Source organism: Ranitomeya variabilis, chromosome 2, assembly GCF_051348905.1.
Source record: "Ranitomeya variabilis isolate aRanVar5 chromosome 2, aRanVar5.hap1, whole genome shotgun sequence".
NCBI classification, from domain to species: Eukaryota; Metazoa; Chordata; class Amphibia; order Anura; family Dendrobatidae; genus Ranitomeya; species Ranitomeya variabilis.
This window is the reverse complement of record NC_135233.1, coordinates 839510558-839561652: the sequence shown is the minus strand read 5'-3', so window position 1 is coordinate 839561652 and position 51095 is coordinate 839510558. Positions and strand designations below refer to the sequence as shown.

General features: G+C 43.9%; 1 protein-coding gene across 1 annotated transcript; it reads left to right on the top strand.

Moving 5' to 3' along the window:
- The first annotated feature begins 2043 nt into the window (after positions 1-2043).
- PSMD2 (proteasome 26S subunit ubiquitin receptor, non-ATPase 2) lies at positions 2044-41567 on the top strand. The gene is made up of 21 exons (XM_077290115.1): positions 2044-2454; positions 6891-6947; positions 7115-7279; positions 10300-10421; positions 16254-16478; positions 16807-16965; positions 19494-19638; positions 19741-19801; positions 20819-20965; positions 21064-21170; positions 23220-23347; positions 24422-24509; positions 24649-24811; positions 24913-25014; positions 31305-31438; positions 35521-35604; positions 38918-39086; positions 39170-39264; positions 39465-39591; positions 39667-39785; positions 40835-41567. The coding sequence occupies exons 1-21, from the start codon at positions 2347-2349 to the stop codon at positions 41015-41017; spliced, it is 2688 nt and encodes an 895-aa protein (XP_077146230.1). The 5' UTR covers positions 2044-2346; the 3' UTR covers positions 41018-41567.
- Positions 41568-51095: the final 9528 nt, after the last annotated feature.

Below are 51095 nucleotides of genomic sequence, written 5' to 3'. Positions count from 1 at the left end.
ATGCGGTTTGAGGTGTATATGGTCTACATACTCCTTGATAGGAGTGCTTTTTTCCCCAAAAAGACTGTTATATCTGTGTGGACCAGAGAGTCTTGGGCAATTAGCTATTGATTATTCCCCCTGTATGGGAATTTTTCTTGTGAGTCTTCTATGTTTTTTTATATACAGTTGGTTATACCAACTTTTTAACTAAAAATTATTAAAGGTTATTTTTTAGTCTTATTAGTCACACCCTGCTTTGAAACGTATCTTTGATTGGTGTTATTCACTTTTGATTTATTCCTTTATTTTTAGCACCAATTAGCTAGGGATTTTTATCTGTTATAACCATAGTCATCTTTGTATTGTCTGGTGACATCAAACCCACGGCTTAGTAATGGAGAGGTGTCTATAAGACACCCATCCATTACTATTACTAATCTTATAGTTGTATTGTAAATAAACACACAGCCAGAATAAAGTCTTTTATTTTAAATAAAAAACAAGATGTACAATAACAAATTGTATTGTGTACCCTGTTAGCCAGAATAATCGATGTGAATACTTTTCTGCCCAAAGATGACAGAAGTATTCTAGGAGTGATTCCTTTATTGGCTAACCAGAAAATAATTGTAATCCTGCCTGAAGAAGGAGCCACTGTGCTCTGAAAGCTTGCAAACATATTTTCTGGTTAGCCAATAAAGGAATCACTCCTAGAATACTTCTGTCATCATTGGGCAGAAAAGTATTCACATCGAAATAAAAAACAAAACACCCTTTTCTTTTTTTATTTAAAAATAACAAACACAGTTATACTCACCTAACACCCATTCCATTGAATCCCTTGTCTCCTGTAATAAAACAAAAATAAAAAATAACAATATCCATCACCTGTCCGACGTTCTGTCCCACGTTGTAATCCATGTCTTGGGATTAATAGTTTTCAACCTGGATGGTGCCAAGGCTAAGAACCACTGAGGAATAAGTTGCTGTGAGCGCAGAATCAGTGAGCAGTGGTGACATTATTGTGGTTACCGCCGGTCACTGAGGCTGCGTTCCCAGCAAGGCTTAACTGTGACGACCTCAGCACCATGGGAAAAAGTCACGGAGTTCACCGTGAGAAATTTCACTTGCTCTTGCTGTTATTAGCTGAATACAACTCTCAACATTCTCCTCTGTTAGTGCTGACCGCAGCGCGAGAAGGGAACGATGATGTGAGTGGTCTTCAGCATCTTGAAACCGGGAACAGCACGTACAGTACAGGTGATTGCCAGGCACTGGTCTCACTAATCAGACACAGATGTCATCAGTGTGCACGTGTGAGGGACGTTTTGCGGCCTGTGCTGTTCTTAAAAAACGGACGTCAGCGTATTTTGCCCACGGACACATGGTCCACGGAAGCGCACTGACATGGGCACAAACCCATTCACTTGAATGGATCTACGTGTGTCAGTGCCGATCAATTGTAGGTCAAGACCGTTCATGCGAACAACCCAACCATCAATGTCAGACTAAGACTAGGGCTATATGTCGATGTGACGCAATTCTCAGAAAAGTTGGGCGACAAAAAACATCTGAGCAAGTTACCTGCAGCTTGCTGTCACACACGGCTATTTTGGAACTGTGATTTTGCTGCAAAAAAAATCGTAAAGAAGACGTCCCCGGGTTACATGTGGCTTACATGGAAGCTTATTATTAGTTAAGGTTTTAAGAGCCAAATTCTTCAAAATGACGGTTCATGAATTTGGTGCAAAGTCCGAATTTTTTTTACTGAACTGTTTTTGTGACTCATGTGGTGCCAAAAGTCGCACGTTTTTGCAAAGTGGCGTAAAATTTGGATCCAAATACTAACGGACTCAAAAATACACCTGGACAAGGGTGAAGTGGTACCAAGAATAAAAAGTTACAGTTGAATCAGGTGAAAAGATTCTGAATTGCTAAACAGCACCTACAAGGTGGGAAACAAAACAAAAACAGCAGCAAACACATATAAAATAGAAAAAAACACACACAAATAGAATAATGAATTGGGTGAAAACAAAACCCAGGCGCAAAGGCAATGGTGAGTGTGCAGCAGTGTCTGCCTCCACTGCACAATAACCGGCCCAACACACAGGGGACGGAAATAACGCCACTATAGCCACACAACTGGAGGAGTACCAACATGGAGGAAACGGAACTGTACAGGGGAGTACCAATATGGCGGGACTCACGTGACTGACAGCGCATGCTCCACACTCGGACAATGGAGCTCCCCAGGTCGCAGCGCTTCTCCCTGCGTGAACGTCTGACGTCTAGTTACGTACTGTGCGCGCATGCGTCCATCAGCCGGTCTATGTGCTTCTGAACTGAGACTCATCGGCGGACATGGAGGAACAGAGCCGGAGTCAACAGACAACCCCGAGCGGGAAGGGCAAGGAGGCCGCCGGCGAGCAGCGCGACCCTGGGAAGGACAAGAAGGAGGAGCAGGAGCTGGTGAGAGAACGAGCGGACGCGCTGCGTCACGGTGTGGGAGAGTCAGCGGCCTACACCGGGGAGAGCTGAGTCACCCGGGCCGGACATGGCAGGTTCCCACGGGAGGCTGCAGTGTGTGCATGGTGCCTATACGTAGTGCAGGCTCTGTGGCCCCAGCATCTGCTCTAAAGCCAGGTGTAAGCCGGAGTCCTACATGCAGGAGTGTGATGGCAGCCTTCCTCCTCCATGTCCTAGTGCGGACCCCCCACACTGCGCCCCTCTTATACCCCCAGTGCTCTGTGGGGGGTTGGTTTTATTCAGAGTTTGGCCTATCCAGGACCCTCTTCAGCAGCGCTGTCATTATCCTGTGCTCGTTATGTGTCCCCCCATGTGAATGGCCCAGGAGACCCCCCCATGTGAATGGCCCAGGAGACCCCCCCCATGTGCCTGCCTTGGATGGGGATGGCATTATCCTGTGCTCGTTGTGTGTCCCCCCATGTGCCTGCCTTGGATGGGGATGGCATTATCCTGTGCTCTTTGTGACCCCCCCATGTGCCTGCCTTGGATGGGGATGGCATTATCCTGTGCTCTTTGTGACCCCCCATGTGCCTGCCTTGGATGGGGATGGCATTATCCTGTGCTCGTTGTTTGTCCCCCCATGTGCCTGCCTTGGATGGGGATGGCATTATCCTGTGCTCGTTGTGTGTCCCCCCCATGTGCCTGCCTTGGATGGGGATGGCATTATCCTGTGCTCGTTGTTTGTCCCCCCCATGTGCCTGCCTTGGATGGGGATGGCATTATCCTGTGCTCGTTGTTTGTCCCCCCCATGTGCCTGCCTTGGATGGGGATGGCATTATCCTGTGCTCGTTGTGTGTCCCCCCCATGTGCCTGCCTTGGATGGGGATGGCATTATCCTGTGCTCGTTGTTTGTCCCCCCCATGTGCCTGTCTTGGATGGGGATGGCATTATCCTGTGCTCGTTGTGTGTCCCCCCCCATGTGCCTGTCTTGGATGGGGATGGCATTATCCTGTGCTCGTTGTTTGTCCCCCCATGTGCCTGCCTTGGATGGGGATGGCATTATCCTGTGCTCGTTGTGTGTGCTCGTTGTGTGTCCCCCCCATGTGCCTGCCTTGGATGGGGATGGCATTATCCTGTGCTCGTTGTGTGTCCCCCCCCATGTGCCTGCCTTGGATGGGGATGGCATTATCCTGTGCTCGTTGTTTGTCCCCCCCATGTGCCTGCCTTGGATGGGGATGGCATTATCCTGTGCTCGTTGTGTGTCCCCCCCATGTGCCTGCCTTGGATGGGGATGGCATTATCCTGTGCTCGTTGTTTGTCCCCCCATGTGCCTGCCTTGGATGGGGATGGCATTATCCTGTGCTCGTTGTGTGTCCCCCCCATGTGCCTGCCTTGGATGGGGATGGCATTATCCTGTGCTCGTTGTTTGTCCCCCCCATGTGCCTGCCTTGGATGGGGATGGCATTATCCTGTGCTCGTTGTGTGTCCCCCCCATGTGCCTGTCTTGGATGGGGATGGCATTATCCTGTGCTCGTTGTTTGTCCCCCCATGTGCCTGCCTTGGATGGGGATGGCATTATCCTGTGCTCGTTGTGTGTCCCCCCCATGTGCCTGCCTTGGATGGGGATGGCATTATCCTGTGCTCGTTGTGTGTCCCCCCATGTGCCTGCCTTGGATGGGGATGGCATTATCCTGTGCTCGTTATGTGTCCCCCCATGTGCCTGCCTGGGATGGGGATGGCGTTATCCTGTGCTCGTTGTGTGTCCCCCCATGTGAACGGCCCAGGAGACCCCCCATGTGCCTGCCTTGGATGGGGATGGTAGCGGAGCTGGAGGCGAGTTTCACACCTCGATTTTGTACTTTGCTACTTTTTTTTGTTGCATGTTATGAAAAACTAAACCCACAACTGATCCACTATAAAACTGATGCAAATCAATGTATAATAAATAAAGGAAATACATGTCTGTTTCTGATATACATTATATTTTTTATAGCTTAAAAGAACCACTCAAATACATTTTACATTTGTCCCTCTTTCCTTAGCAATTGTTTTGAAATATCTGAGGTTTTATTATTTTATTTTTTTTTTACAAAGGAGGGATTGGCAGTATCTTTTTACTTATTTTCCTGCTCTTTATTTTTAATTTATTTCCCATAATGTTCACCCACATAAAGTCTTAAATGATCTTTGGGGGTAATTCGACATAGATTATTTTTATTGCTGATTTTTTTCCCTGTAACTGGGGTTGATGTATTAGCCATATTTATATGGGAAATTCACCCTGATGCTTACATAGCAGAGCTGACAGGTTCTGATAGGACCCAGCAGCTCACACTCCCTTCCTACACTCAGTGATCACATGACATCGTGGCCTGGAGGAGGAAGCACTGTAAGTGCTTCATATTAATGAATACACAGCAGTGTTGTGTACACGGCGACTGGGAAGGCAGATTCTTCCATATGTCCCAAACATTCTGAAGAGGCCTCCATAAGAGAAAATGACTTTTACACAGTAATCTCCAGACTAATCCCTGCAAAGTTATTTTCTGGATGAAGCCATGGCTGAATGATTGGTGAAGATGAGGGGAGCTTTACCATGAGTCCTGTGTCATGCCAACAGTAAAGCATCCTGAGACCATTCATGTGTGCGGTTTCCTTTCATCCATGGGAGTGGGTACTCTCACAAATTTACCTAAGAACACTGCCATGAATAAAGAAACATCCTCCAAAAGGAACTTCCCCCACTTATCTGGGAGAAATTTGGCCATGAACTATATTTACTGCATGATGGAGCCCGATGTCACAAGGCCAAAATAATAAGTAAAGCTATGTTCACATGTCCAGTAATCATCAGTTAGAACGGATCTGGTTTTTTACTTACTGGATCAGTTTCCAATAAATATTTATTTTTCCGCCTCCAGTAAAAAAAAAAAAAAAGAAAAGCTGATCCTTTTCAAATGCGAGAAACACGAATGGTTATTTAACTAATCCGATTTCTTAGGCTTCAGTGTAAAACAAAACAAAAAAAAACTACCGGTAATCCAGTTGAAATCGTTTTTTTTTTTTTTAGGTGGACAAAAAAAAGTTGTATCTGCACAACATTTTTGTCAACGGATTTCTGCTGGATCTGTTCTAACTGATAAATACTGGACGTGGGAACATAGCCTAAGTGGCTCAGTGAACAAAATATTGACGTTTTGGGTCCATGGTCGGGGAACCCGCAAGATCTCAATCCCATTAAGGAGCTGTGATCAATCTTCAAAAAGCAGGTGGACAAACAAAACACAGAAATTGTTCGACTTCAAGCATTTATGGGTTGGAGTTGGACTAGAAGCTGATATCCAACATGCCAGGGTGAATTGCAGGAGCCTTTAGAAAAAAAAGTAATCAACTCTGTAAATGGCACCAAGTATAAATTCATGTGCCGTCTGGGCGGTCAGTTGTCTTGTGCGGCAGCTTCAGTGCGACCATTGCTAGCTGATTTGAGCTTGTATAGCACTTAGAAAGATACACTGTATATACTGCACTGACAGATATCATATAAACAAGTAATGTACTCAGCTGCCACCCCAGTTATTCAGTAGTGTCCTGTATGTCGCCCTTAGATATACGGACGCCATTTGTGCTGACTTTACTTGAAAACCGCGCCAGCTGCAAGTCATTGTTAAATACGGCTCCCAAAGCGAGTTGTTTTTTTTTTCATTTCCATAGTTTCTTCCTATTTTGTGGGATGTTTCCAGCAGAAGAGTCTGCACTAGTGATGAGCAAACATGCTCAGATGAGGTGTTACTGGGGCATGCTCAGGTTCTGAGTGTGTTCAGTGTGCTTGAATAATATGTTCATATTATATAATATATGAAGGAATTGTCTACCAAACAGCCAATCCCTGCATGTGTTGTGGCTGTCTAAGGCTAGGTTCACATTGCGTTAGGGCAATCCGTTTAGCGCATAGCGCTAGCGGGTTGCGCTAACGCAATGCTTCCCTAGGGTCCGCGTTCGGTGTCCCCGCTAGCGCAGATCCCCGATCTGCACTAGCGAGGAACGGACCTCGGGCGCGCCGCGGACGCTGCAAGCAGCGTCCGAGGTCCGTCACTCAAATGACGCGACATCGCTAGCGCACGCCCAATGTGGGCAGGCGCTAGCGACGCGCTCACCATTACAGGCTATGGCGGCGTTAACGGACTACGTTAACACCGCGTTATGCCGCGGTGTAACATAGTCCGTTAAACGCGGTCACATAACGCAATGTGATCCTAGCCTAACAGCCACGAGACATGCAGCTGCAGGGACTTGAACATATTCTTCGAGCACGCTGAAGGCACTAGCACCTGAGCATGCTCAGATAACACCTTATCCAAGCACATTCGCTCATCAGTAGTCTGCACAGAAGTACAATAATAATACGGCTTTCTCACTTCATTTACTTCTTGTTTTCACAGTCTGAAGAAGACAAGCAACTACAAGATGAACTTGAAATGCTTGTGGAGAGATTGGGGGTCAGTATCCTGCTGGTTTTGCTTCCTAATGAGGAACATGTCTTGGTAGATGTCACTAGATGATATATCTCCTGCAGTTTCCTTCCTATTGGACTCTGTACATGTCGAGGTAAATCTATTATGTGGCTACTCTCATTTTTCATACTGGAAATTTTTTTTTTCTCTAGGAGAAGGACAGCTCCCTGTACAAACCGGCTCTGGAGGAACTCCGTAGGCAGATCCGCTCGTCCACCACTTCCATGACCTCTGTTCCCAAACCTCTGAAGTTCTTAAGACCTCACTATGGAAAACTTAAGGAGATTTATGAGAGTATGACACCTGGAGAAAATAAGGTAATTTTTTTTTTTTTGTTACGTAGTCCCTTGTATTAGGCTGTGAGTAGCTTCTTTTCTTGTTTTTTTTTCTTCCTACTAAGCCTTGCCCAAACTGCAGTCACTCTCCTCAGCCCATCCTCTTCTGGAAGTTGTCGTGTTTCATGGCCAAAACAGATTGAAAATGATTGTATCATGTCTCGCTCCCTGTAAGACAAAGGGGCCGATGCATCAAGCTTTTACACCAGAAAATAAACTCAGTAAAACAAAAGACGTGCGCACTGTTCAGCCTGAGCTTCCTGTTTCACCTCCCTTCGGCTTAGGAACGTTTCACTACCACTACGGACCAAGGGTGCTCATACAGAAAAAAAGCTAATCCACATGAATCCATAAAAGAAAAGAGCGAGCACTCACCATCCGTGTGTTCAAGTCCGGTCTTTATTAAAGTGGCTTACGATAAAAAACAGAGCATGGCAGGGAGATGCAGTGGAGGGACGACAGCTGTTTTGCGCTCCTGCGCTTCAACAGGTCCGATGGTGACTGCAGGTGGGTGATACCTTTACTTATACACTTCCGCTCTGGGAGTGCAAACCCAGCTGGAGTCATCACCACTAACCATACTCCTACTAATGGATAAAAACAATTAAAAACAACTTAAATAGAGCAACACTGAGATTGAATCCTTAGTGAATACAGAACACACCATAAATGATTATAAAAAGACAGACATGTCGGTTCTCTCATTGAGCCCCAAGGGACCCGTAGCATTAACCCTTAATATCCACCTTCCTTCACTTCTTAGCAATAGTCTATTGTGGTCTCCTCCCTGTTCCGGTAACTCGATTTTTTCTATTCCCGCAAATCGCATGCAAGTCGCGTCACCGTCATGAACAGAACGTATATGGTTAATGAGTCTTGGGACTCCTTTACCGGTACTAATAGATCTAAAGTGTTCCCTGAATCGGACAAATAAGGGGCGAATGGTTTTCCCTATGTAATAGAGACCACAAGGGCAAAACAATACGTATACCACATATGTGGTCCTGCAAGAAATGAAATCTTTCACTACTTTGCGTATGGGGCCAATTTGTAGAATTTTACCTGTAAGATGATATTTGCAGAAATTACAATGGCCACACTTTATATTGCCCTGTGGAATCCCCTGGGATAGCCAATTTTCGCGATTAGTTTTAACCCTATTGTGCACCAGAATATCTTTTAAGTTTGTGCCCCGACGACAGGCAAACAGAGGACCTGCATTTACCGGATCATTTAATACCGGATCACTTTCTAGGATATGCCAGTGCTTGCGTATAGCCGTTCTGATACATTTGTCCATAGGGCCATATTTAAAGCTGAAAACAAATTTTCTAGATTTGGCTTCTGGTGCAGTGTCTTGTTTCCTTTCCCTGTTTGCCCCAGTATTAGCTCCTTCTGTTCTCGCCAAAGCCTGGTCTAAAACGGGGGGAGGATAACCTCTGGCTCTAAATCTGTTATATAATTCGCGTGACTGACATGTAAAACCTTCCTGACTGCTATTGACTCTTTTCACCCTGAGAAACTGGCTATAAGGGAGTGATGTCTTGGTGTAATGGGGATGCGCACTTTTAAAATGTAAGAGAGAGTTTGTTGCTGAAGGTTTTCGAAATATCTCCGTTTGGATGGTGCCTTCGTTAATCCAAACTTTAACGTCTAGAAATTCTAAACTAGAACCCCCAAATACTGATGTAAATTTCATGTTCATATCGTTCGTCGACTCTAGGTGCATTACAAATGATTGAAAGGCCAATTGGTCTCCATCCCATACAATGAGGATGTCATCCACAAATCTTATGTAAAGTTTTATGTGTTTTAACAAAGGGTTGTCCTCTGTATATACGTAACGCTTTTCAAAGACCGCTAGGTACAGATTGGCGAAGGTACAAGCTACGGGCGTACCCATTGCTGTACCTTCGGTTTGAAGAAACCATGAGGAATCAAATTTGAAAGCGTTGTGCGTGAGGACAAACCGCAGGCCATCACATATGAACGCTACCGTTTTTTCGTCCGTGGGGGTAGAAGAAAGGACGTTTCTTACTGCCTCTACACCCTGTTGTTGAGGGATGCGCGTGTAGAGGCTTTCTACATCTATAGATGTAAGGCAAAACCCCTCCTGCCAATTAAAACCTCTCAGTGTTTTTAAGAAATGTTTGGTGTCTCGTATATAAGAGGGAATGTCAGGAAGGAGAGGATGTAAAAGCCAGAAAACACCAGAAAAGTGCATAAAACCATTGAAAAGTCGCCAGATATTTGAGTGGTGAAAAAATGTTGGAACTTCTGAAATTTTCATAGATTTTGTCACATGAGGGATATCTGCGGCCTGGTTCAATAACAAGTGAATTTACCAAGGCCAGACACATATGGGCGGAAATATGCATATTGCGTACTGTCACATGATCCCCCGATGCCGACACCGCCATTGGAGATTCCTGACAGCATTCTTTGTGTGCGCTGTGAGAATTCACATAGTGACTGCAGACTTTAGCCCCAAGCCTGGACAACCCCTTTAATGAAATTGATGCTTTGTTCTCCTGCAAGACGGGTGTAGCACAATGTGCGCTATGTCAACCTTTTGAGTCGGCCCCATAGTATAAGGTAGTTGTGTGGTGTACGGCATAATAATTGGCCTGCTAAATTACAATGAAAAGAGAAGTCTGTGTCTGGCTGCACTAGGCGGCTCTCGAAAATGGGAGTAGGACATGGGGCTAAGGGAAGCTGAGGATAATGGGGGAATGTAAAATGATGAGTAACAAAGCGTCTCTCCACTCTGGCTCACAAGGGGGTCTGTGATGTCTGTATTTCCTAAATGAGCATATGTACAGCACCCTTATGTTCCAGGACCACCTTATCTGAATGTTCATATTTGTGATTAATAGATGTTGTGCTGGTTCAGGATATTTGGAGTAAATACATAAACCTCCATAATATGGATTTATGGCAATTTTTACAGTAAATTCTGTGGTGATTTAGTTAATGATTCTTTTTTTTTTTTTGCCCTTCAGCATTTTGCTGCTGATATAATTTCCGTTCTTGCGATGACTATGAGTGGTGAAAGGGAATGCCTCAAGTACCGACTCCTGGGATCTCAGGAAGAACTGGCATCATGGGGACACGAGTATGTAAGGTAAGTCAGAAAGTCTCCGTTTCATTAATTGTCTTCACTGACTTGATCAACCCTTTCAAATCCTGTAGACTTTTTAGTTTTTTCTTTTTTTTTTCTTCATACTTTTCTTTCAAGAACCATGATTTTTTTTTTTTTAATGTAGTTTTAATTCCCCTCTTGTGACCTGAACCTCAGATTGTTTGATTGGTTATTCTACAGTTGTGCAGTATATAGTGAAAATGATGCTCTCCTGCCTGTGGCTTAACTTTACAGTAGCGCCAAGATGGCAGCCATGGTGGCCTTCAGCAACCCGCTGCAATTGTGTGAGACAAATGGGGGTTGGCGTGTGCACTAGTGAACTCTCACTTTAATTATCGCTGTTCTTGATAAACTGGTGACTAAATGGTTAACCCCTTAAGCCCCGAGGGTGGTTTGCACGTTAATGACCGGGCCAATTTTTACAATTCTGACCACTGTCCCTTTATGAGGCTATAACTCTGGAACGCTTTGACGGATCTTGGCGATTCTGACATTGTTTTCTCGTGACATATTGTACTTCATGTTAGTGGTAAAATTTATTCGATATAACTTGCGTTTATTTGTGAAAAAAATGGAAATTTGGCGAAAAGTTTGAAAATTTCGCAATTTTCCAACTTTGAATTTATGCCCTTAAATCACAGACATATGTCACACAAAATACTTAATAAGTAACATTTCCCACACGTCTACTTTACATCAGTACAATTTTGGAACCAAAATTTTTTTTTGTGACGGAGTTATAAGGGTTAAAAGTTGACCAGCAATTTCTCATTTTTACAACACCATTTTTTTTTAGGGACCACATCTCATTTGAAGTCATTTTGAGGGGTCTATATGATAGAAAATACCCAAGTGTGACACCATTCTAAATACTGCACCCCTCAAGGTGCTCAAAACCACATTCAAGAAGTTTATTAACCCTTCAGGTGTTTCACAGGAATTTTTGGAATGTTTAAATAAAAATGAACATTTAACTTTTTTTCACACAAAATTTATTTCAGCTCCAATTTGTTTTATTTTACCAAGGGTAACAGGAGAACATGGACCCCCAAAGTTGTTGTACAATTTGTCCTGAGTACGCTGATACCCCATATGTGGGGGTAAACCACTGTTTGGGCGCATGGCAGAGCTCGGAAGGAAAGGAGCGCCATTTGACTTTTCAATGCAAAATTGACTGGAATTGAGATGGGACGCCATGTTGCGTTTGGAGAGCCCCTGATGTGCCTAAACATTGAAACTCCCTACAAGTGACACCATTTTGGAAAGTAGACCCCCTAAGGAACTTATCTAGATGTGTGGTGAGCACTTTGACCCACCAAGTGCTTCACAGAAGTTTATAATGCAGAGCCGTAAAAATAAAAAATCATATTTTTTCACAAAAATGATCTTTTCGCCCCCAATTTTTTATTTTCCCAAGGGTAAGAGAAGAAATTGGACCCCAAAAAATGTTGTGCAATTTTTCCTGAGTACGCTGATACCCCATATGTGGGTGTAAACCATTGTTTGGGCGCATGGCAGAGCTTGGAAGGGAAGGAGCACCATTTGACTTTTCAATGCAAAATTGACTGGAATTGAGATGGGACGCCATGTTGCGTTTGGAGAGCCCCTGATGTGCCTAAACATTGAAACCCCCCACAAGTGACACCATTTTGGAAAGTAGACCCCCTAAGGAACTTATCTAGATGTGTTTTGAGAGCTTTGAACCCCCAAGTGTTTCACTACAGATTATAACGCAGAGCCGTGAAAATAATTTTATTTTTTTTTCTCAAAAATGATTTTTTAGCCCCCAGCTTTGTATTTTTACAAGGGTAACAGAATAAATTGGACCCCAAAATTTGTTTTCCAATTTGTCCTGAGTACGCTGATACCCCATATGTGGGGGGGAACCACTTTTTGGGCGCATTACAGAGCTCGAAAGGGAAGGAGCGCCATTTGGAATGCAGACTTAAATGGATTGGTCAGCAGCCGTCACGTTGCATTTGCAGAGCCCCTGATGTACCCAAACAGTACAAACCCCCCACAAGTGACCCCATATTGGAAACTAGACTTCCCAAGGAACTTATCTAGATGTGTTTTGAGAACTTTGAACCCCTAAGTGTTTCACTAAAGTGTATAGCGCAAAGCCGTGAAAATAAAAATTCTTTTTTTTTTTTTTTCACAAAAATGATTTTTTAGCCCCCAGTTTTGTATTTTCACAAGGGTATCAGGATAAATTAGACCCCAAAAGTTGTTGTCCAATTTGTCCTGAGTACGCTGATACCCCATATGTGGGGGGGGAACCACTGTTTGGGCGCATGACAGAGCTCGGAAGGGAAGGAGCGCCATTTGGAATGCAGCCTTAAATGGATTGGTCTGCAGGCGTCACGTTGCATTTGCAGAGCCCCTGATGTACCCAAACAGTACAAACCCCCCACAAGTGACCCCATATTGGAAACTAGACCTCCCAAGGAACTTATATAGATGTGTTGTGAGAACTTTGAACCCCCAAGTGTTTCACTATAGTTTATAACGCAGAGCCGTGAAAATAAAACATCTTTTTTTTCCCACAAAAATGATTTTTAGCCCCCCAAATTTTTATTTTCCCAAGGATAACAAGAGAACTTGGACCTCAGAAGTTGTTGTTCAATTTGTCCCGAGTACGCTGATAACCCATATGTTGGGGTAAACCCCTTTTTGGGCGCACGGGAGAGCTCGGAAGGGAAGGAGCACTGTTTTACTTTTTCAACGCAGAATTGGCTGGAATTGAGATTGGACGCCATGTCCCGTTTGGAGAGCCCCTGATGTGCCTGGACAGTGGAAACTTCCCAATTCTACCTGAAACCCTAACCCAAACACACCCCTAACCCTAATCCCAACGGTAACCCTAACCACACCCCTAGCCCTGACACACCCATAATTCTAATCCCAACCCTAATCCAAACCGTAAATGTAATCCTAACCCTAACTTTAGCCCCAACCCTAACTTTAGCCCCAACCCTAACCCTAACTTTACCTCCAACCCTAGCCCTAACCCTACCCCTAACCCTAAACGTGACTGAAATACGTGGCACTGAAATACGTGGCACTGAAATACGTGGCACTGAAATACGTGGCACTGAAATACGTGGCACTGAAATACGTGGCACTGAAATACGTGGCACTGAAATACGTGGCACTGAAATACGTGGCACTGAAATACGTGGCACTGAAATACGTGGCACTGAAATACGTGGCACTGAAATACGTGGCACTGAAATACGTGGCACTATGACTGTCAGAAAATGTTCATTAAACGGTTAGGGGTGAGGTTAGGGGTAGGGTTAGGGTTTGGATCCCTTTATCACCTTGATGGTGGTGGGTGGCTTTTCAGTGTGTTTTCTGGGTTTTTTTTCGATAAAAACGCATGCGTTTTTAACGCAAACGCATGTGCTTAAAAACGCAAGAAAATACTGCAGGCTGTATTTCTGAAAATGAACACATGCAGAAAAAAAACGCATGCGTTTCAAAACGCGACCAAACGCGTACAAAAAAACGCATGCGTTTTCAATGTTAAATATAGGGAATAACGCATGTGTTTTTTTGTGCAAAAAACGCTGCAGACAAAAACGCAAGTGTGAAACCAGCGACGCTTTTTATAGCAAAAAAGTTTTTGCGTCTCCACATTTTGAGACCTATAATTTTTCCACATTTTGCTCCACAGAGTCATGTGAGGTCTTGTTTTTTGCGGGACGAGTTGACGTTTTTATTGGTAACATTTTCGGACACGTGACCGTTTTTGATCACTTTTTATTCCGATTTTTGTGAGGCAGAATGACCAAAAACCTGCTATTCATGAATTTCTTTTGGGAGAGGCGTTTATACCGTTCCGCGTTTGGTAAAATTGATAAAGCAGTTTTATTCTTCAGGTCAGTACGATTACAGCGATACCTCATTTATATCATTTTTTTATGTTTTGGCGCTTTTATACGATAAAAACTATTTTATAGAAAAAATTATTATTTTGGTATCGCTTTATTCTCAGGACTATAACTTTTTTATTTTTTTGCTGATGATGCTATTTGGCGGCTCGTTTTTTGCGGGACAAGATGACGTTTTCAACGGTACCATGATTATTTATATCAGTCTTTTTGATCGCGTGTTATTCCTCTCTTTGTTCGGCGGTATGGTAATAAAGCGTTGTTTTTTGCCTCGTTTTTTTTTTTTTTTCTCTTACGGTGTTTACTGAAGGGGTTAACTAGTGGGGCAGTTTTATAGGTTGGGTCGTTACGGACGCGGCAATACTAAATATGTGTACTTTTATTGTTTTGTTTTTTTAATTTAGATAAAGAAATGTATTTATGGGAATAATATATATATTTTTTATTATTATTTATTTAGGATTTTTTTTTTTTTTTACACATGTGGAAAATTTTTTTTTTTACATTGTCCCAGGGGGGGACATTACAGATCGATGATCTGATAGTGTGCACAGCACTCTGTCAGATCTGCGATCTGCTGTGCAGGGCTGCAGGCTTACCAAGCGTCTGCTCTGAGCAGACACTCGGTAAGCCACCTTTCTCCCTGCAGGACCCGGATGCCGCGGCCATCTTGGATCCGGGACCTGCAGGGAGGAAGAAGGTAGGAGACCCTCGGAGCAACGCGATCACATCGCGTTGCTCCGGGGGTCTCAGGGAAGCCCGCAGGGAGCCCCCTCCCTGCGCGATGCTTCCCTATACCGCCGGTACACTGCGATCATGTTTGATCGCGGTGTGCCGGGGGTTAATGTGCCGGGGGTGGTCCGTGACCGCTCCTGGCACATAGTGCCGGATGTCAGCTGCGATAGGCAGCTGACACCCGGCCGCGATCGGCCTATCCCGTCGGTGGGAATTAAGGCCCACCCCACCTCGACGGGATAGTACGTCAGATGGGATTAAGGGGTTAAACAGTAGCGATTTGATCTAGCTCCAGTCACGCCCAGAATTTGCTTGGTATGGTGTGGGCTCGCCACCTCCATACATCTCCCACGTGACCTGTGACAAAAATGTACGTCACAGGCCGATAAAAGGTTCAAGTCGTCGCCTTTATTGGCGCCTATGTAGTAGGGAATGTAGCAGGGGGAGGTGGTCATGTGAGTGAATGTACAGAATAATATATAACTATCTGTTTAAATGTTGATGGTGTCAGTATGTCCCTCTTAATCCATATGTTGGGGACATTTCATAAGAAGTAGGTTTGGTTGCCGCTTTTTCTTCACTTATTTCTTGCCGTCGTTCTGACGTGTACGTATTGAGAGAGTATTTCCCAACCAGGAGCCCTGGGCCTTCTTGAAGGGGCTGTCCAGTATCAGAACAAAAGTCGCTGCAGTCACTCTGTGCTGAATCTTGACTGTGTAGTTTGTGCTCACTGTCATGATCCCTCTGTGTTCCCCAAGCAGGGCATGTGTGATCTGCATACTTTCCGTCACATGCAGACTAGATTCACCCTGCTTCTCTCGATTCTCTTCTATCTAAAGAAGATTGGTGAGGCTAGTCGGCCTGTGAAGGAAATTATGCAAATTGGATACATGCAGTCATGATTCTGCAAACTTTTCTTCTGAGACTAGACAACCCCTTTAAGTCCCATTTAGAGGTTCCTCAGAAGTGGTATTGCTTTTCAGGGGTTCTCGTGTGGGAATCCATCCAGTATGATTTGAGTTGTTTCTGCACAGAACAGAAGGGTAATACATAGCAGAAAACCCTCCCTCCATGTTACTGACTCCCTAGAATTTGTCTTACTGGAAGGTGAGAAAGCGATCATAGAATAGTGGATATTTCACTGGTGAACTTCAGCTCTTACAATGATCTTTCTTTCTGATAGGCATTTGGCTGGGGAAGTTGCGAAAGAATGGCAAGAAGTGGAGGAATCCGATAAATCCCAGCGGGATACTCTGCTGACTTTGGTGAAGGAGATTGTCCCATACAATATGGCCCACAATGCTGAGCATGAAGCCTGCGACCTGCTCATGGAAATTGAGCAAATGGACATGTTGGAAAAGTACATTGATGATAACGCATATGCTAAAGTTTGCCTCTATCTCACCAGGTGGGTCTCTAATGCCAGCCATGTTAAGAACTTCAACGTTCTTTGAAAAATAAAAATCAGTAATCAAAAAACACCATTTCTCAGATATTGGGCGTCAGGAGGTATTTCAGCCTTGTCAGTTAGCAACACAAAAGTCTTGTCAATTGCCCGAACCTCTGTCTTCATGCTTCTTGGACATCAAAGCAAATCGCTGGGGTGCATTCAAAGATTTCCTTTACACACTTCTTCCCCCTACAGTTTGGAGGAAAACGGCAAAGGGCAGACATTGTGCCTCCTATAACAAAACTGTCTACACATGCGGTTAACAATGTCTTTCTCTTCCATTCAGTTGTGTGAGTTACGTCCCTGAACCTGAGAACTCCTCTCTCTTGCGTTCTGCGCTCTCTCTTTTCCGGAAGTTTGATCGCTATCCAGAGGCGCTGCGACTTGCTCTCATCCTCAATGACATGGAGCTTGTGGAAGACATCTTCACTTCCTGCAAGGATGTGTAAGTATCAGTTACTTAATTTACTGCTTATACTAAATTTATCACTATTTTTCTATATTTTTATTTGATCAGTCTTAGTGAGCTACCTCTCCTCACAGTTGCCTTTAATCTTTTTATATGAATTTCTGATTTCTGTAGCTTATTTGCCAGTCTAAAAATAGGAAAGCAAAATCCTTTAAAACTTGGGAGAGCCCACCGAGGTTTCCAGTTTGAAGGTGGTTCAGGACGCATTTGCTTTTTTTTTTTTTAAAAAAAAAAAATCCTGAAGTGTCTTTTTGTTTGTTTACTTTTACTTGCTTCATTGTTTTGTTTTGCATTTTCCGTTTTTGTGTTTTTTTTTTATTTTGTATTTTTCCCATTCAACAATGAAGAAACTGCTATCGTGTTCTGAAGCAATAATGCAGGGAAAAAGGTCAAAAAAGAAGCCTGGGTGTCTTCTGGGCATACTGTGAGCCTACTCATTGACTTGTATTGTAAAGTATAGACTGTCTTTTTAGTGAAAGAATAGTCAAGTCATTTCTTTTAGCTGCTCACCCCTGCCATTGACTTTTGCAGTAACTCATGACTCATACAGGGAAAATTGACCTCCTGTTTATAGTTTAGAAGGATTCAGCTAGTCCGTTTTTAATCATGTGATGTCATAAATCTAATGGGAAAAAAAGAATTAACTGTGTAGAAAGGCAAAATGAGCAATTGTAAGTACACAGTGCAATATAATATGATGACTGCAGTATATTAAGAGGATAAAAACTTTGATGGGAGGAGGAGGAGGAGTGCTTCTTTAGCAAATTAAGGAATTTCAAGCACCACACACAAACCACCGACACACAGAAAGTCTATCTCGTAGTGGAGATGAGTTGCAGGGCTATATATATTATATTATATTATGATATAAATTATATATTACATTGTGATATATATTCAATTATATTACATTGTGATATATATTCAATTATATTACATTGTGATATATATTCAATTATATTACATTGCCATATATATTCTATTATATTTAGATGGTGGCCTGATTCTAACGCATCGGGTACTCTGGGATATGTATGTAGTTTATTTATGAAGATTTCAGAATAATGCAATGAATGCAAAGGATTCGGCTGGCCAGGCGCGACCAATTAGCGAAGCGTGGTTCAAATCCCGCGCCAATTCGCGGCGGACTGCGCCTGTCGCTGATTGTTCGCGGCCAGCCGCAACCAATCAGTAAAGCCAGGGCCAGCTGCAGGTTTTTGAGGGCCCCGGGTGAAAGAGTGTCACAGCCCACGCAGTATGTAGCACAGCCCACGCAGTATGGTTTATAGCAATGTGGGCACCATATTCCTGTTAAAAAAAGAATTAAAATAAAAAATAGTTTTATACTCGCCTTCCGGCGGCCCCCGGATCAAGCCCAGGCCTTTAGCGATGCTCCTCGCGACGCTCCGTTCCCAGTAATGCCTTGCGGCAATAACCCGTGATGATGTGCGGTCTCGAGAGACTGCTATGTCATCATCTCGCGAAACCGCTACGTCATCACAGGTCGTTGCCGCAATGCATTCTTGGGACCGGAGCGTCGCGAGGAGCGGAAAAGGCTGCCGCGGATGCCTGAAGGTGAGAATATAATGATTTTTTTTTATTATTTTTTTTTTTTATTATTATTATTTTTTAACATTATGTTTTTACTATTGATGCTGCATAGGCAGCATCAATAGTAAAAAGTTGGTCACACAGGGTTAATAGCAGCCTTAATGGACTGCGTTACACCACGTTATGCCGCAGTGTAGCGCAGTCCGTTTAACTGACTGCTAAAACGCTATGTGGCCTCTGACTGGAGGGGACTAGGGAGGGGCCAATTCGCGGCCGGACTGTGCCTGTCGCTGATTGGTCGCGCCCAGCTGGGCGCGACCAATCAGCAAAGCGTGGTTGAAATCCCACACCAATTCGCGGCCGGACTGCGTTTAATCAACTGAATGCGACTAATCACCGAAGCGGTGTTTAAATCCCGCGGCAGTATCGCTGATTGGTCGCAGCCGGCCGCGTAGTATATAGCAGCCACGTAGTATATTGCACAGCGATGTAGTATATTGCACAGCCACATAGTATATTGCACAGCCACGTAGTATATAGCACAGCCCACGTAGTGTATAGCACAGCGACGTAATATATATCAGCCACGTAGTATAGAACACAGCACACGTAGTATATAACAGACAGCCACGTAGTATATAGCAGTCGCGTAATATTTAGCAGCCACGTAGTATATAACTCAGCCCACGTAGTATATAGCACAGCCCACGTAGTACACAGCAGTGTGGGCACCATATCACTGTAAAAAAAAAAGAATTAAAATAAAAAAATAGTTATATACTCGCCTTCCGTCATCCACCGAAGCTGTCCCGCTCCTCGTGATGCGACCCGCAGCTTCCGTTCCCAGGAAAAAGCTAAATATGTCACCCGGATTTAACAAGTTGTATAGCAATTCTTCCATCTATAACAGGTCTCTCTTCTTAGTAAATGTGCACTGTTACTTTTACCTTTAGTGTTATTCAGAAACAGATGGCCTTCATGCTCGGCCGGCACGGAGTCTACCTAAGTCTGAATGAAGATGTTGAAGAATATGAGGATTTAACTGAAATCATGTCCAATGTCCAACTTAATAGCAACTTCCTCGCTCTGGCTCGTGAGGTGAGTAATGGGATTCATCCATAGCTATTTCTCCCACAAGCTTCCTTTTTATTGTAATCTGCTTGTACATCTCCCATCGCTTGTGTAATTTTCCTTCTGTAGCTTGATATTATGGAACCCAAAGTGCCAGATGACATCTACAAAACCCACCTGGAAAATAACCGTAAGTTGTAATAAGTAATTTTTAATTACATTGGTTGCATTGTTTCACAATACAAACTACATACAATATTAAAGGAGATGTTTGATTGGCTGCAGTGATCATGTGACATTTTTTGATCTCTTAATATCAGGCTGATGTCTTTACTATGACTATCCAGTTCAGAATGGCTGTAGAATCCATTTTGAAAGGCTAAACTCGGTCTTTGCCCACCTATCCTGGTTAACTGCTCCTCAGAGTTCACCCTACTGCTGAGATCTCACACTGATCAGTACAAGTTACAGTTATCCTTCAGGCTGGGTGGACGGAGTTTGAGTATACTCGTGAGCTTTCTTTCCTTAGCTGAACTCGTAAAGTGCTCATTTTGAAGGGATTCTGTCAGGAGGAGCAACCTCAAGCCGTGTATATGGGCATATAGGTCATAGAAAGTTGAATAAAATACCTTGATATCTTGATATATTATTCCAGAGAAATCCACCGTTTTCTTAATATGTAAATTAGCTGTTAAGATCTATGGGCCGGACTCTGATTTCTCCAAGAATCTGCCTCCAGAGATAATTGTAAATAAAAGGGGTAATTTCCAGTGTGAGACATATAATGACTGATAGTCTGATCTCCTGATCTACATGTATCACACTGGTAACGCCCTGTTTCATTAAAAATAATCTCTGGAGGCAGATTCTCAGGTTTATCACTGTACGGCCCATAGATCTTAACAGCTCATTCACAGATTAAGAATATGGATTTCTCTGGAATAAGACATTGTATCTCAGATATCAAGGTATCATTTTATAAAACTTTCTATGATCTGTGTGCCTATATAGATGGATTAGAAGGGTTGATCCTACTGACAGATTACCTTTAAGATTAGCCATTCTAGCATGCATTTTCAAAATAAGTGCAACAGCCTCATCAGGTCTGTGAGATCTAATTAACAATGTATGCATATTATACAGTGAATTAGGGTAAGCAGAAAGTGAACACACCATTTATTTATCCCTTTTATAATATATCCATTAGGATTTGGAGGTAGTGGATCTCAGGTAGATTCAGCAAGGATGAATTTGGCTTCCTCCTTTGTGAATGGATTTGTTAATGCAGCCTTTGGGCAAGACAAGCTGCTGACTGATGATGGAAACAAGTGGCTATATAAGAACAAAGATCATGGTAAGAAAGGACTAAGATGCAGGTCCTTGCTGTAACATTCAGCACATTGTGCTGTAAGGATCTCACTGGTCTCCACTTGTGTAATTCTATGTTAATAGGAATGCTGAGTGCAGCTGCTTCTTTGGGAATGATCCTTCTTTGGGATGTGGATGGAGGACTTACGCAGATAGACAAGTATTTATATTCTTCTGAGGACTACATTAAGGTAAAAAGATGCGCTGTGCATTTTTGATTTTGGGTTTATAAGTACAGTTAGAAAAATCATTCATTATGCATACTGTTTAACATTAGGACAGGATTTAGTAGCTGCTACTGCATCCAAACATCCTATCTAAAGGGTTTCCTAAGAACAATGTCCATAGCACTCCTATTCACTTAAAGGGAATCTGTCAGCAGGTTTTTGCTACCTCATCTGAGAGCAGCCTGATGTAGGCAAAGAGAAGCTGAATTCAACAAAATATCACTTAGTTTACTGGGTGCAGCCGTTCTCACACAATCAGAGCTTTTCGATTTAGCAATGAAGCAGGGCTGAGGATGCTAACCCCGCCCACACCACAGCTAACCCCGCCCACACCAGGCTCTCTGTAAAAAGTCCATAGACAGTGAGGTGGTTGGCTGCGGGACTAGTCCAGCAATGTTAATCTTAATGATAAATCCTTCGGTTAGTAAACAAGTGACACATCCTAAATTCTGTGTGCCTCTATCTCATGCTGTCTTCAGATTAGATAGCAAAAACCTGCTAACAGAATCTCTTTAAGTGGCAAAGATTGTACTTCATCGTAGGTTGCATACGCAGAAGGCAGTGGCACTGGGAGCATGTGGGAACACTAGATATTTGAAGAGGTGAATGTAGCATATGTTCTTGTTTTCAGCTTCCTGTACGTTTTTGATGGTGGATCCCCACCTGTAATACTCCCAGTGGGGAGGTGGTTTTAGCTAATCCCATGCTGATGACCTGTGCTGTCTTGGCGGCTTAGCACATAAAAGGCTTAAATGAAGTTAGTCTGGAGGCGTTCAGCTGAAGATGTATCAAATTTGTCAATCAGGCACCCGCTGTTTGATGGGTTTGGTGCATTAGACTTCTTACTGGACAACCCCGTATTAATTGCCCAGATTGCAGCATAAATAAATAAAAAATGTAGCTATCTTCTGGACCAGCGCAGCTTATCTATGCCGTGACCAGTAGTGGACCACAAGGGTCAGAGCGTTGCTAGGTTGGGAAGTGAAATATACTTTTTTTTTTCTCCTTAAATGTAGGACATCGGGCGCTTTCGGGGTTATTCAGTAGCTGACAACCTCTTAAGCCACCTGTTTGGTTTACTGTAAACTCTTTGTTGCAACAAAAAACTAGTGCTCGCCATTAATTTAGCACATTTTATGACTTGCTGTAACATCGCCTATGACCTAAGAATATATCCTGAAATGGTCAGTTTGTTGGAAATGATCTGTTCATTTAACCACCGAACGTGACATATTTACATAGTGTCAAAAATCTGCAGCATCACCAATTGGTGATGAGGCACAACAATATTAAAAGAAGCGCTGTGGAGTTGGTAATTCAGAATCCTCAATTTCCCGGACTCCAACTTTGACTTCCGATTCCCTCATCACTACTGAGCATGTGCATAAAGTGTAGAACAGACTCATGTCAACTAAAAGCCTAGATCAGGAACAGAAGCGACATTTATAGGACATTTTATAACTTTCAGAAATTATGAAAGCATGAACAGCACTGAACTGCTGAACCCAATTCATTATTTAGTTTATGCCTCAGTCTGTCCATTTTATACTGACTCCACCAAAATGGACACGGACTCCCAACCCTGGTTAAAGGGAGTCTGTCTGCCCCCAAAAACTGCACTTTTTAGTATTTTACTCACTGCCTCCATTCAGCAGAAACTGAAGTTTCACCATATGTTAATTGGATTAATCGCTGCGCCCTTGGTGTGGCTAAGAGGCACAGTGCACTGTTTTGCCCCATGGTTTTGCTTGCCTGCGCCTCTCACTGGTGTTGAGGGTGCGAGGTCATGCAAAAAAGTGGTGAATTAAAGCACCGAGCATCTTGGCAATTCCAAGGGTGCACCAAGTAACCCAGCTAATGTTTTGGTAAAACCTTGTAGTTTCTTCAGATTGGGGACAGCGATTGGAACACTGTGCTTAGTTTATGCTGTCAGGCTGGCAGACTCCATTTTAATACATTCTCCCTACAATGTTGTATTTAGTGTCTGACATGAGGCATTTTCCGTCCCTGCAGTCTGGAGCGCTCTTGGCCTGTGGCATTGTGAACTCTGGGGTGAGAAATGAATGTGATCCAGCTTTGGCCCTTCTCTCAGACTATGTCCTCCATAATAGCAACACCATGCGTCTTGGTGCCATTTTTGGGTGAGTGACACAGCATGTATTATGTATTAGCAACTGATTGAGTTTTAGTGGAATTGTGTGTGCCGTGTCTTATAGAAGGCTTAAGTGAGTTATTGGGAATAAGATGAGTTAACCAGCCAGGTTAGAAACTTGTATTCTACCTCTGGGAATCCTAAAATAACGTGGTTCCAGAGTTTGTTCCTTGTTGATGCAGGACTTGCCTAAACATAAGCATGAAAGGTTGTCCAGATGCCCAATGTGTATGTCATTGAAGCGGATACAGTGGGCATAAGGGTCAGAAGGCAGAGCAGTGGCCTCCTGTGCGTTATCTGGATGGTCTATTGGATTAGCTAGTGGCTGATCATGTAAAGGTACCGTCACACTCAGCAACTTTGCAAAGAGAACGACAACTATCCGTGACGTTGCAGCGTCCTGGATAGCGATCTCGTTGTGTTTGACATGCAGCAGCGATCTGGATCCCGCTGTGCCATCGCTGGTCGGAGCTAGAAGTCCAGAACTTTATTTCGTCGCCAGGTCGGCGTGTATCGTCATGTTTGACATCAAAAGCAACGACGCCAGCAACGAGCATAGGGGGCGTCGCAGCGTCTCCTTCTAGCCAGTCGGTACACTCCGGCTGTTTGACATGGAGCTAACAACCAGCGAGAACGAGAAGTCAGTCGCTTTTACGTCACTGGATCTCTCCTGCATCGTTCTGGAGTTGCTGTGTTTGACGTCTCTACAGCGACCTAAACAGCGACGCTCCAGCGATCTAGTTTAGGTCGGCTCGTTGTCTATATCGCCGCAGCGTCGCTGAGTGTGACGGTACCTTAAGTGTGTTGCCAGACTCCTCTGTGTAAAGCCCTTGTGTTAAGGAAAGAAGTTATCAGAGCCCTGTGGAGTAGATTAGAGCCCAGAACTATCTGATCGTATTATGTGACATGGAGATCAAACGTGTACTTTTTGTGTAATCAAAGTGTGACCTTCTCTAGAACCGCCTTTGAGCAGTAGTTACATGGAATATTAGGATGTGGAAATCGCATGCATTTTATATAAGCATATTTTATCCATTTAAAAATTCTTGTTCCTTACTTTCAGGTTAGGACTGGCATACGCTGGCTCCAATCGTGAGGATGTTCTGACACTTCTACTTCCAGTGATGGGGGATTCAAAGTCCAGTATGGAGGTAAGACATTGTGTGACGAGACACCCCTGTCCTCACAGATGATTGCATCTTCGCGTTCTCAGAGGTCGAAGTTGATTTATTTTTCTGGTCTTGTTATGGACATATAAAGACAATTTTGTCATATTTCGATCGGTTTTAGGTGGTTGGAGTAACCGCTCTGGCTTGTGGCATGATTGCGGTGGGATCATGTAATGGGGATGTGACATCCACAATCCTTCAGACTATTATGGAGAAATCTGAGCAGGAACTGAAGGACACATTTGCTCGCTGGCTTCCGCTTGGCTTGGGACTGAACCATCTAGGTGAGCAATAATTTTATTTATGGTCACATTTGTAAAGCTAGGAATGTTGGTTGGGGTGACTGCGACCTGATTCTGAGCGCATTCTCTTGTTTCTCCATTAGGAAAAGGTGAAGCCATCGAGGCAATTCTCGCTGCTTTGGAAGTTGTTTCTGAGCCATTCCGCAGCTTTGCCAATACTCTTGTGGATATCTGTGCGTATGCAGGTAGGTTCAAAGAGTAACTTTTCTGGGCTGTGAAGGTTACCTTTATAAAATCAGTGACAAGTCGTAAGTTATATTGGCGGGGAATCCAGCTACTGAGACTCCCAACAATCAATAAAACAATGGAACAGAATCTCTTAGCTGAGTGCTGTGCCCCTTCAACTTTGGTTGGTTTTGTTTCACTCTCTTCAAATATCCAGTATATGAATTTTTAGATGGTATATGATTTTTCCTACTTACCTGTAGCAATCAATGCCGCTTTCATGTTTTCTCAGCAGTGTATGAAATAAAAGCTAAGCTTTGACTGGTAGCTCTGGGCAGCAAAGACCATCTTCCTGAGACCTTTTTGATAAATGAGGCTGACTCACGCTACTATTACTGCGACGATTACTACTCTACTACTAAGTGGTACTACTAGAGATAAATGTGGACCGATAAAAGCTCTCCCTGCTATCATGGCTGTGGAGTCCTTCATTTTGGTGGAGTTGGTATAAAATGCACCAACTCCTAAAATATATAATCCATTGGGTACCATAGTACAATGCATGATGTGCTGTAAATGTTTTCATAATAATTTGGGAAAGTTATGAAATGTCCTGTCCCTGATCTCGGGATCTCTGCTTTTGGTTGAGATGAATCTGTGCTGTACTTTATGTACATGCTCAGTAGTGAGGCAGCACTGGGGAGTTGTAGTTGAGATCAGTCTGTGCTGCACTTCATGTACATGCTCAGTAGTGAGGCAGTGCTGTGGAGGTGTATTTGAGATGAATCTGTGCTGCACTTTATGTACATGCTCACTAGTGAAGCAGTGCTGTGGAGTTGTAGTTGAGATGAATCTGTGCTGCACTTTATGTACATGCTCAGTAGTGAGGCAGTGCTGTGGAGGTGTAGGTGAAATGAGTCTGTGCTGCACTTCATGTACATGCACTTTATGTACATGCTCAGTAGTGTGGCAGTGCTGGGGAGTCAGTGAGGGAAATTGAGGAGTCTGAGGTTTGGCTTACCAACTCCATAGCCCTGCATGCTATGAAGTTACTGTGAACAAATTATTAATGCTTTTGAAGCCAGACACTGTTAGTCTTCATGGACTTCTCATTCACTCACTGGCTGTATGAATTTGGTTTCAAAAAGCCAACGTTAAACTATGGCTGTGTTCACAGTGCTATGAGAGCCTTCCTGTGAGGGGTTGTCAAATTTGACGGAAGAATTGTTCTAGTTGTGGTTTTCAATAACCTCAACATGTGTGAGTCTTTAAAGGTCCACTGTCACCCCCTCCAGCCGTTATAAACTAAAAGAGCCACCTTGTGCAGCAGTAATGCTGCATTCTAACAAGGTGGCTCTTTTAGTTTTTGGTTCAAGTATTCCCAAAATAAAGCGTTTTGAAACTTATCCAAAATACCTGTCTTTAGCCAGGGAGGCGGGTCCTCACTCCCCAGCTTGAACCGCTACTCTGCCGTCACTCCAATCTTCAGGGGCTTTCGGCGCCGCCCCCTCAGCGCTGTTTACGCTTCAAAACCGGCGCCTGCCTGTGCGGGCAGTGCGGCCACCCACCTTTGGAATCCCAGCCTTGCAGTGTATTATGCACAGTGCGGGGCTGGAAGGCGGGGGACCTGGGGGAGCGTCTGACACACGCAGTGCGCATGCCCAGGAATCCTAGGCCCGCACTGTGCATAATGCATAACACACTGCGGGGCTGGGATTCCAAAGGTGGGTGGCCGCACTGCCCGCACAGGCGCAGTCTGCAAGCCTGGCTGGGACGTCAGACGGCCAGAGCTTACTGCGCCTGCGCAGCACAGTAGTACACAGCGCAGGCGCCGGTTTTGAAGCGTAAACAGCGATGAGGGGGCGGCGCCGAAAGCCCCTGAAGATTGGAGTGATGGCAGAGTAGCGGTTCAAGCTGGGGAGTGAGGACCCGCCTCCCTGGCTAAAGACAGGTATTTTGGATAAGTTTCAAAACACTTTATTTTGGGAATACTTGAACCAAAAACTAAAAGAGCCACCTTGTTAGAATGCAGCATTACTGCTGCACAAGGTGGCTGTTTTAGTTTATAACGGCTGGAGGGGGGTTACAGTGGCCCTTTAAAGGGGTTGTCCTCTATTTTTGTATTAATTCCCCATCAGTGGGGGTGCAACACTCAGCACCCCCACCGAACAACTATTCCCAGTGTCAGTGCTGACCGGGTGTTATCGGATGCGGAGCGTAACAGCAGAGTTCCATCAACTTTATAGTGGCTGCAGCCATGTACTATACTTCACTCCTCTTCAGTTGAATAGGGACAGATGTGCTGTACCCACTATACAGCTGACAGAGCTGTGCTGTGCAGCTATCATCTGGGCACCGCCAGCAATGGGGACAGTTTATCAGTGGGGGTGCCGGGTGTCAGACCACAATGGATCTGATCTTGATCTATCCTGAGGTTATCGATATAAAAGTTGTGGACGATCACTTTAAAGTTGAAGGTGTCTCTTGAAACGTATAGGGTCATATATGAGCGAAGCTATACCCGTTAGTAGTAAAGAGTTCACCCCTTTAATAAACTATAATGGAGAGCTATACTCATGCACAACCATCTTTTCCTCTCTGAAGTTTTGAAGTGAGAGGAATCCCCAATTTCGGGGTGCCAAAGATGGCCAGGAGCCAAAAGGTTTGGCATTGTGAACCGCAGGTTGTGCATCCCAGCATAATGTGCTGACTGTCACCATTAGCTACACGGTTATTGCATTCATTGTATACCGTACATCATTATTTCCTCTGGTGACAGCTGCATATAACTAACGTGTTGTCCTTTCAGTCTGTGAGGCTGTGAATTTGGTGCTGTTTATTTAAAAAAAACAGCTGGCCCCATTATAACAATATTTTAACCCCCGGAGCTTTTTTTGGTTTTCGTTTTTTCGCTCCCCTTCTTCCCAGAGCCATAACTTTTTTATTTTTCTGTCAATATGGCCATGTGAGGGCTTGTTTCTTGTGGGACGAGTTGTAGTTTTGAAAGACACCATTGGTTTTACCATGTTGTGTACTAGAAAACGGGAAAAACTAAATTCCAAGTGCGGTGAAATTGCAAAAAAAAGTGCAATCCCACACTTGTTTTTTGTTTTGCTTTTTTGCTAGGTTCACTAAATACTAAAACTGACCTGCCATTATGATTCTCCAGGTCATTACGAGTTCATAGACACCAAACATGGCTAGGTTTCTTTTTTATCTAAGTGGTGAAAACAAAAAACAAACTTTGTTAAAAAATAAAAAAAGAATTTGCTCCATTTTCCGATACTTGTAGCGTCTCCATTTTTTGTGATCTCGGTTGAGTGAGGGCTTATTTTTTGTGCACCGAGCTGATGTTTTTAATTATACCATTTTGGTGCAGATACGATCTTTTGATCGCCCGTTATTGTTGCGGCGACCAAAAAAAAGGAATTTTGGCTTTTTGACTTATTTTCTCGCTATTCTGTTTAGCAATCAGGTTTATCCTTTTTTTTTTAATCAGGCGATTCTGAACCGGCGATACCAAATATATGTATGTTTGGATTTTCATTTTTGTTTTATTTTGAATGGGGCTAAAGGGTGTGATTTGAACCTTTTTTATATTTTTTTTTTTTTTTAGATTTTTTTTAGATTTTTTAAAAACATTTTTACTTTTGGCATGCTTCAATAAGCCTGATCGGCTCTGCTACATAGAGGCGATGTTCAAATCACCTCTATATACCAGATTTTCTGACTTGCTATGAGTGCCGACCACTGGGTGGCGCTCACAGCAAGCCGGCACTGACAACCATAGTGGTCTCCAGGATACTTCAGGTTGTCATGCCAACACACCGGTGACCCGGGTCACCGGTGTGCGTATTTCCAGCCCAATGGCCGGAAGAGCGATTTTAAATGTTTGACAGCGGCATTTAACTGGTTAATAGCAACGAGTGGATCGCGATTCCACCCGCAGCTATTGCGGGCACATGTCAGCTGTTCAAAAACAGCTGACATGTCCCCGGGACGATGTGGGCTCACCGCAGGAGCCCTCATCAAAGGGAGGGATACTGACATCGGTGTACGCCTGATGTCGGTAAGGGGTTAAGAGATTTCTCGGCACTGAATTGTTAACCTATATAGGTAAAAAAATGATATACTAGGCTATTTATTATAGACTAGATGGTGGCCCGATTCTAACGCATCGGGTATTCTAGAATATGCATGTCCACGTAGTATATTGCCCAGTCACGTAGTATTTAGTATATTGCCCAGCGACGTAGTATATTGGCCAGCGACGTAGTATATTGCTCAGTGCTGTACTATATTGCCCAGTTACGTAGTATATTGCCCAGTTACGTAGTATATTGCCCAGTTACGTAGTATATTGCCCAGTCACGTAGTATATTGCTCAGCGCTGTAGTATATTGCCCAGTTACGTAGTATATTGCCCAGTCATGTAGTATATTGCCAAGCCACGTAGTATATTGCTCAGCGCTGTAGTATATTGCCCAGCGACGTAGTATATTGCCCAGCGACGTAGTATATTGCCCAGTTACGTAGTATATTGCTCAGTGACGTAGTATATTGCCCAGGGACGTAGTATATTGCCCAGGGACGTAGTATATTGCCCAGTGACGTAGTATACAGCACAGAGCCACGTAGTATATTAGCCAGTCACGTAGTATATTGCCCTGCCACGTTTGTCACAGGTTAAAAAATACAAAATAAACACATACTCACCTTTCCGAGGGCCCCTTGTAGTACACGGCAGCTTCCGGTCCCAGGGTTGGTCTGAGCGCAGGTCCTGTGATGACGTCACGGTCACATGACCGTGTAGCGGTCACATGACCGTGACGTCACGTCAGGTCCTTGCCGCGCAGGACTTGTGATGACGTCGCGGTCACATGACCGTGACGTCATGGCAGGTCCTGCTGCCATACCATCTTTGCCACCGCAAGCTGCAACGGAAGATGGCGGGCTGCGCGAGCGGCTCAGCGGACTACAGAGGGGTGAGTATAGCAGGTTTTTTTTTTTTTTTTATTTATTATTTTTAACATTACATTTTGTACTATTGATGCCGCATAGGCAGCGTCAATAGTACAAAGTTGGGGACACGCAGGGTTAATAGCGGCGGTAACGGAGTGCGTTACCCGCAGCATAACGCGGTCCGTTACCGCCGGCATTAACCCTGTGTGAGCAGTGTTTGCGGGCACCGGGCAGTGAGTGCGGGGAGTAAGGAGCGGCCATTTTTTTCTGGACTGTGCGTGTCGCTGATTGGTCGCGGCAGCCATGACAGGCAGTTGCCGAGACCAATCAGCGAACGAATAACCGTGACAGACAGAAGGACAGAAAGACGGAAGTACCCTTAGGCAATTATATAGTAGATGAATAATGCATATGAAAATACTTCTGATAACAGTTTCTACAGTTTCCAGTGCTGCTCCTGTGCTCTCCTGGATTATGTATTTGCAGCTGTGACTACTAGGCTCACTACCACGTCCTCTGTGTGACAGGAAGTCACTTTCTCATTGTAAATCTGAGACTCAGAAACAGGCTCTCATAGAATTATATTGAGAGCAATGAATGGTCGGCTGTGATGAGCCAGTCATAAGTTGAAGTGAAGGACAGCATCCAGTCAAGGTGAAAGTGAAAAAATCTTCTTTATTGTTATAGTTATGTTATTGTTATAATGTGTGCAAACTGTAAAGCGCTGCGGAATATGTTAGCGCTATATAAAAATAAAGATTATTATTATTATTATGGTTATATAGTTTTACTATGTAAATCTTGTGGGCGGTCTGAGCTATGATGATTGGTTCAGTGATGACCAACTTCCTATTTAAGGCCCCCACTTTGTCATTATAGTATGCTTGATAAAGACCCAATTGGGCTGAAACGTCGCATTTTATGGCACAATAAAGAAGATTTTTTCACTTTCACCTTGATTGGATGCTGTCCTTCACTTCAACTTATGGTATGTGCTCTTCCACCTGGGTCCGGTGGATATAGGACGGGCATCCTCGGCCTCTGTTCCTGTTATACTCTGTCAGATGTGCTGTCTGCCTTGCATTTATTTTTGTGATGAGCCAGTCAGTCAAAGCTGCAGTCTGATGAAGAAGAGGACCAGAGGAGCACTTAAAAAAAAAAAAAAAAAAAAGCAGAAGACAGCAACTGCTAAGTACTATAATGTATGCATTCTGATAGCTAATGGATGGGGAAAATTCAAGAAACCAAAAAGAAACTGCTGAAATGGGACTTTAAGTAAATTGTAGGAACAATTGGTGTTTTTCGTTGTCTTAATACATCAGTGACCACTGCAACATTTCTTTACTAGGTTCTGGAAATGTGCTGAAGGTGCAGCAGCTTCTTCATATTTGCAGTGAACACTATGACTCTAAGGAGAAAGAAGAGGAGAAGAAAGACAAAAAGGAAAAAAAGGAGAGTGCTGCTGACATGGGATCACACCAGGTGTGGCTAAAATCTGGCCTGAGGCATATTTACACAGCCATTATTGTTCAGCTAATTGCCCTAATGATCTGGCCATATAGTCTTAGGGCTGGGCATAAATGTTGGCAAGATTTCAGCTGCACTTACACTGACAAGTTATCGTGAACAAGCATTCCTAGGGACACTCTTGTCACTATATTGTTGCAGTGTAAACTCGTGAAAGCTCGTTCATTGGTTCTAATGGTATTTTCTGCAGCACATGAGATCATTGTCCTCTGAAGAGAATCATCCTGTGTAAACAGTGGCAGCCTATGCACACTAAACAACTTCTTACCCATCATTCAGTGCACATAGTTTACCATGGTCTGCCTGTGTAGATGGGCTATTTAACGACCACTGATCGGCAAATATTTACTCCATTAGAGGTCTCTGGTTGGTCCAGGTGAATGGGCCTTTAAGGTACCGTCACATTAAGCGACGCTGCAGCGATAGCGACAGCGATGCTGATCGCTGCAGCGTCGCTGTTTGGTCGCTGGAGAGCTGTCACACAGACAGCTCTCCAGCGACCAACGATGCCGAGGTCCCCGGGTAACCAGGGTAAGCATCGGGTTGCTAAGCGCAGGGCCGCGCTTAGTAACCCGATGTTTACCCTGGTTACCAGCGTAAAAGTTAAAAAAACAAACAGCACATACTCACCAGCGCGTCCCCCAGCCTCTGCTTCCTGACACTGACTGAGCTCCGGCTCTAACAGCACAGCGGTGACGTCACCGCTGTGCTTTCACTTTCAGTTTAGGGCCGGCGCTCAGTCAGCGTCAGGAAGCAGAGGCTGGGGGACGCGCTGGTGAGTATGTGCTGTTTGTTTTTTTAACTTTTACGCTGGTAACCAGGGTAAACATCGGGTTACTAAGCGCGGCCCTGCGCTTAGTAACCCGATGTTTACCCTGGTTACCAGTGTAAAATATCGCTGGTATCCTTGCTTTTGCTGTCAAACACGGCGATACACGGCGACCTAGCGACCAAATAAAGTGCAGACCTTCTAGCAGCGACCAGCAATTTCACAGCGGGATCCAGATCGCTGCTGCGTGTCAAATACAGCGATATCGCTATCCAGGTCGCTGCAACGTCACGGATCGCTGGCGATATCGCCTAGTGTGACGGTACCTTTAGACCTTTTGTACAGTCCAAAGTGATTTTGGATTTGCTCTACCAAACAACATTATTGCAAATTGACATAACTGTATGTCAGTGCTGGTGTCTGCGTGTGCAGGGGGCTGTGGAGCTGAGCTGCCTACACAAAAGGTAGATGATGGCTATGCCTTGAACAGCTATGGCTGAAGCTGAGCTTTAATCACTACTGTTAATTGTTTAGATTCTGCAGTCTCTGACAGCGGCAGTTAAATTGTGTTGCCCCCCACTACACAATTGCGGGGCATTGATGGGTTACTAATGCCGGCCAGGGGCTTGCTGAAGGTCCCTGCCACTGCCATCTTGGTGCAGGCTGAGCTTCAGAGGAGTCTGATACTGCAATGCTATTCTATTGCAGTACATGGTATAGGCGATTCAAGTTATCAGTAAAACTGTCAGCTCGCCAAGCAAAAAAAACCCAATCCCTTATAAAGTTCTGATTGAAAAATAAAAACGTCATGAGTCTTGGAAAATGGTGTTACAAACCAATATTTTTAAAATGTTTTTTTTTTTAACTAAATGGATACTTCTGAAGGTTTTTTTTTTTACTACTTAAAGAAGTTCTCCCATGAACTTATTTCCCCCCCACTAAACCTGTGTTTGTGTATGCACTGTAATGTCATTGTGTTAAAGGGAACCTGTCACCCCCAAAATCAAAGGTGAGCTAAGGGTACCGTCACACTCAGCAACTTTTCAACGATCACGACCAGCTATACGACCTGGCCGTGATCGTTGGAAAGTCCTTGTGTGGTCGCTGGAGAGCTGTCACACAGACCGCTCTCCAGCGACCAACGATGCCGAAGTCCCCGGGTAACCAGGGTAAACATTGGGTTACTAAGCGCAGGGCCGCGCTTAGTAACCCGATGTTTACCCTGGTTACCATTGTAAATGTAAAAAAAAAAACATACTCACATTCCGGTGCCTGTCACGTCCCCGGGCGTCCGCTTCCCTGCACTCCTCCTGCATCCTGTGTAAGCGCGGCCGTAGAGCAGAGCGGTGACGTCACCACTGTGCTCTGATGTACGGCCGGCCGGCGCTGACACAGGATGCAGGAGGAGTGCAGGGAAGCGGACGCCCGGGGACGTGACAGGCACCGGAATGTAAGTATGTAGTGTTTTGTTTTTGTTTTTTTTTTTACATTTACAATGGTAACCATCGGTTTACTAAGCGCGGCCCTGCGCTTAGTAACCCGATATTTACCCTGGTTACCAGTGAAGACATTGCTGCATCGGAGTCACACACGCCGATGCAGCGATGTCAGCGGGTGATCCAGCGACGAAATAAAGTTTCAAACGATCTGCTACGACATACGATTCTCAGCGGGGTCCCTGATCGCAGTAGCGTGTCAGACACAGCGAGATCGTAACTATATCGCTGGAACGTCATGGATCGTGCCGTCGTAGCGACCAAAGTGCCACTGTGAGACGGTACCCTAAGCCCACCGGCATCATGGGCTTATCTACAGCATTCTGGAATGCTGTAGATAAGCCCCCAATGTATTCTGAAAGATGAGAAAAAGAGGTTAGATTATACTCACCCAGGGGCGGTCCCGCTGCGGTGGGCGTCGCGGTCCGGGGCCTCCCATCTTCTTACGTCCTCTTCTGGTCTTCACGTTCCTTCTCAGGCGTACTTTGTCTGCCCTGTCACTACTGCAGTGCAAAGGGGAAAGGTCAGAGAGGCCCGGCGCCTGCGTACTGCAGTACTTTGCTCTGCCCTCATCAGGGCAGACAAAGTATGCCTGAGAAGGAGCCGCGGCAGGAAGAAAAGAGAACGTCTATAAAGATAGGAGGCATCGGACCGCGACACCCATCGGACCAGACCGGGACCGCCCCTGGGTGAGTATAATCTAACCTCTTTTTCTCATCTTTCAGGATACATCGGGGCTTATCTACAGCTTTCCAGAATGCTGTAGATAAGCCCCTGATGCCGGTGGGCTCACCTTCGATTTTGGGGGTGGCAGGTTCCCTTTAATATACTCACCTGTTGCTGTCTTCTCCAGTATCCAGCGCTGCTGTCCTCCTCTTCAGAGTGACATAGCCTCCCTTCAGACTTTCTGGATCACGCTGAACTTGGCGTAAACCGGAAGTGGACTTCACAATCTAAGTCTTTAGAGCAGTGTTCCCCAAGTCCGGTCCTCAAGAGCCACCAACAGGTCATGTTTTTAGGATTTCCTTAGTATTGCACAGTTGATAATTGCATCACCTGGACAGGCAGGCATTCAATGACCTGTGTAATACTAAGGAAATCCTCAAAACATGACCTGTTGGCGGCTCTTGAGGACCGGACTTGGGGAACACTGCTTTAGAGTGTCAGACTTTGTAAAAGAGACTTCCGACTCACACGTATATCATAGTGACCCAGAAAGTCTACAGAGCGGTGGTGTCACTCAGAAGAGGAAACGACAGCAGCAGGTGAGTATATTAACACACTGACACTACAGTACATACACACAGGTTTTGGGGGGAAAAAAAGTTAATAGGAGAGCTTCTATAAATAAAACAAAATCTGTTAGTGTAGTATCACTGTAATCATACTAGCCAGCATAATCTTGTTTCCATGTAATTTTTACCAAACCATGAATACCATAAAACAAAAGCCAAAAAACAGGCAGAATTTCATTTATTTTACCATTTTCACCCCAGTACCATTTTTTCCAGTATATTATATGGCAAAATGGATGTTTGTTTTTTTCCCCCTTAGATGTGTGGTACTTTTGAATGACAAGCTATTCAGCGATGTCGGCAGAAAAATAAAAAATGCAATGGTTTCTTTGGGAAAAAAAAAGTCTGCGAAGGCAATGGTCTATACATAGTTGCAGCCAAACAGCTAGAACTATCCAATGGGATGGATCCGTTTCAGCCTCTGTTTTAGCCGATTTTGTAACCTGAACATCAGACCTGCATTTTCTCTCCTAACAGGGTGTGGCCGTCCTTGGCATTGCTCTCATTGCAATGGGTGAAGAAATAGGGTCAGAGATGGCCCTTCGCACTTTTGGCCATTTGGTAAGAAATATGATTTTGCTTTAATTCTCTCCTATTGGGAAACTGTGTGTTAACATTTTTTTTCAGTGTGGACAGTATGTATTTGATTACTGTTTCCATCCCAGTATTCTATATCTACAATCAGCTGTACCAGTGAATGGCCAAGAGTCATCTTGTTAGATGAGATGTCTTTGCAGTTGCTAACATTGTTGAAATGAATGGTGCCTCCATAGAACAACCAGTGTTGGAGAGCAAACCTAGTTTGAAGCATTTGAAACTTTAATGGAATTTTTTTTTTTTTATTCTTTTCATGTGGCTCGCTGATTAAAAGGACTGTCCTCTCCGAAAGACCTTGTTTCTGAATGTGTCATTTTAATATTTTCACTTACTCGTGTTTTCCCACTGTAAGTTTGCGACCGGGCTGCTTGCTATAGAGTGTCCTCTTGGTCATCTCCGCTATGAGCGTATGCTTAGGTTTCCTCTACATGCGGCACATGGCCTGGTTTCAGGTTTATAGTCAGTGTACAAGTTAAAGGGACTCTGTCAGCACAGAATTACTGTTCAAAGCAAGTACACACGCTCGGTGCATCATGGCGGGCCAAACATTTACGCGCACCTTTCTAACTGATTGTTCCCTCTTTTTCAACCTCCCTTTTCTTTGATTGACAGGTTTGGCTTCATAGGGCCAGAGAAGGGTGGAGATAGAAGGGAAAAAGAGCAGGTGGGAAGGTGCACCTAAATGTTTGTCCACTCCATGATGCACCGAGCACCTGTACCTGCTTTGAAAAGTCGTTATGTGAGGACAGAGTCCGTTTAAGTTGTGTTCTCTGACTCTAATCCTGCAAACAGGCCATGCACTGCATGTTTAGGAAACCTAAGCACATGCTCATAAAGGGACTCTGTCCTCTGTGTCATCGCCATTAAGTGAAACCATCCAAATTACAGATTCTTACTCTGGATCTTTTAATCTATTTATTGATTACTGTAGCGTTGTGAGGGTTCAGAGATTACGATTGATTTTTGATCAGATATTGGTTGTGAGGGGGACTGTTTAAAGCACAATTCCAGCTTTTTCTGTTTGTTTTTAATTGCAGTGCTGGAGTGGTGCTTTTAATCTAAGGTCCCTGCACTTACCTGTTGCCGTCTTCATCTTTTAATCTGTGTCGTCAATCTCCATCAGTTTGTGACCTGCTGATTGCGCCAGTGTTTGCTGGAGCAAGCCGGATGTCACTTTTCATTGCAAGTCTGAGGCCCTCATTCTAGGAGACTCATAGACTTGCATTGAGAGCTTGTGACCGTTACCTCTGACTTCTGGTCAGTCAGAAGTTGTGGTCAGAAGATGGCTGCGCAAGACCGAAGGGGCACTGGGAAAAGCTGAAGACAGCAGCTGGTAAATATGAGGCTTAGTGCAGGGACCTATGATTAGAAGCACCACTCCAGGGCTACAATGAGCAATTTAAGGGGTTGTCCAGTCAGAATGTGAGATAAGTGCATGTTCGTCAACAGGCACTCCCACCAATCAACTATTGCAAGCCCTGCTGGATATACATACTTACCGTATATACTCGAGTATAAGCCGACCCGAGTATAAGCCTAGGGTGGAAAATGCAGCAGCTACCGGTAAATGTCAAAAATAAAAATAGATACCAATAAAAGTAAAATTAATTGAGACATCAGTAGGTTAAGTGTTTTTGAATATCCATATTGAATCAGGAGCCCCATATAATGCTCCATACAGTTCATGATGGCCCCATAAGATGCTCCATACAAAATACTCCCCATATAATGCTCCATATTAAAATATGCCCCATAAGATGCTCCATAGAAACATTTGCCCCATACAGTGCTGCATAAAGGTTGATGGCCCAATAAGATGTTCCACACATTATGGCCCAATAAGATGCTCCATACATTATGGCCCCATAAGATGCTCCATACATTGTGGCCCCATACATTGTGGCCCCATACATTGTGGCCCCATACATTGTGGCCCCATAAGATGCTCCACACATTTGCCCCATTTGCTGTTGCTGCGATTAAAATAAAAAAAATCACATACTTACCTCTTCGCTCAGGCCCCCGGCACTTGCGATAGTCACCTTCCCCGTTCCATCGCTGCGAGCTGCTCTGTCTTCCATCCTCGGCACTGACTGTTCAGGCAGAGGGCGGCGCGCACACTAATCGCGCCCTCTGACCTGAACAGTCACAGCCAGAGGACGGAAGACAGAGCAGCGCACAGCGGTGGAACGAGGAAGGTGAATATCGCGCAATGCTCACCTCCCCCGATATACTCACCAGCTCCCGGCGCGGTCCCTGGTAGCGTCTCACTGTCAGATGGTCTCCGGGAGCCGGCAGCATCTTCCTGTGTTCAGTGGTCACGTACCGCTCTTTACAGTAATGAATATGCGTGCATATTCATTACTTTAATGAGCGGTACCACGTGACCGCTGAACACAGGAAGAGCTGCCCGGAGACCATCGGACATGCAGGGACCGCGCCAGGAGCAGGTGAGTATGTGACTGCCGTCGCTCCCCCTCACCCGCCGACCCCACGCCAACACTGACTCAAGTATAAGCCGAGAGGGTCACTTTCAGCCCAAAAAAGTGGACTGAAAATCTCGGCTTATACTCGAGTATATACGGTAAATCAGAGCTACAAAGCATAGCTCCATTCATTGTACTGCAGAACAGTTTTTATTCAAATCGGCTGCTGCCGTTCCATGTATCTACATTTTACCAGAGCTCGTAACAGCTGATCGGTGCAGGTCCTGGGTGTTGGACCCCGACCGATCTGATCTTGATTTCATCAAAATATTTTTAGCTGACAATCCCTTTTAATTGTGGATTATAATGAGAAGTTACACAATTTTATCTACGAATAATTATTAGATCATGAAGTTTTTGGGCATAACCATATGGACTCTAGCATAGAAATGCAGTGCTCTTGCAAAGGGGTGATATTATGTACATGAAATGGGCTTTAAGCAGAACTTTGGTGTACAGGCCCCCACACACATTAGACAGCCAAACCTGCCAATATCTGGGACCTTCAGACTCTCCTCAAGAGATATTGGGGGAGATAAGGATCTAGCATGTCATTTTGTTCTCCAGGAGACAAGCCACCAGAGGAGGAGTCTTGCAGCAGCTCTGAGAGAACACAGTGCAGTGCACCTGTGGTTGGGGGTGTCAGAAATGATGGCTTTCACCCTAACCATTGTTTGACCAGCCACTACCGATTGTGGACAGGGACCATTAGGAGCAGTTCTCAGTTACTTTTATTAACTGCAATCAGTCCTTTCCTTTTTATAATTGTTTTTTATAATTGCTTTCTGCAGCTCCGGTATGGGGAGCCCACGCTCCGCAGAGCGGTCCCCCTGGCTTTGGCCCTCATCTCCGTCTCCAATCCAAGGTTGAATATCTTGGACACATTAAGCAAGTTCTCCCATGATGCAGATCCTGAAGTGTCCTACAATTCAATCTTTGCCATGGGCATGGTGGGCAGTGGTAAGCATTGTATAGTGTTTTCTTTTTGATCTGTATATTTGTTTGGTCTCTGGAGAAGTTTACTTATTTCCTCTTTCCTATAGGCACAAACAATGCTCGCCTTGCTGCTATGCTGAGGCAGCTAGCCCAGTATCATGCCAAGGATCCCAACAATCTGTTCATGGTGCGACTGGCACAGGTAGATAAAATAGTTGCACAGCTCTGTTTGAGTCCTTTTTAAAACCAGAACTAATGTTTGAATTTCCATTATTACAAGCTCTTTCAGCCTCTGGTTAACCTCTTATGGGGGAACATAGCAAAAATGCGATTAGTCAAACTGTGTGATGGGCTGAGATGCTGGTTTTCAGTGTTGTCTGTAAATGCTCCTGTACTTTCTAGGGACTCACTCATTTGGGGAAAGGGACACTCACACTTTGCCCCTACCATAGTGATCGGCAGCTCATGAGTCAAGTGGCAGTGGCTGGTTTATTAACCGTGCTTGTGTCCTTCTTGGATGTTAGAAACAGTAAGTAGCTGTTTATTGATTTATGTGTGATTTTGCCTGCTACGTGGGCCTTTACCTACTGTTCTTTTTCTACAGTTGTGTTGGGCAAGTCGCATTATATACTGTACGGTTTAGTAGCTGCAATGCAGCCACGAATGTTGGTGACGTTTGATGAGGAGTTACGGCCTCTTCCAGTCTCTGTCAGAGTTGGACAGGTAAGAAAGAGAGAAATACCGGAACCAAAGTCTGGAGGTGAATAGGTGTAAAATGTGAAATACGGGTAAACTGCATACTCACAGCTACCAATCATGCAAAAAGGAGAAAACTAGGAGCAGATAGGTATAAATATAATACAAAGTACTTTATTAGATAACACACAAGTTACATGCTTGATAGCAAGATACATAAAAACATATTAGCAACGCATAGAATGCCCAAGGATGGGAATAAAAGGGGGGGACACCCCCGGTGTGTGCTGTTAGAGGAGATCACGTCCCATCCTTGGGCATTCTATGCGTTGCTAATATGTTTTTATGTATCTTGCTATCAAGCATGTAACTTGTGTGTTATCTAATAAAGTACTTTGTATTATATTTATACCTATCTGCTCCCAGTTTTCTCCTTTTTGCATGTTATTCATGGAGTTGGTTTTGCTTTAGGCAGGGGGTAGTTTTGCACTATTTTGTGCTTTCACCCCCCTCTGTGTATCTGATATGTTGCCTGGTTTTGTTACCACAGCTACCAATCAGTAGGTGCTGGCCTTTTAGTATTGTAGTGGCACACAAATAAGACTTGTAAAAATATAGAAGTGCCCTGGTCCAACCTCCATGTTTGTTCTCTATGGCACAGGCCACTTACAAGGCCTAGTAAGTGGCTGAAGTGCCCAGGATACCCGGGCAGATGATTGGCATTGCAGAAGTGAGCACAGCCTTGATCTGGCTGCTGCCCAGGACTGAACTTGATGACGGGCCATAGTAGTTTTATATCTTTCTGCTCATCTCTATTATTTACCGGTGTGTAGTGTACCATGCAGGCTAGCAGCTCACCTGATGGAAGTACACCACACACACAAATGATGCCCCATTCTGAGCCAACTTCACAAACCACTTTGCTTACTGCAGAAATTATACAAATCAGATACCTTTTTTATGCCCTAGGATTTTGCTAGGTAGTTGTGTCATAAATTAATTATTTATTCCAGACAACAATTGGGTCTTCTAGGTTGTAAACAAATGTCTTCTCGTTTTTTTTTTTCTTTCTTCAGGCTGTGGATGTTGTTGGCCAGGCTGGCAAGCCCAAGACTATCACAGGATTCCAGACACACACAACACCTGTGTTGTTGGCACATGGTGAGCGGGCAGAGCTGGCCACAGAAGAGTATCTGCCCGTAACGCCCATTCTTGAAGGATTTGTCATCCTTCGAAAGAACCCTAATTATGATATGTAGTGCTTGAAAACCGTGGCGGGAGGGAATGTTGTGGGGTCGTGGGACTAGTTGTGTTTTTTCTTTTTGTTACTAAATCTTATTAAATAATTTCACAACCCACATTCTGGATTAATAATGCCTCCCAGCGGCATATTGTGTCTTCAGAACAACAGGCTTTGATGTAATATACTCACGAAATTTTAGGTTTCCGTTGCACAAAAGCAAATCCATTTGGTTACTAAACTGCTGGTCATTGGACATGGCTAATATAGAAGGGAGTGTTTCTGCAAATGCGCAATCAGCATTGCTGGATCAATTTGGTCAAAATTCTAGTATTTTCATAATTTGTTTTATTTTAAATGAGTTTATTAGATTTGCAAATCCACTGAATATAATGTACAGTACATGTCTTCTATTTTATTCCTTTTATAAACAGGACAAATGAAAGAAGCAAAATATTCTATAAAACAATTACACAAGGGACTTTTTTTGTGTAAACAGGAAGTAATTATGTTTGGGCTCCTTACCGTTACTCATTTACAGATAAAGAAAATAAAATGAATTCCTTGTCTATGGGTCGTGAGACAAAGTTCATGATTTTTTTTTTTTGTTTAATTATACAATGGAATCTAAAGCTGTGCTAGCAGTTTCCTCAGACCCAGAAATAGAATTCTACATTGGATTGTATTTAGCTAGTTCTGAACTCTTATCACGTCCCCATGCTTGATTCCTACCAACAAATATAGTTAGTTTAAAATTCATTTACTTTTCACCAGAAAAACACCTTAAAGCTCAACGCATGCATGGAACTCAACTCTCCTCTCCAGCGGTCTCTTTCTGGCCAGGAGTGGCATCGTCGCCAACAATCAGTGACTTTACTAATGTTGCATCTGTTAGGGTCAGATAAAAATGGATTTTTATTTAATGGATCTGTTTCCAATAGACTTTAATTTTAAAAATAAAACAAAAATAAAGTAAAACTGATCCAGTTGAAATGTTTTTCTTTTTCAGGCAGACAAAAAATGTCTGCCCGACTATCTTGTCAACGGGTTGTTGCTGGATCCATTCTTAGTGATGATTACTAGATGTGAATATAGCCTAAAAGGCTTTCTATGATCAGACTAATGATGACTAGAGTTGAGCGAATTTGTTCGGATTTGGGTCCAAATACGATCGGCAGCGAATATTGTTTTTGCAATATTCGTCGAACACAGCCGAATGTCATTAGAGTCAATGGGAGTAGAAATTACCGAATATGTTCGGAACCGATCATCAAACATGAATTCGGCACAAATAGGGTACCAATATGGCAAATTCAGATTCGGCAACCAAATTAGAATAAATTTAACTCTAATGATGACCTATTGTTAAAGTGTATCTGTCAGCAGGTTTTTGCTATGTAATCTGAAGGCAATTTTCTGTAGGGGTAAAAGTAGATGCCTTTCTTATCAAGCTCTGGTTTTGTTTGCTTACTTACATTGATTGTTTTAGCACCAGTAGTTTATCATTGTTGTGACTAGCTGGGTGTGAGCCGTGGTCCGACACGCCCCCTCCTCTGATAGGCACCTCACTGTTTATGTACTTTGTACAGTGATAGCATGGTGTGGGCGTGGTTAGCTGTGATGTGGGCGGGCTTAGCTTCCTCAGCTCTGCTTCATCGCTAAATCGAAAAGCTCTGATTGTGTAAGAACGGCTGCACCCAGTAATCTAAGTTGGATTCATCTTCTTTGCCTACATCAGTCTGCTGACAGAGTCCCTTTAAAATAGGCCATCAATTTCTGATCGGCTTCAGTTGGAACCTTGGCACCCCTGCTGTTATGGAGTGTTCATGTTAGCATTGCAACCCCTTTAACGTTATATCGTACTACTGACCTGCAAGTGGTATTTTTAGCAGTAGTGCTTGTTGTCCCATCCAAGTTTAAACAGCTGATCTGGAGAGGTTTCAAGGTTTAGAAAGCCACATAAGTGAATTTGATGGCCTATTCTTTCATTATTCCTTCATTAGCTTAATGCTGGGAAACCCCCTCACAGTATGTGCATATGATGGGGTTTTTTTTTTTAGGAAGATTCCACCTAAATAAAAAAATGTAACTTATACAGAGCAATGGCAAAACAACTTGCTGTGCATATGTTTGGTTTTTTTTAAAACACCTTTTAACTACTTTACGACTGTCTGAGCCTGAAGTGGTTAAAAGTTAATGACCAATTTTCAGGCCGCTTACACTTAAAATGTAAAAGAAAAAAATTATACATGTATATGTTGCCGCTAAAAAGCCTGATTTCTTAAAATGACCAAAATACACGGTCATGATTATAAAAATGTAAAAGACAGTAAAGAGAGTAGCGGAGGGATGACCAAGAGGGAGTCAAGGCCTACTTTAAAAGATGTGTAAGAAAAAACAGATCTATAGAGGTCTGTAAGCACAGAGTTGGTGTGGCGAAGGGGGTATGTATGGTTCCTTTATTCTTCCCAGGGTGACCAGATTTTCTCGAATTTACCTACCTTGTCAGATAATATAGCTAAAACTTTGTCATTAGTCTCATACCTGGAGATCCATTTCATATCTACCATGAAGTCTCAAGTCCTGGTTTTCTCCAAGCTGAAGTAATATCATTTTTATTTGCAAGGAAAATGATATAAATGATAGTATAGAGGGGTTTTTGTTGATGCTTTGCTTTAGTAAAGGCTCCCAAATGTTTTTTCTCTAGGTTATAGACTGTGTGACTGAGTATGAGATGGTACACTGTAATCCAGAACCTACATGCTTTGGGGCAAAGCCACCCTATATGATACATGTTGCCTACAGATTGGCAGCCTCTGAAACACAGAGGAGTAGTTGAGTATGGCTTTGGCTACTCTGGCTGGAGTTTAATAGTCTCATTACTTTATAGTTTGTTTCCAGCATCAGAGTATTAAGTAAGACTCCTGTAGTAGAAGACCAAATGTGAGTCTAGTGTCCATCAGTTAGTGTGAAGCCAATATCAGACTCCCGGTAAGGTAATACCTATGGATGGTGTGGTTTAGGTGAGTATAGAGGAGTGAGATGGTGCCCTGTGTGAGGGTTTGTGTGACTTCTCTGTTCAAATGTGGTAAGGGAGTATGGTGCAGTTGTATTCTTCAACAGAGAGATGATAAAACATTTGAGCTGCTCGTATCCAAACACTATGGAGAGGTGATGGAATTTTTCTTTAAGAAATTAAATAAGTGATGAAGTTGAGAGACACCCGCTGTGATCCATGCACACACTGCTAGAGGGGATTCAGTGCCTGGAGGGAATCGGGTAATTCCGCATAGAGGTGCTAGTGGAAGTGAAGGATAGCTAAGGGAAGAGGAGTATTTTAAGGAGCCCCATAACTTGAGTGAGTGGGATATTACAGATTTTGAAATATGCTTGTGCCGAGAGAAGCCATAGAAGAGTGTCAATGGGTGACATTCTGGGGCTTCCAGGTTCAGAGGACGCATGGTATGGTTAATTGAGCCAGTTATGCACTGGCGGTAATACTGTGGCCCTAGTTACACGGTGGGCCTGTCTGAAGGAGTTCTATTCTGTTATTTCACTCTGACATGGGTCACGTGGCCAAAAATTGCTGTGTGCTTCACCATTGCAGTATAATACAAGTGAATGGGGTCGTTGTGATCCCTGGGGTAGAGCGACTGTGGCAAGCGATGTCTCAAGAAGTGGTTTTTTTGCGTGAATTTCTTGTCACTTGCATTACACTTTGTTGTGGACATAATATCTGTGTATACTCAGCCTAAATCAAACATAAAATTAATGCAAAAAAAGGATGGATTGACAAATCCATGTGTAAAAAAAAAAAATAAAAAAAAATCTTCAAGCTTTATTCCATTAGATTAGATTTCTTTGTTTTGCTTATTTATACATTCAAAACCCAGCGCTTTGGACGCAGCGGATACCCTGCTCCTCCCAAAGCGCTGCCCCTGTTGTACGCACGGTGATTCCGCATGTGTTCAGTGAACACATGCGGAATCACCACATCTTAATCAAAGACCGGGTTATTTATCTTGCGTCTCCGCAAGATAGACATGCTGTGGTCGGCAAAGACGCCCCGCATGTCCGGACACGCAGGGCCGCCGCAGCGTCCAATCCGCAGCAAAAACTCAAGCAATACGCCCCGTCGAAACTTAGCCTTACACTCCTATAACTAAGGGCAGTAACACCCAAAACGTGTCTGTGTTTGTCTACCATTTTCATGAGGATTTTAATCTAATTGAATAAAGCTTGAAGATTTTTTCTTATACATGGATGTGTCAATTCATCCTTCTGTTTTGCACTGTTTCTCACTGTTGGGCATTAGTGATGAGCAAACGTGCTCATAAAAAGGTGTTATCTGAGTTTCTTGGGAGTGCTATTTTATTATGTTAGTCCCCGCGCGGCTACATGATTTGCGGCTGTTGGATACCTACAACACATGCGGGGATTGTCTTAGGCTAAGTTCACACTAGCGTTGTGCGCCGCTGCGTCGGCGACGCAACGCACAACGCACGCAAAAACGCGGCAAAACGCACGCAAAAACGCTGCGTTTTGCGACGCATGCGTCGGTTTTTTGCCGAAAATCGGACGCAAGAAAAATGCAACTTGTTGCGTTTTCTTGGTCCGACGCTTGCGGCAAAAAAGACGCATGTGTGGCACAACGCAACAAAAAAAAACGCATGCGTCCCCCATGTTAAGTATAGGGGGCGCATGACGCATGCGTCGCCGCTGCGTCGCCGACGCAAACCCGACGCACATTAGCTTAACGCTAATGTGAACGTAGCCTAACAGCCACAAAGCATGCAACCGCAGACATATTATTGAAGTACGCCGAAGACACCGTTATCACCCTAGCATGCTCGGATGACATCTTAGCCCAGCTCGTCACTATTGTTCAGCAGTCTGGATTGACGCGCACAATGTTTATGAACAGGCTCTTCCATAAAATGGTGAGGCTACTTTTTATCTAAACTTTTTCTTCAATCCAAAAATTAGTTAATTAAAACTGCATTTACCTTGTATTTAGCATTCAAGGTTATTTTTCACATTTGACCATCCTCATAGAGGGATCTAATAAAGAATATTACAGCTTACCTGAAATCTGATGTGGAAATCCCTGTAAGAAGCAAATTCATCTGGGTCTATACAAACCTTGGAGGATTTTGGGGTAATCTAATGCAAAGTGAGTAATACTAAAGAGGCATTAATAGATAGGGGAGCTGAGGAAATAAAATAGAAGCAAACATTGGCTACATTTGACCTGGTGACAGGTCTTCTTTAAAGGGGTTGTCCTGTGTGACTGCAGCCTTATGAAGCCCACGCTCTGTGAGGATTTGCTGGTTTCCGAGCCGGGACCTGCAGATATTTATGCGATATACATATTCCCGGCCAGAACCCGACTAGTGGGTTTGACTTTGCTCCATACACTTGTATTGACCGAGGCTGCTCCCCGTCTAGTGATGCAGTGATCCAGTGAGCGCGGCCATGCACAATACAAGTGTATGGAGCAAGGCTGTGCCCACTAGACGGCCTGTGGCCGGGAGTATGCATATCACATACATCACCACCTGTCACGCCTCAGAAATCGGCGAATCCTCGCAGCACACATTTTGTGTGCTGGGGGATTCATAAGTCTGCGGTCACACAGTGACTGCAATATAATAAAACCTTGCGCTCAACTTAGTGGTGTGATGATTTATTGTAGTACGCTTAACAAACGTTTCGGTCATGTTTGACCTTCATCAGTGACTACAAATAGTGACATACAAAAACTAAGAAACAAACAACAAAAGTATATACAAAAATATTGGCCATAATAGTATAGTTTTCACGTAAAATGCAGGTCCTACAATAACTTAGCAAGACATACCGTATTTTCCGGTATGAGACGTATAAGACGACCTTTTAACCCCTGAAAATCCTCTTAAAAGTCTGGGGTCATCTTTTGAGGTGGTTGTGGACCAATGTGCATATAATGGGTGGGGGGGAGGGGTCCCGATGACGAAGAGAGGGGGCGTCTCACAGGGAAGGTGTAAGTGGAGTATCCCCCTATTACCTCATTGTGGCAGCGATGCTCTCTGTGCTGGGGGACGGTGGCTCCTATTTGTGCAGCGTGGGGCTCTGTTCTGTGAGGCGACGGCATATCTTTGTGTAGCGTTGGGGCTCTGCCGGCATTTCCTCAAAGCCACCGCATCGCAGCAATGGAGCTGCCGGTGCCTCCGGGAAAATGGCCGCCGGGGGCGGCGAATGCTCAGATTCAGATCTTGTCCCGAAGATACGCCGCCGCCCCCCAGCACAGAGCCCCCACGCTTCACAAAGAGGAGCCGCCACCGGCCCCCAGTACAGAGACCCCACGCTGCACAAAGAGGAGCCATTTGGTGGCCCTGTTCTCAGTTGTGGTTATGGATGTCATGGATTCCTTAAGTAGTGACGATGGATAGCCCCTCTCTAGAAATTTAGTAGACATCTCATTCAGATGTCGTTCCCGAAGACCCTCATCTGATACTGTTACTCTTACTTGCTGATATTGGGATTTGGGAATGGATCATTTGATTGATGGTGGGTGTAAGCTATTGAAATGTAAGAGGCTATAACGATCAGTGGTTTTAGTATACAGCTCCATAGATATGGTGCCCTCTTCATTTTTGATGACCAGAGTATCCAAGAAATTCATCTGATTAGGGTTGTGAGATATTGTGAATGTAATACCAGGCCATGTTGAAGTGAGAAAATCAAAGAAGGTTAGTAGGGACTCCACTGAGCCACCCCATATGCAAAAAATATCGTCGATATACCGTTTTCAGAGAATAGCGTTGTTCTGATATAAAGAACACTTATAGATGATGCTTTCTTCAAAATCGGCCATATATGAATTTGCATATGGGGGCGCTACATTGAAGCCCATGGAGGTGCCACATGTTTGAAGGTAAAAGTCATCCTGGAACAAGAAAAAGTTAGATGTAAGTATCAGAGTGAGAAGGTCCATACACAGACATAATTTAGTCACTGTCCATTCCCGAGACCGTGAGTAGGCGATGTGCAGATCTTGTACCCTCTCGATGCGAAATTGACGTGTAAAGGTCTTTCACATCGAAGGATACCAGAATTGCTTCCTTTGGGATTCTACCCAGTTCTTTAATGATTTTAAAGGGAATCTGTCACACCAAAAATGGCCTATAAGCTAAGCCCACCGGCATCAGGGGCTTATCTACAGATTTCTGTAGTGCTGTAGATAAGCCCCCGATGTATCCTGAAAGAAAAACAGGTTATATTATACTCACCCAGGGGCGGTCCGGTCCGATGGGCGTCGCGGTCTGGGTCCGGCGCCTCCCATCTTCATACGATCTTGTCGTTTTCTTGCCGCGGCTACTGCGCAGGTGTACTTTGCCCTGTTGAGAGCAGAGCAAAGTACTGCAGTGCGCAGGCGGCAGGCCTCTCTGACCTTAGTATAGGTGATAAATGCAGAAGTGGTGCTTATGTTTCTATTATACTTTTCCTCTATTTGTTCCACTCCTGGTCTTGGCTTACAAATACTGATGTAAAATACTGACCAAATACTGCTTGTGTGATGGCAGCCTTACTGCCTCCTCATTCCCAAATTGCAGGCACCCATCACCAACCTCAGTGCTGACAATCTGGCCATTTACTTCAAAGAAAAAAATAGAACATATCCAACAGATAAATTCTTTCCCAATCCCCAAATAGCATGGATCCTATTCACTCTCGCACTTTAGATTCACTTTCTGTCTTTGAACTAGTCATGACTCATGGAAGAAAATGTTACTATGTTCCTTGCTTCTTCTTGTCCTATTCCCTCTCACCTCCTCCAATCACGCTCCCCGGCTGTCACTATCCATCTACCTAAAATAGTAACCACTGTATTTCTTCTGGTATGTGTCCTCATTCAAAAATGTTGCTATAAACCATTTACTATAAATAAAAAATTGCCTCACCAGAGCTGCTCTGCTAACTACAGACCTGTCCCTAACCTCCTCTTTATCACTGAACCCCTTGAACTCTTGGTCCACTCTAACCCCCTGTTAGATCACTCTCCTCTTGACCATTTACAATTCAGTTTCTGCTCTTTACACTGTAGAGATTTCCCTTATTAGTCTTTATCTACTAACTGCTAAATCTAATGATCACTATCACTACTTTCTATTTTCCTTGATTATTTTTCTGCAGCATCTGACACTAGATCACCAGCTCCTCACTATGCTCCACTCTATTGGTCTAGAGTAGGGTTGAGCGACTTTGACCTTTTTAGGGTCGAGTCATGTTTTGCGAAACCCGACTTTTTGAAAAGTCGAGTCGGGCGAAATCGGCCGATTACTGCGAAAAGTCGAGGATCGGCCGGAACACGAAACCCTATGCACGTCAATGGGGATTTTTTTTTTTTTGATGATTTCTCTCTCTCTCTCTATGCACGTCAATGGGGATTTTTTTTTTTTTTGTCTCTCTCTCTCTCTCTCTCTCTCTCATATTCCCCTCCGTCCCATATTCCCCTCCGTCCCAGCACAGAAAATCTCGTGTTACACATTGCAAATCCCTACTGCGCACAAGCGATAAAATCATGATAGCCGTGCACGCCCCTAACCCCTATGTCATCACTCTGCCCACACTCCTTCATTAGCTGAAAAAATGGCGCTAAACGCGTCATACGAAACGCGACTTTGGCGCCAAGATCGCGTACCGCATGGCCGACCCCACACAGGGATCGGGTCGGGTTTCATGAGACGCCGACTTTGCCAAAAGTCGTCGACTTATGAAAATGAACGATCCGTTTCGCTCAACCCTAGTCTAGAGCAGTATTTCCCCAACTCCAGTCCTCACGGACCCCAACAGGTCATGTTTTCAGGATTTCCATAGTGCTGCACAAGTGACAGAACTCCTGATACTTCCATCACCTGTGCGATACTAAGGAAATCCTGAAAACATGACCTGTTGGGGTCCATGAGGACTGGAGTTTGGGAAACACTGACCGCTCCTTCAATGTGTCATTTGCTGGCTGTTTTTCCTCTTTTTTTTTCCCCCCCCTTTTTCTGTTGGGGTTCCTCAGGATTCAATCCTAGGTCACCGCTTTTCTCTCGACAACGCCTGTACTTTACAAATCAGCAGGTTTTGTTTTCCGTACCATAATTATGCTGATGACACCCAATTCTCTTTTAGATTGTGAGCCCTCACAGGCAGGGTCCTCTCTCCTTATGTACCAGTCGTGACTTGTATCGATTAAGATTATTGTACTTGTTTTTATTATGTATACCCCTCCTCACATGTAAAGCGCTATGGAATAAATGGCACTATAATAATTCTCCCGACATCACATTTACATTACTACAAAATACCAGTGATTGCTGTCTCTAACATCATGTCCTTTCTCTATTTGTAACTGAGCCTGTCCAAAAATGAACCTCATGTGTTTGCCTTATTTACTAAGCTACCTAAACCCAAAAGTGCCATTTCTTTTGGTGGTTGTAGCATAACTCCAAATAACACCTGCTTTCAGGGGAAATTATTGATTTTGATTTCCTTCAACTCTTATAGCCAATCTCTCTTGCTCATGTTACCTGGACCTCAAAAGGATCTAAAAAAAAATCTGTTATTTTCTTAGATTTTATACAGCAAAAAATTCTTACGGTTCTTCAGCTATATTCACAAGTTGCGTTTTTGCTGCTTTTTTATGCAAATTTTAAGCTGTGTTTTACAGTACCAGCAAAAGCGATGAGATTTCAGAAAGCTCATGCACACAGTTGTTTTTTTTCCTGGCTGAATTAGAAAACTGCTGCCTTTTTGAAAACTGTAGCATGTCACTTCCTTCAGTGTTTTTGCAGCATTTTTTTTTTCACCCATCAAAAGCAACGAGAAATTGCAAAAACTCAGCAAAAAATGCAGGTATCAGATTTTGCTGTGTTTTTGGTGCAAAAACATAAGGAGGTTGCATCATGTGTTTTTTGGGCCACTAAACTTTATCACCATGCACAGGAGACAATAAAAATGCAGCAAAACCTGCTTTTTGTAAGCATTTTCTTTACTGCCAAGAGAGCGTTTTTTGCCAGCAGAGAAAAACGCATTGTATGAGCATAGCCTCACCCTTAACCCTTTCCAAA

Bases quoted from the DNA above. Each gene is read 5' to 3' on its own strand.
- PSMD2 (XM_077290115.1), top strand. From the start codon at position 2,347: ATGGAGGAACAGAGCCGGAGTCAACAGACAACCCCGAGCGGGAAGGGC. The intron at 23,348-24,421 runs GTGAGTGACACA...CCTTACTTTCAG, and splicing joins CGTCTTGGTGCCATTTTTGG to GTTAGGACTGGCATACGCTG. The intron at 39,087-39,169 runs GTAAGCATTGTA...TCTTTCCTATAG, and splicing joins CATGGGCATGGTGGGCAGTG to GCACAAACAATGCTCGCCTT.